Source organism: Callospermophilus lateralis, chromosome 6 (assembly GCF_048772815.1).
Source record: "Callospermophilus lateralis isolate mCalLat2 chromosome 6, mCalLat2.hap1, whole genome shotgun sequence".
Taxonomy (NCBI): domain Eukaryota; kingdom Metazoa; phylum Chordata; class Mammalia; order Rodentia; family Sciuridae; genus Callospermophilus; species Callospermophilus lateralis.
Window position 1 is genome coordinate 131,700,727 of NC_135310.1, and position 72,089 is coordinate 131,772,815.

The 72,089-nt window shown below is 35.7% G+C and overlaps 1 protein-coding gene and 3 pseudogenes across 1 annotated transcript; 3 read left to right on the forward strand and 1 right to left on the reverse strand.

Moving 5' to 3' along the window:
• Window positions 1-328, forward strand: part of LOC143400860 (olfactory receptor 2B6-like) — a 935-nt pseudogene extending 607 nt beyond the window's left edge.
• An 11,951-nt stretch (window positions 329-12,279) lies between these two features.
• Window positions 12,280-13,218, forward strand: LOC143400861 (olfactory receptor 2B6-like). The gene has a single exon (XM_076857834.1). The coding sequence runs from the start codon at window positions 12,280-12,282 to the stop codon at window positions 13,216-13,218; it is 939 nt and encodes a 312-aa protein (XP_076713949.1).
• Window positions 13,219-16,662: 3,444 nt separating this feature from the next.
• LOC143400862 (actin-related protein 2/3 complex subunit 1A pseudogene) lies at window positions 16,663-17,802 on the forward strand (annotated as a pseudogene).
• A 40,202-nt stretch (window positions 17,803-58,004) lies between these two features.
• LOC143402148 (olfactory receptor 2B11-like) lies at window positions 58,005-59,005 on the reverse strand (annotated as a pseudogene).
• Window positions 59,006-72,089: the final 13,084 nt, after the last annotated feature.

Consider the following 72,089-nt stretch of genomic DNA (forward strand, 5'->3'; position numbering starts at 1 on the left):
TTTCATAGTGGCTTTTCCTCTGTGTTTAATTCTTGCCTCATATGCTAGTATTAGACATGCCATATTTAAAATCAAATCTTCTGAAGGAAAGAAAAAGGCCTTTGGGACATGTTCCTCTCATCTAATTGTAGTTTCCTTATTTTATGGCCCAGTCATTAGCGTGTACCTTCAGCCTCCCTCTTCCACCTCAAGAGACCAGCCTAAGTTCATGGCTCTATTCTGTGGAGTAGTGACCCCTACACTTAATCCCTTCATCTATATCCTAAGGAATAAAGATGTGAAAGGGGCATTAGGCAAAGTGATATGGAGCATTTTCAGACCCAAATGACAGTTGTAAACATCAAATGAAATTATTTAACACTGTAGGTTTATATGGATTTCTCTAATAACTCATTCTAGTATCATAAATCTGAGTTAGATGTTCTTCTTGCAAGATATGTAATATTTCTTATGTGTATTATAATAATCTTAGGCAAGAATTATGCTCAGCTAATATGCAACATTATGAGCACTCTTTGAAAATACATTAAAATAATTCCATTCAGAAAGGTACTGAAATTGTGCTGAATATTAACATATTCAAATCATAAAGTGTGTTAAATTAACAATACAAATTATAAGTTCATTAGTTCAATATAAACCCTATAAAAATAGCATGTCACCATTTGAGAATGGGCTTCCTGTCACCTTTACCCAAGAAATATTTTGTTATTTCTCTGGGAGTTTATCCCAAGTCTATGTGAGCAGCATGGCTATAACTTGACTTTCTGTGTGAAGCACTCTGTTTTCAAAGAATCATCATTCTTATAAATTTATCAAACTTTATTTATGTAAATACCATTGTTCCTTTAAAGATACATTGTAGAGGATGTAGTGGCACAAATTGGTAATCTCAGTGATTTGGAAGACTGGGAAATGAGAATTGTAACTTCAAGACCAGCCTTAGTAATTTAGGGATATCCTGTCTTAAAATAAAAACAGGCTAGGGGTGTACCTCAGTGTAAGAGTGCTCCAGGGTTCAATATTTGTGTATTTGTTTTATTTACTAACACACACAGAGAAAATGAATTGTAAGAGCTGCAAGTATAGCTCAATGGCAGAATATTTACCTACTATGCTCAAAGCCCTTAATTTCATCCCCAGCACTAAAAGAAAAAAAGAAAAAAAAAACAACGTAATTAACAAGAAAGTTGTGTTGTGTTTTTAATCTAAAATTCACATTAAACATTAATATAAAGAGATAAAATATGGATGTTTCTTAATGTTCCTTTCAAATACTGGAAGCATATGTCTTCTGAATCAGTGAGAGAACAAGGAAGTGATGATAACGATCATAATGAATGTCATCAGGCAACATCTCTGTGCATAAACTGAAACAACCAGGAATGCCTTTGAAATCTGAAAAAAAATCAATAGGAAAAAGAAATAATTTATATTTCTGGGATGAAAAACACCTCAATTATTTCAGCAAGCAATATGAGGGGTTTTTTAATTGATTTAAATTTGAATGCAAATAGTGCTCAAAATTTGATTCATTAAAAGATAAATGGAGGTCTGGGTCTGCATATCAGTGGTAGAGCTCGTGCCTTGCATGTGTGAGGCACTGGGTTCAATCCTCAGCATAGCATAAAAATAAATAAATAAATATATTGTGTCATATATATATATATATATATATATATATATATATATATATATAAAATAAAGGGAGTCCTAAAATTGTAATCATACTCTGTCTTTTTAAAATGTATCTCCTCCAAAATTTACATAAAATTGTAATCATACTCTGTCTTTTTAAAATGTATCTCCTCCAAAATTTACATATCCAAACTTAATGTCCGATGGACCACATTAAGAAATCTATAAAAGATGACAAGATCACGAGAATTCTCCACTAAGAATGAGATTAAGGAGACTTGACACAGAATTGGATCCTTTGTGCCCTCTGCTTTCCACAATGTGAGGACAAAGTGATCCTCCCCTCAAATGAATACAATAAACAAATCTCTGTCTTGGTAACTGAGACTGGGTCCCTACCAGTCATTAAATGTACTGATGCCTTACTTTGGACTCACAGATTTATAATGAGAAAAAAATTTGCTATTGTCTATAAATTACAGAGTCTCAGGTATTTGTAATATCATAAATGAACTGACATACTAAAAATTTAAAACTCATCATAAATTTATTTATCATTTATGAGAATCACTTAAGGACTTTGTAGTTATGTAAATTGAACATATATTTTGTGAATCCAACATGATAGGCAGTGAGAAAATGAATACTATAAGAAAAATGAGAGGTTATTTTTGTTACGTTATTCTGAACAACAATCAGCTGCTGCAAGCCAGATACACTCTTTGAAGTGTGCTGGCCCAATTCTCAATGGATTTATATTATAGTATGTTCAGTTTAGAAAAAATTATAAATAACCTTTAAAACTGACTGATATTTGGATGTTTCCTGACTACTACATTTTTTTTCAAATTTTGTGTACACACACATTCACACAAATGAAATATAAATTTTGTGATGTTAAACATTATTTTTTTTACATAAGGTATCCTTTGTCTACCTTAGTTTTACACACATAAAAAATATTTTTTTATTCTGGGGTCAAAATCCAGTAAAATTTGTGTTAAAAACATAACCACACACACTGATTATAGCTATCCTATTTACTCTGCTTTGGGCTACTTAATTTGTATACTACTTTCTAAGCCTTTGAAGATGACTTATATCATAAATGTGAGTGATGTCCAGACTGTGAAAACTCTGGAATTCCAAAGGATTATATACCAAAATATCAGAAAAAATACTTTCAGAAGTGATGAAGAAAACCACAGAAATATTTTATTTATGTAGAATACTTCACATGTCCCTGGCACATATGTTCAGGATATTCTACCATAAAGCATACTTTGGTTAGTTTTTGAGAAGCTATGTTGAAGAAAAGGCACATATTATCTCTGAAGACAAAAAGTTTTTGTGCTTTTAAAGTAAAGCATGAGTAATTCTAAGATTACCTTTTTAAGGAAGATAATTAAAAGCTTTTCTCATTTTCCTAAGCAAGCAAGGCTTTCCTGAAGAACAAATGGAAGACAGCAAAATATTTAAACACTTAATAATAAAATAAAGAATACAGTCATGCATTTATAAAATTATTTAGGGCATCAAGATTAAAAAAATAAAAGAAAGTGTTTTTACAATAGTTTTCTCCATTCAAGAGATTTCCTCAGATCTGTGTAACACAGCATAATAACTGAATAAGTGGCTTTTTTAAACTCCAAATTATACACAGAAGAATGATTAAAATAAATGCATTTTGTAATTCTTGTTCAATAAACACCTTTACAACTAATGAAAATCCAATTCTTTCAAATTTTGAATCTCAGATCCCAAATCCTTGGATATGTCCTAGAGGCCGCTGAGGAATGAGGTTTGGGTGGAGAAGTGTTAGATACATCTCCAGGGAACTACATACCATATTTTAAGAAAGGATACTAGATAGCAACTAGGGCAGTAGTTACCTCTGTTTCTATTTCTATTTTCACGTTGTTATCAAAAAATGTTTACGTTGACTAACTATTCAACTCCTTTAAAAATAAACACAAAATCAAACTTCAATATATAGTGTAGTATATTTAAAAATTTATTCCACATAAAACTAAAGTCTATACCTTTTATTGGCATCATATCAAACACTTTTAACTTTTTCTGTTTATATCCATTTTTAACTATTGACCTTAGGTCTAAACACCTTTTCATATACTGTTTCAATTATTTTACACTTAGAATTGGGTACAACTACCTATGTCTCACTTTGTTCACACAGAAGAAAATTAAATCCATTCATTATACTCTAACTCTATTTCCCATTACACTTCTTTTCCAGCACCACATTGTATTCCAGCTCTGAAATAAACATCAGCTCCTATAGCCAATTGAGGATGTACTGCCATGCCTTCATTACTTAACTTTCCTGCATTCTCTTCTTTTGGATATTTGTTTTATTTTAATGTTCAATAACAACTTCCAGCTTTCTGATTTCTAAATTCTTATCTAAAATGAACTATAATAGGATGTACTACATGATAAAATATGCTTTCAGGAATATGTTTTTGGAACAGAAGAGGAAGAATAAGATCCCCAAAAATGAAAATTTAAAAATGCTTTTTAGTGTCAGGAACTAAAATTGTAATATTTATTAGGAGTTTATAGGAATGTATCACCAAATGAGGAAATATCATAATAAAGGAGAAAACAAGGAGAATTCACAAATACCAAAAAGCTGCCATGAATTATTGATTGTGTTAGATACTTTGCATTTGCAATCTTATTTTATTTCTCAAGGATCTGCCTATGTAGCAATTATCCACATTTATATAAAATAAACTTGAGGTACATTGATTCTATTATGTTTTGTTTTCATTCAAATAATCAATAGCAGTTTTTCATTGACAGATAACATTATATGTTTTCAAGATGTTTTTAAGTATATGTTCATTATGGAATGATAAAATTTATTACAAACTTTCAATTATTGAATATCAATGCTTTTTCCACTTTTGTAAAATAAGATATTTACAAAGATGTTGACAATTTAAGACTATGCATCCAAAATCATCAGTATTCTACTAAGTTTCAAGTTGAAGAATATATAAGACAGTATGTAAGGGTGAAATGGGAATATATATATTGAACCAGTACCAGGGACCAAAAGCACAGGTAATATTTAAAAATGAATATTTCAATAGGTGATAGAGCCTTAAAAGATTTGAACTTTTGACCTTGATTTTTGGATTACATTTAGCAATGAAAATTAGTTTGGAATGGGAAAACACTTAGAATTGATTAAGATGGTTATTGTAACCATTTATGCAATAAGTAATGAGGTCCTTGAGTAGGGGAAAAGTAGTGTAAGTAAAAAAGAGATGGAATTATGTGAGATACTGATATGGGAGTTTGACAGAGAATTTTTATTAAATGTGAGTCCTCTGAGAAAGAGATGAATGAAAGATAAGGGTGATGCTTTAATTCTAGAGGACTGAACAGAAGTGGCAGATTTTTTTCCCAAAATTTTTTGCCAAGAAAAGTAGTTTTTGAGAGGATGGCAAAACAAAATGATCAAATAGGATTTTTCAGCAATTGTCCCTCCACAGAAACATAAATTGGAACAATTATTAAGGTGCAAAAATATATTCACAAGACCAAAAGAAACCAGGTGAGAAAATGTAGTACCTGGCTATTGTATTATTATACAATGCATAAGATACAGTTAACTTTTTAGGAAATACAATTTTACATTACACGTGTCACAACTTCCTTAATCTCTGGCAGCACAAGCATGTTGAAAGAGAAAGGGTGGAGGAAGGAGATATGAAGGCAGAGGTATAGACTTTTCCAAATGAACTCATCTCTATTATGGAGATTCATCTCCACTAGATGTATTTTACTAGAAATACTACAGGAAATTCTTCAAGTGGAAGGATATTAATAAGTATCATAAGATTTTCCAAAACTACAAAATTTACTGATGACACTACTTGTGCAGTCTCTTCAGAATACTGTAATACTATAATGTTGAAATGTAAACCACTTATGTCTTTACTATAAAAATCATTTAATAATAAGTACAATAGTTTGTTATAGGACATGCAATATAATAAATTGTAAACTGTAAAATCCCAAATGCAAAATGTGGGAGGTGACAAAGTAAAAGTGTAGAGGTTTTTAATATGATCAAAGTTAAGTTGTTATCAATTTAAAATATCCTGTTACAACTATGAGATATTTTCATAAAGCTCACAGCAGTTAAGAAATGACAACTTATAATAAACACACAAAGAATAAAAAGCATTGGGTAACTGATTACAAAACCAGGCAAAGACACATCAAAGAAAGAAAACTTCAGACCAATATCTCTAATGAACATAGATGCAAAAATTCTCAATAAAATTCTGGAACATTGAACATGGAAACATCTCAAAAAGACAGTGCATCATGATCAAGTAGGACTCATCCCAGGGATGAAGATTGGCTCAACAAATGGAAATCAATAAATGTAATTCATCACATCAATATACTCAAAGATAAGAATCATATGATCATCTCAATAGATTCACAAAAAGCATTTCACAAAATACAGCACCCTTTCATATTCAAAACACTAGAAAAACTAGAGATAACAGAAAAATATTTCAACATCATAAAGGCTATCTATGCTAAGCCCCAGGCCAGCATCATTCTAAATGAAGAAAAATTAAAGGCATTTCCTCTAAAATCTGAAACAAGACAGTGATGCCCTATTTCACCACTTCTATTTAACATAGTTCTTGAAACACTGGCCAGAGCAATTAGATAACAGAAATTAAAGGAATATGAAAATAAAAATTTAAATTAGTACTATTTGCTGATGATATGATCCTATATCTAGAAGGCCCAAAAAGTTCCACCAGCAAACTTCTAAAACTAATAAATGAATTCAGCAAAGAAGCAGAATATAAAATCAATACCCATAAATCAAAGGCATTTCTGTATATTGGTGACAAATCCTCTGAGAGGGAAATGAGAAAAACTACCTCATTACAATAGCCTCAAAAATTAAATAAATAAATAATAGGGAATCAACTTAATAAAAGAGGAGAAAGATCTATACAATAAAAACTACAGAACCCTAAAAAAGAGAAATCAAAGAAGATCTTAGAAGATGGAAAGATCTGCCTTGCTCTTGGATAAGCAGAATTAATATTGTCAAAATGACCACACTACCAAAAGCATTATACAGATTTAATGCAATTCTGATCAAAATCCCAATGATATTCCTCATAGAAATAGAAAAGGCAATCATTAAATTCATCTGGAAAAATAAGAAACCCAGAATAGCTAAAGCAATCCTTAGCAGGAAGAGTAAAGCAGGTGGCATCACTATACCAGACCTTAAACTATACTACAGAGCAATAGTAACAAAAACAACATAGTATTGGCACCAAAACAGACTGGTAGACCAATAGTAGAGTATAGAGGACATAGAGACTAACCCACAAAATTACAGTTATTGTATATTAGACAAAGGCACCAAAAACAGACATTGGAGAAAAGATAACCTATTCAAAAAAATGGTGCAGGGAAAACTGGAAATCCATATTCAAAAAAATAAAATTAAACCCATATCTCTTACTATGCACAAAACTCAACTCAAAATGGGCCAAGGACCTAGGAAATAAACCAGAGACACTGCCTCTAATAGAAGAAAAGTAGGCCCTAATCTCCATCATGTGGGATTAAGTCCCAACTTCCTTAATAAGACTCCTATAGTGTAAGAATTAAAATCAAGAATCAATAAATGAGATGGACTCAAACTAAAAAGTTTCTTCTCAGCAAAAGAAACAATCTGTGAAGTGAATAGAGAGCCTACATCTTGGGAGAAAATTTTTACCCCTCACACATCAGATAGAGCATTAATCTCTAGGGTATATAAAGAACTCAAAAAGCTAAACACCAAAATAACAGCTAACCCAATCAATAAATGGTCCAAGGACTTGAACAGATACTTCTCAGAAGATGATATACAATCAATCAACAAATATATGAAAAAATGTTCATTGTATCTAGCAATTAGAGAAATGCAAATCAAAACTACTCTAAGATTTCATCTTACTCCAGTCAAAATGGCAGCCATTATGAAGACAAACAACAACAATATTGGCAAGAATGTATGAGAAAAGGTATACTCGTACATTGCTGGTGGGACTGCAAATTGGTGCAACCAATATGGAATATATTATAGATATTCCTTGGAAATCTGGGAATGGAACAACCATTTGACCCAGCTATCCCTCTCCTTGGTCTATACCCAAAGGACTTAAAAATAGCATACTACAGGGACACAAGCCACATCAATATTTATAGCAGCACAATTCATAATAGTTAAACTGTGGAGCCAACCTAGAGGCCCTTCAGTGGATGAATGGATAAAAAAAGTGGCATATATACACAATGGAATATTACTCAGCAATAAAAGAGAATAAAATCATGGCATTTGCAGGTAAATGGATGGATTAGAGAAGATAATGCTAATTGAAGTCAGCCAATCCCAAAATAACAAAAGCCGAATGTTTTCTCTGACATAAAGTGACTGACTCATAGTGGGGTATAGAGCTGGAGCATGGGAGGAATAGATGAACTCCAGATAGGGCAGAGGGGTGGGAGGCAAAGGGAGGTGGCAGGGGTTAGAAATGATGGTGGAATGTGATGGACATCATTATCCAAAGTACATGTATAAAGACATGAATGGTGTGAACAATAAAAGAAAACAGTAAAAAAATAAAAATAAAATAAAATAAATACAAAAAAAAATGTGTACCAACCAAGATTACAATACCCAGGAAAATTATTATTCAGAATTGAAGATGAAATACTCGAACATAAAGAAGAATAAAATTATAACATTTGCTGGTAAGTAGATGGAACTGGAGAACATCATGCTAAGTGAAATAAACCAGACCCAGATAGTCAAAGGTTGAATGTTTTCTCTTATGTGGATGTTATACCAAAATAAGAAAAAAAAATAGAAAAAGATGTAGGAAAATTTTATAAACATAGAAGAAAGATCAGTAGAATACAGGAAAGGGATTGAGGGGGAGGGAGTAATGATGGGAAAAAAGAAGAACAGTGGAATGAATTTGACCATATGTGTGTGTGTGTGTGTGTGTGTATATATATATATATATATATATATATATATATATATATATTCCACAGTGAATTTCACCTTTATGTATATCCATAATGTAACAATTTCTTTAAAGAAACTATAAATAAATAGAACAAAGATCAGTAGGGAAAAAAGAACAACCAACTAAACATGAGTAATGTATGCAAATAACTGAAAGAAATGAAAATGTTCTTGGAGAGAAAATCACTTGAACATAGAGTAAAGCAGTATAGAAGAAATGTTCTATTAAACAACTAGAAAACAATTTCAAAAGTAACAGTACAAAGTTTCCGCATCTCAATTACCTATAATATACATATATTAAATTCCCCAACAAAGATACATGGTGAGTGAATGATTAAAAAAAAATACAAGACCTCCCTCTGCCCAAGAGTTAACCTGTAGACAATGACTGAAACTGAAAACATGGAAAAATAGTTCATACAAATACAAACCAAAAGAGAGAGGCATAGCTATACCTATAGCAGACAATATAAACTTAAATTCAATAATTATAACAAGAAATAAAGAAGGTCATAAAATAATGATAAGGATGTGAGCATATCAAGGAGATATTTACAGTTATGAATATATATGCCACAAATTATAGAGCATCTAAATATATAATCTAAATATATAATCTAAATATAGACATGTGTAAAAGGAGAGATAGCCAGAAATACAATAACAGCAAGGGAATTCACGACCTCAGCTTCAGTAATAGAGATCATCCAGACAGAAAATAATTAACAAAAATTTAAAAATAGGATATAAAATTTACTCTGTAATGAATGGACCAACACATATACAGAACATTCCACTTATAAATGAAGTGTATATTTTTTCTCAACTGTACATTGAATATCCTTTAGAATAGATCCAATATTCAGCCACAGAACAAGTCTTAATAAATGTGAGAAGACTGAAATCATACCAAGTATTTTTTTTCTGGCAGCAAAGAGATAATGCCTACACTACCTAAAAGTATCTCCATATTTAATTTTATACCTAACAAAATACAAATGACATTCTTCACAGATACAAAAAGATAAATAGGATGAAAGGATCCAAGATGGTGAAGTAGAGGAGATACCGTTTTGAGGATGTGGGGGGAAAGATACACTCATACATTGCTGGTGCAACTGCAAATTGGTGCAGCCTATTTGGAAAGCAATATGGAGATTCCTTGGAAATCTGGGAATGGAACTGCCATTTGAACCAGCTATTCCTCTTCTCAGACTATACCCAAAGGACTTAAAAACAGCTTACTACAGGGACACAGCCACATCAATGTTTAGAGCAGCACAATTCACAATAGCTAAACTATGGAGCCAACCTAGATGTCCTTCAATGGAAGAATGGATTTAAAAATGTGGCATATATACACAATAGAATATTACTCAGCACTAAAAAAGAATCAATCATGGAATTTGCAGGTAAATGGATGGCATTAGAGAAGATAATGCTAAGTTAGTCAATCCCCAAAAAACAAATGCCGAATGTTTTCTCTCTCATAGTGGGGTAGGGAGGGAGAGCATGGGATGATTAGATTAATTTTAGATAGGGAAGAGGGGTGGGAGGGAAAGGGAGGGGGAAGGGGATTAGCAAGGAAGGTAGAATGTGATGGTCATCATTTTACAAAATACATGTAAGACTTGAATTTGTTGCCAACACACCTTATATAGAAACATAGATATAAAAAGTGTGGTATATATGTGTATTAAGAATTATAATGCAAAAAAAGAATACATGTATAATGGCATAAATTGGCATGAGCATACTTTATAAACAGAAATAAGAAAAATTGTGCTCTATATGTGTAATAAGGATTGTAATGCATTCCACTGTTGTCGTATATTTAAATAAATAAATATTTTTTTAAAAAAAAGTCAGAAAAAAAAGATAAATGTCACACAATAAGGCTGTAACCTTATCAGATCAATCCCAAAACAGACCAGTTTTACCTGAAGGAAGTGATCTCAGTCTGCCTAAGTCCACATAATAAACATGAGTCTTATTTTTAATTGTCATCAAAATAAGCAACATGAAGTGTCATAGTATGTACCAATCAGCATTACTTATTGTTCTGATTTATTGTACCCAAGTTAAAAAGTTCTATGGTCTGCCCTGTCCAGTAGGAGCTCTCACTCTACTGATGTATGAATCAGGACAAAAAAAAAAAAAAAAAAAAAAGACCTACAACTAAATTTGTTATTTCCAGTTTTGAATAAAACTTGTATATTGAAATGTGAAATAGATGTGGAGACAGGAATGAGTGGAAAAACTCCACCAAACAAATAATGTGGAAAAATAAATATTCATATGGGAATTATAGTTGCCTATTTGATATAATTGAATTTGTTTTTCAAATTGATGTACTCATGAATTGTGTATGTTGTTTTATGCTTAATGTTATCTACATATTAAATTAATATCCTATAGCATGTATGTATGGGAGAGAGAATAAAAGAGAGACATGCCACTTTATTTCTTCATTGTTGTAAAAACATTCAATATTTAAAAGTTTCTAAATATCACTTGAATCCCACTCATTGGGAAGTTTGCTTTTTATTGATACAACTCATTTAAGGGTCCTTTTATTGTTATGATTACAAATAATTAAATCTTATGAGATATACTCTGAGAGTTAATGAAGTAAATTATACCAAGAATTCTTGTTAAATGCTCCAGAAACATTTATGCAATCAAGCTCTGGACTTGGAGGATATTATTTATATGTTTAGTATTAATTGCACCAATTTAAATTTAGAATCTTGTGTCTTTGGAAATCGAATGAATTGATTTCAGAACATTAACAAAGAGATTTACTCTAGACCTCACTTCAAGTGGTAACTAATTGTATATTACATGCATTTCCATAGAGAGCTCTGTCCCCAGGAGCTTTCTTTGCTGATTCATCTGGGATAAGGATACATGAATAGCTTGTGAGAAAACAATGTCTAAGAGCCTCTAAAAGCAAACAAATTGCAGGCCCATCAATGATTCTCTGTATTTTTCAACTATTGCCTCTCTAACCAAGGTTTATTTCTCTTTGACACCCAACATCAGCATAAAGATTAACAGTTCTGAATCTAATTCTTAGATATGTGTATATAAGCTACAGTTTCTTGGTTTGCTGAAATGTTGAAAAACCCAAGTGTAATCCTTCACTATTCTATTTCTATTGGTGAAAATTTATCATAATAAGGTAAGTAAAAAGGCACTTGTTTTTATGGGCCTATCTGAACATTCCTCATCTTTTATAAGAGTGAGATTTTCACAGAATACAATTGACTACTAAGGAAAAAACAACATAAATTAAAACATTCATTACCTCATGTAGCTTTCTCAAAATGCTAGTGGATTTTGCTATTGTTTGTGCAACTTTTAGCTGAGAAAGGAAATTTGGTTATCTGTTGCCAGAACATTCATATCGTTGGCCTTACAAGTTTTGCACTCCATCTTAGATTTGTGGATAGTCAGCACATAATGATGTTTTTCCATTCTTTATAAATATAACATTTTTGCTATTTCCTTACTACAGGGGAAGTAAATAGGAGAGAATGACTCTCATTAATGAAAGCCACCCAGAAGAGTTCATCCTATTAGGCTTTGCAGACCGTCCTTGGCTAGAGCTTCCTCTATTTGTTATTCTTCTCATAACATACCCAATGGCCATGATGGGAAATTTAACCATTATTCTGGTGTCCAGGTTAGACCCACATCTACACAGTCCCATGTATTTCTTCCTCACCAACCTCTCCTTCTTAGACATGTGTTACACCACAAGCATTGTGCCTCAGATGCTGTTTAACTTGGGAACTTCTAAGAAGACCATCAGCTATTTGGGGTGTATAGTTCAGCTTTATTTCTTCAGCATGATGCGGGGCACAGAATGTCTGCTCTTGTCTCTCATGTCTTTTGATCGCTATGTGGCCATCTGCAGACCTGTACACTATACCCTCATCATGAATCAGTGCATCTGCATCCTATTAGTATCCATTGTGTGGCTGACTGGAATGGTCTATGCAATCTCTGAAGCTTCTGTTACAGTAAAGTTGCCACTGTGTGGCATCAATAAACTGGATCACTTGTTGTGTGAGATTCCAGTTCTGATAAAGGCTGCCTGTAGGGAAAAGGAGGCTAATGAGCTCACACTCTCTGTGGTATGCATTTTAATAGGGGCTGTTCCTATGTGTTTAATTCTTGCCTCCTATGCTAGTATTGGACATGCCATATTTAAAATCAAATCTTCTGAAGGAAGGAAAAAGGCCTTTGGGACATGTTCATCTCATCTCATTGTAGTTTCCTTATTTTATGGCCCAGGAATTAGCATGTATCTTCAGCCTCTCTCTTCCATATCAAGGGACCAGCCTAAATTCATGGCTCTCTTCTATGGAGTTATGACTCCTACACTTAATCCCTTCATCTATACCCTGAGGAATAAGGATGTGAAAGGGGCATTAGGCAAACTGATGAGCCACATTTTCAGTTCCAAGTAATAGTTATTAGGCATGAAATAAAATTATTTAAAAATTATAGTTGATATGGATGTCTTTAATAACCCATTCTGATATCATAATCCAATATCTTCTTGTAAAACATGTACTATTTTACATGTTCTTCTTGTAAAACATGTACTATTTTTCAAATTCTTCATAAATATTTTAAACAAGAATGATACTCAGCTAATATGCTCCTGTATAGGCAATCTATTTGTGGTAATATATTTAAAAATAATAATATTTTGGCCCATACATAGTGAAATAGTAACTTTGTTTAGTAGTAGCAAGATAAATCATAAGATAAACTAATTATCTCATGGTAATCCTCACAGCATTAGCATGGAAACCATTCCTTTTCAACAGACTTCTTATCAGTTCACCTAAGAAATATTTCATCATTCTGAGATTGGTACATGTCTGTTTGCCTTGTGTGTGAAACACAGTATGCTTTCAAATAATCATGAGTCTCAAAAATTTATCAACCTTGGGCTAGGGATATAGCTCAGTTGGTAGAGTGCTTGCCTTGCATACACAAAGCCCTGGGTTCAAATCCTAGCACTACAAAAAAAAAAATTGTCAATCTCAATTCATGTTGATGCTATTGTTTCTGTGGATCTAAAGGAGCTTTTCTGCATTAAAGATCCTGATCCTGGAGACTATTTGACTGAGGCTGGGTTGAATCAAATAAAAAAAATCTGGGGTTATCTGAGCTAATGTCATCATGACTATTAGGAAAAGCTCTTGAAATGTATTGCTAAGCTTAGCAGTCCATTCATTATTACATCCAAAACATATACAAATGAGTTTCTTGGTGTGTTTATGATTTTTTAATTGCCATTAAAGTTCATGTATTCTCTTCCATGACAGAATTTTTGATTCAAGGTAATTTGAATACATTTTCCTAGGCCAGAATCAGACATATTTAGCTCATAATAATCTATTTTCTTATATCCTTTAAGTAAAAATCATTATTTTAGGTCAACACTTTCTTAAAAATGCATTATAATTTTTACTTAGTGAATAAGTGCACATTGTTTTGTATGTTGAACTAAAAAATATATATTTAATATGAATATGCATAGAATAAAGATGTTTCTTAATATTCTTTTTAAATATCATAAGCATGCATCTCTTTAGTAAAAGAGAGAACACAAAAGTGCTAATGAAAACTACAACCTAGCAATATTTCTGTGCATAAATTTGAACATCCAGGAATGTCTTTTATAGATGCAAAGAATCAAAAAGAAAAATATTTTTTATTTCTGGAATGAAAAGTCACTTGACTACTTCACTAACCAATATACTTTAAATATTTAAGTTTGGGGTGCAAATGATGTTCAAAATTTGTATCATAAAAGAGTAAAAGTACAAAAATATAGCTGTAGTACTCACATTCTGCTTTTGATGTTGTTTTCATTGTTTAATGCATTTTTTTCAAAATTCATTTGTTGTTTTAATTTCCAATGTGAGTCTATTCAGAGAGAAATACATGAGAGGTGATTAGGTCTTGAGGGCCCCTCCCTCCTGAATGGGATGAAGGCCTTTATGAAAGAAGCTTGCCACAGAGTTTGGCCTCTATTATTATTATTATTATTATTATTATTATTATTATTATTATTTTATTTTGTTAGGTTGTAGATGTGAAAACTCTGCTTATAGGTGATGAGTTCTGCTCCCTCACATGTTGAAATCTGAACATTAGAGAAGCAAGTCAAGGCAAATATATAAAGCAGGGTTTATTTAAAAGGGGGTAATATAGACTTCTCTTGGGAGGGAGAAGGGGACCATAGCTGGTATCCTGGTATCCCAAGAAGTGAGGTGTTCTGCCCTTTTTATGTCCTAGGCTTCCTTTGTTCTCCTGCTCTCTTCCCCTTATCTCTCTCCTTCCTGCATAGGTGACTAGGCCTAGGAATGCTCTCTGGAGAGGACAAAAGGTGGAAACAGGTGGGCTGAAGGGGGAAGGGCAGGATGGAGCAACCCAGGATACATTAATTAACAAATTTATAGCTCCCTATAGGGAGAGGCAATTCCTGGGTCAGATTACCTTACCAACAAGTTGGAGCAGGGGCAGGTTCTTGATAAGGGTGAAGGAAGGACTCTGAAGGAATTAACATTTCAATCCCTCAGGGGATAGTCTCTAACTTTCCTGACTCACTCAAAATTGGCTCCCTTGATCAGACCTGAATTGATTTACCTATCTATACTGACTACCTGTCTAATTCTGGCTTCTGATGACACAATACCTTTATTTAAGTTTTTGTTTGTTTATTTTAATGTGGTACTGGGGACCAAACCAAATGCCCCAAGCATATTAGACAAGTGCTTTACTGCTCAGCCCCAGCCCCAGCCCCAGCCCCAGCCCCAGAGTTTGGCCTTTTTGCCCTTCTGCCTTCCCTCAGCACACAGTGACACCAAAGGATTCCAAAACAAGGTGTCAACTTGGAAGCTAAAACTGAGTCTTTACTGGATAATAAACTTACTGGTGACTTTATTTTAACAACTGTCTCATCCACAGCCCATTTGTGCCAAAAAAGTGGGGTAGGTTGCAAATAGGCCACATAATGTGTGCAGAGACTGAATGGCAGACATATTATTTATAGGAGAAGGCATACAAGAAATCAGAGACTTTGATGTTAAATGATATTTTAAAACAGTTTTATTAATTAAAGTTTGATATTCATCTTATGCATATAGTGAAATTCAGTAGTTGTACTTTTGGGAAAATAATTCATAAAAATTTGGTCAAAGGCCTAACTAGAGAAATGGTAATTGTTGTCTGATGACATTCTTAAATTATTCTCTGTCCTGAGTGAATGTGATCACTATCTCCTTGACATGTGGAACCTACTCATTACCAATGTGTAAATGTCATTCCTATTGTAAGAAATCAGAACCTCCTAAAAGTTATATATTAAAATCTTAGAATAAATAATACTGACAGAAGTGAAACCAACAGAAATGTATTGTTTGGACTTGATGCCTTCATGTCTCCGGGGTTTATACATTCCTTTCATTCCAACATGAAGTATACCTTAGTTAACTTCATTTTTTGAGCAAAAAGGCTTATATTTTATCTGAAGGTGAAAGTGTGCTCCTCCCTTGATATAAATCATGAGCACTCTTTGAGATTGCTTTTCTAAGGGAGATGATCAAATATTTTTCTCCTTGCCCCAAGCAATTAAGACTTTTCTAAAGAACAAAGGGAAAGCAGAAAATCATGCTAACAATTAAAAATGTAAACATTGGAAAATAAAAATTAATAAAAAAATTAAGATGCAGACAACCATTAAGTAATTCATATAGGCAAAGTGAAGATGTTTTAGATCTGCAGTTTCCCCTCCGCCCGCGCCCACCGGAGCCTGTTCATGGCGAATTCTCCACTCTGAGCCCCTCCGGACCACTCCCACCCCAGCTTTCTATCCTCTGAAAACACTAAGAATAATGTCCCTGCATCAGTTTTTACTAGAGCCAATCACCTGTCATGCTTGGAACAGGGATCATACCCAGATTGCCCTTAGCCCCAATAATCATGAAGTGCACATCTATAAGAAGAACGGGGAGCCAGTGGGTGAAAGCTCATGAACTCAAGGAGTACAATGGACACATCACAGGTATTGTCTAGGCTCCCAAGAGTGACCACATCATCACTTGTGGGGCAGACTGCAATGCCTATGTCTGGAGTCAGAAAGATGGCGTCTGGAAGCCCATCCTGGTGATCCTGAGGATCAATCGCGCAGCCACTTTTGGGAAATGGTCCCCTCAAGAGAACAAATTTGCTGTGGGAAGTGGAGTACAATTCATTTCTGTTTGCTACTTCCAGTATGAAAATGACTGGTGGGTAAGCAAGCACATTAAAAAGCTGATCTGCTCCACGATCCTCAACTTGGATTGGCATCCCAACAACTTTTGCTGGCAGCAGAATCGTTCGACTTCAAATGCAGAGTATTTTCTGCCTACATTAAAGAAGTGGATGAAAAGCCAGCCAGTGAGCCCTGGGGCAGCAAGATGCCTTTTGGTCAGTTGATGTCAGAGTTTGGTGGCAGTGGCACTGGCGGCTGGGTCCATGGGGTCAACTTCTCTGCCAGTGGGAGCTACCTGGCCTGGGTCAGCCAGACAGCACCGTGTCTGTTGCTGATGCCTCAAAAAACATCCAGGTCTCAACTCTGAAAACGGAGTTCCTGCCACTCCTGAGTGTATCATTTGTCTATCATTTGTGATACACTCCTGAGTGTATCACAATTAGCGTTGTGGCTGCTGACCATAACTGCTGCCTGATGCTGTTTAAATAAGTTGACCATGGCCGTTTGACCTTTGTCTCCAAGCTGGACATTCTAAAGCAGAGCATCCAACACAACATGTGTCTGCCATGAAACGCTTCCACAACATGGACAAGAGGGCCACCACCGAGGACTGCAATACGGCCTTGGAAACGCTGTACCAGAATAGCATCACTGAAGTGTCTATTTATGAGGTGGACAAACAAGATTGTCACAAATTTTGCACTACTGGCATCATGGAACCATGACAATTTGGGATTTCAAGACCTTATAATCTTTGATCCAGGGCCTCCGGATAATGTGAAGCTGTGTGAGCCTCCCGTGTCCAGCAGGAGAAACATGGCTGCCTGCACCTCTGCCCCTAGCCTGAAGGTGAGGAGAGCAGCTCCAGGAAACCCTGTTGCGCAAACACATATTGCGCAAACATTGTGTGTTTTTGTTTAAATATAATTGATGAAAGTGTTGGTTTTTAAAGGCAAAAGTGTTTTGTTTTGTTTTTTGCTATTTCATTCCATTCTTGACTGAAGGTTCTGTTCAAGTAGTTTATTATGGAAAATTGTCACATTAACTTAAAGGAAAGAGTGAGGGAGATATGTAAAATGTCTGTTAGAAAATTAAATAAAAATCCCAAATGTGAGAAAAAAAAAAAAAACCTGCAGTTTCCTACACTAGGGAGATATTGGGAGCTGCATACAATAAAACTGTAAGCTATTAACATATTCTAAGAAAGATAATTAAAATAAATGTACACCAAAATTCTGATTAAAAAATGCCCTTATGATTTATGTAAATCCAAAATCTTTCAAAACTGTTACACTCAGGATGACAATGTCTTGGAAGATTCCCAGAGAAAACTCATGATGGTTGACCAGAGAAGTATTAGATATGGTGCAGTAAGGAAATGTATGCTTAATTTTATTGGAAGAAAAGATACCATATAGAAACACAACTACTGTCCTAATCAAATCTGAGATATACATGCATTATTTTCACATAATCAAAATAGCATGATTTATGAGGAATAGTCAAATTTTAATCCAATAGAAATACATATATAACACACATAAACACAAAATCAATTTCATTGGTAGAGAGTTTTCAAATAGCTGTTGAAGAATTTGCTACACAAACTAAAGAATAAACTTCTCTGTTTTCATTTAGATAAATATTGTACAATTTTTAAAAAAAAAATTTTGAAAAACTCTTCAAGGTAAGTAAACCACCATTGGCAGTAATAAAGTAGTGCCACAATGACTCTTAAGTGTGCATAGTTTGTTAGAACAAGAATTGAAAGTCTTTCTTTAATCATTCTTTGGGGTTTTGTTATTTCTATCTTTTAAAATTTAAATATCATTTCATGTTTTAATTTTGGCAAAGTTTATAAAACATAACATTTATATTTGGGAGATATACACCTCAGTGTACTATAAATAGAATCTCATTGTGCAAACATCACTACCATCCCTCTCTAGAAATCTTTTTTTTTTTTTTTTAGAGAGAGAGAATTTTTTAATATTTATTTTTTAGTTTTCAGTGAACACAACATCTTTATTTTACTTTTATGTGGTGCTGAGGATAGAGCCCCGCACATGCCAGGAGAGTGGGCTACCACTTGAGCCACATCCCCAGCCCCTCCAGAAATCTTTTGATGTTCACACACTGACAGTCTATACCATTAAAAAATAAATTCACATTATTTCCACCTCCAACCCCAGGCAACTACTGTTCTAATCTATTCCTACAAATTTGTCTACCCTAAGTAACTCATGTAAGTAGAATCACACAGTATTTGATTTAACACAATGTTTTCAGGATTCATCCAGAACATAGCATGTGTCAGAATTTCCAACCTTTTCCTCATATATAAATTTCATTTTCATTGATATAATTGTTATTTATTTACTTTGAGTTGAATGATAAAATATTATTAAAAACATGATATTTGAGGCATATCCTCATTTTTGGAATGGTCAATTCAAGGAAATGCATACAATTACAAAAAAAATGCTTTTCCCAACATACAAAAAGCTATTTGAAAAGATAATGAAATTTTTAGATCATGCATCAAAAATAATGAATGATTCAGTATTTCAAACTGAAGATTACATGTATGTAATATTAAAAATGGTACCCAAGAAATTCAGGCTGGAGACATGGAAGGGATTATGACTCAGTTTTCCTTTTGGTCTTGTAGTTCACAGGACCAGCTGTGGAAAGTCCAGAAGCTGGTCAGGCAGGCACAATTGTACTTGGGGTTTGATCCATGGATGTCCACATTCATGGATGGTGAAGTATGTGAGAACTGTGGAGGGTAAGTTATCATACCATGTGAATGAAGTTCTCTAGAGGCTGTGAGATCCAGATTCCCAGCAGAGATTGGACTCTGCTTGGCCCTAGTTCTGAATTTCTGATCAGAGCTAAACACCAGCTGTGAATCACTGGAACTCCCATTTAGAACTTTGCATCAGTCCTGCCCTAGGAGAGCATCAATCTGTTCTGGAGACACAACCTTCCAATGGTCAGTACTTCCTATGATGTCCTACCTTATAATGGTGAGACTGGAAACTGAGAATTTTTACAAAGAGCTTCAGTTCCAGGCTACTTCATCAGGCAGATTGGTAAGCAACACAAAGAGGACTGGTTTAACAATCCTTAACAATAAGCAGTACGCAGCCCAAGAAAAAAATGGAAAGAAGGACATTAGTGCATAGACAGTGAACAACCATCCTGATCAATGCATCAACCACCTTGGAGAGGTTACTCCCTTCAATGAATAACCCAATCAATTAATGGGGAAAAAATACAAAGATATTTCTCAAACAAACAAATACAAATGGCTACCAAATATATATTTTGAAAAATGTTTAATATCCTTAGCAATCAGGGAAATGCAAATCAAAAGTACATAATAATTCATTTCACTACAGTTAGAATGGCGTTCATCAAGAATGCAAAAGACAGTGTTGTGAGAATATGGGGGTGAAGGTATATTTATACACTGTTGGTTAGACTGCAAATTAGACTGAAAAACCTTTTCAGAAAGCAATATGCAGATTCTTCAAAAGACTAGGAAAGGTACCACCATATTACCTGTTACAACACTCGTTGATGTTTAGCCAAAAGATTTAAAATTAGTATACTGTAGTAATACATGGATGTTATTGTTTATAGAAGTACAATTCACACTAGTCAAGTTATGGAATCTCCTAGATATTCCTCAAAAGAGCAATAGAAAACAAAAATGTGGTATTTGTACACAACAGAGTTTTACTGAGTCATAAAGAAGAATGAAATTAAATCATTCATGTATAAATGAATGGTATAGAGGAAAATCATGGTAAATAAAATAAGTTACACTCTAAAAAAACAAAGGTAGAATATATTCTTTCATATGAAAAAGTTAGAAAGAGAAAATAAAGGAATATTTTTAAAGGGGGAGAAATTTATGAAAATAGAATGAAGACCAATCAAGGGCATAGGGAAGAGGAGGTTTGGGGGAAGTTCTGACAAGTGAAATCTTATTACGCTATGTCTATGTATGAATATATCACAATGAACTGGATACACACACACACACACACACACACACTGCACTAAATAAAATAACAATAACTATAATAAAAGAGAGAGCAATAGAGTATGAAAAGCAGAACAGGAAAGGGAGGAGTGAAGGAATAGGAAGGTATTGGGAAATGAGATTGATCAAATTATATTATGTGCATGTACAAATATGGCTTAATTTTGGTACATAATAAACATAGCATATAATAAGTTTGGTACTACTATGTACAATTTCAGTGAGTCAATAAAAAATGTAGATTCTGACAGGGAGGTAGAGCAAAATGATAGATGAGGATTTTCCAATAAATATTCTTCAATAGAAATATAAAGATGAAAATTATTCACAAGAACTAAGGAACCAGGGCTGGGGATGTGGCTCAAGTGGAAGCGCGCTTGCCTGGCATGCGTGCAGCCTGGGTTCGATCCTCAGCACCACATACAAAGATGTTGTGTCCGCCAAAAACTGAAAAATAAATATTAAGAAATTCTCTCTCTCTCTCTCTCTCTCTCTCTCTCTCTCTCTCTCTCTCTCTCTTTAAAAAAAAAAAAGAACTAAGGAACCAGGTGAGAGATCAGGTTTTGGTTGTTATGTAATTATAATGAGACAAATTTAAGATTATAGGAAAGATAATTTCATATTATCCAAGTCACCACTATCTATTCCAAGGTTAGGACAGTGCAGACATCTACCATGTACTTGAAGGGAGGAGGGGAAAGCAAGCATAGATTTTATTTGAAACCCAACACTGGGCCATCAAGTAAAATCCTAGACGAGGTACACATCTACAGAGCCTGATCATAGGCCAGGACCCACATACTAAAACTTCAGTCTTGCCCCAATGCCAGGTGGGAAACAACCCTTTGGAAAGATATTTATTCTCCTGAAAAAAAGTCACAGATGGAAGAATATAGGACCTTTTAGGCTCCAACAAAACCAAAATATAGGCATGCCTCAGTGGTTGTGGGCTTCAGACACACCCTAGTGCAATGACAGCCTCGGGGGTCATGTACTTTAGGTACATCTAAATTGCACAAACATTGAGGGCCATAAGATTCCAATCCAGCATGGTATTTGCCATGGAAGACCAGGAGTTAGGCCACTCCAGCACTATAATGGCAGTAGACAGCAAATGATCAAGGATCGCTTCAGAAATCTACACAAAATCTGCAGTATACATCTATTAAACTCTCCAAAGATATAGAGTGATTGGATCAACTTAAAAAAAAATACCAAAATGCATGTTGCCTCCAAAATACATAAGACTCAAAAACACTGAAAGTGAAGTGATGAAAAAAAATATTTCATGCAAATACAAACAAAAAGGAGTAGAAATAGCTATACCTATATAAGACCAAGTAATCTTTAACTCAAAAACAGTAAAACGAAATGAAGAACACTACTATATCATGATAAATAGAAATACAGGATATAACACTTGTAAATACATATGAACTGAATGTCAGAGAGCCTCTTTTTATAACTAAAATATTGAGATATCTAGAGAGAGGGATAACTTGCAATGCAATAATAATAGGTGATTTCAAAAATCCACTTTTCAGCCATAACATATCACCCATAGAGGAAAATAAACCACAAAAAAACTTTAAACTTAGAATATGCTGTAGAGCAAATGAATCTGATAAATATGATAAATATGCATAATATTCCACCTGACATGTACAGATTCTCAACTGCCTATTGAACATTCTGCAGAACAGAACTAGGTTTGGCCACAAAACAGCTCTTAAAATTTTGAGATGAGTGAAATCAAGTATCTTTTCTGACCATAACAGGACAATATGAGAAAATAATAACAGAAGAAAATTTAGAAAATTCACAAATATGTAGAAATTAATTGTACCAGATATTCTTGAGTGACCAATAGCTAAATAAAGAACATAAAATGGAAACATAATTTTTCAAAATTAAAATGGAATACAATATTTATATTTTAATACTGAAATGAATAGAATAAAGAGATGTTTAATATGATTTTTCATTATCATAATCATGAGTCTTCTTAATGAATGAGAAGACACCAAAGTCTATTAACAAGGAATCACAACCAGGAAAAATATCTGTACAAAAATTGGAATAGGTAGGAAGATCTTTATCTGTGAAAAATATGAGAAATAAATAATCTGCATTTCCAAAAAGCAATTTGATTACTTCAACAGTTAATATGAGTATCATTTGAAATGGGAAATACATGAAGGTGATTGATTGGCCTTGAAGATCCTCAGAGACTTGACAGAGAGTTTTGCCCCTTTCAATTTTTTCTTTTCTGTGAGAACACAGTAATTCTACCCTCAAAAGGTTAGAGCAACAATGTGCAGAGTTGGAAGCTGAAACTGAGTCCTTATAGACATCAAACCTACTGGTCCCTATCTCATGGATAGTCTGCTTACAGGACTGTGAGAAAAAAGCTGGTATTTTTATAAAATAGACAGGTATTGTTTATAAATTACATAGTCTGGAGTAATTTATTACTGTAGCAGAAACAGACAAGGAAGCTAACAAAACTTAAATATTATCATAGAACTAGGTATGTTGTGTGATAGCAAATTAATTGTGTAGTCATTTGGAGTTTAATTCCTATGTTTACTGTTCAATGTGCTGTGCATTGTATATACTACAAGGGGGAACAAAAAGATCTTTTGAAATTTTCTGGCAGATCTTCTGGTATGATCAAGATCTAAACAAATCACTGGAAGAAAAATTAAATCCTATCATGAAGAAGAATCAATTGTAACTCAGACACACTCATTAAAAATGTCAGATAGCTAATGCTCACCAATTCTCAAAGTCTTGAACTTTGGTAGATTTAATTGGGAAAAAAATTATTAACTTTTGAATTGCCAAATTTGTGGCTGTTGCAAGCTCATTGTCAGAAGAAGTATACAAATTACTTAGGACAATTTTTAAAAATCCTTTGATATCAAATAACATTATTAAACATTTTTATTAGCTAAGGTGTCATTTGTCTACCTTAGACTTATATACTGAGAGATATAATGTTTTTAGATTGGGGAAAATAACACAAAGATTTCTGTCAAAATCATAGTTAGAGAGACTAGTAAGATTTTTTTCTGACTCCTGTCTTTAGTTAGCTTGTGTGCTGGGTGAATGTGATTACCACATTCTAAGTCTCTAAAAGATTACTCCTTATGGAAGTATGGATGTCATTCACACTCTAAAAAATCAGAAGCTCCTAAAATTACATTTTTAAAAATCTCATAATAAAGAATACTGAGAGAATTGGCGAGGAAACACCACAGAGGTGTTAATTTGGGCGAGGACTTTCACATCTATAGCAAGTCTGTATTCTATATATTCCAACATGAAAAATGAATTAGTTAATTTTATCAAAGCTCTGTCTTTAAAAAGCCATATTTTTATCTGAGTGTGAAAGTGTGCTCTACACCTGATAAAAAGTGTAGGCATTCCTGAAATTGCTTTTTCAAGAAAGATGACAAAATTCTTTTCTCATTGTTCCAAACAAGCTATACAGCCCTGAGAAACAAAAGGAAAACAAGAAATCATGCCCAAAATTAAACACTTAAGCTTTGAGACATTTTTCACAAAACTTGAAGAAAGCAGTCCTAAAATTCATTTGGAAGAATAAGACACCCAGAATAGCCAAAACTATTCTTAGCAAGAACAGTGATGCTGAAATCATCACAATACCTGACCTCAAATTATATTACAGACATATAGTAACAAAAGTAGCATGGAATTTGCATCAAAATAAACACAAAGATCACTGTAATAAAATAAAAGATACAGGGAAAAATCAATGCACTTACAGTCATCTGATACTTGACAGAGTTACCAAAAATATGTGTTGATAATAGTGACAGGAAAAGGAGTGTCCAAATGTAGAAAATGAAACAATATCCCTTCACAAAAATCAAATTATTTTGTAGACTAAGGAATTCAATTAGGAACCTTGGAACTGCTAGAAGAAAATAAATGATTTAAAATTCCATAATATTGGCATTCTCACCAATTTCCTCAACAAGACCCCTAAAGCTCAAGAAATAAAATGCCATCAAATTAAAAAGATTCTACACAGCAAATGAAATGATTGAATGTGAGAAAAGACAAAGAAGACTGGAACAAAATCTTGGCCAGCTACTCCTCTGAAAAAGGATTAACATCCATAATATATAAAGAACTCAAATAGCTTAACACCAGACAGACACAAATAATGCAAGCAGACAGGATGGAGTGGAGAGGAGTGAAATGAAGTTGTGAAGAATAAGTGCAGAAGTGAAGTGTTCACTCCTCCCTGCTGGGAGCTTATTAACTCAAAGAACACATATCTCCCATTACCATAGCTATATTCTAATTAGCATTTCTTTAACCCAAGTGCTAGCTAACTGAGATAAGGTCCAGGTTAATACAAACACAATCCCTTCTCTCCAATGACATTGCTAAGGAAATCTGATAGTGCCTGCATAGTTGTCTTATTACCTCAGAAGGGGGATGTTGGGTATTCCAATCATGGGAATTAGGGTTTCAGTTGCCCCCCTGGGTTTTTGTTCATGGAGGAATATTTCCCTGTCTATTTCTATGGTCAGAATACCTACTCAGAACATATAAGCAGAAGGCATATTGGAGGAGAGCTTCTCAGTTCACTGTAATAGAGACCTTGAGTGTTAAGGAGCCAAGAACAATATAATACCCAAAAACATACCCCCAGTGACCTACTTCCTCCTCTCATAATCAACCTGCCTATAGTTGACACCCATTAATCCATTCAAATGATTAATTCATCAAATGGATTAAGCTGCTGATTGGTTTAAACCTTCATAATCTGATCATTTCACCTTTAACCATTCCTGCATTTTCTCACACATAAATTTTCAGGGAATACCTCATATCTAATCCATATCAATTCCAATCATTTGAACCCAACCAGAAGTAAGATATCAAATAGCCATCTTGATTCAGCCTCCTAAGGCACACCAGAGTACAAACTGTACAAAACATATGAGAGGCTATTACCTTTGCATTGGGCACCTGCTTAGTTCCAATATACCAGATCAAACCAAAATGTAGTCACTCATGATACCTACCACCCAATCAGAGTACAACATTGAGTAAGCAGACCTATCCTCAAACAGAAAAGATTTTCCTGAAAGAGGGCATTCCAATCTACCTGACACAGTATGATAGCCATGTTTTCTTCTTTTCAACAGGCACCAAATATTAACCAGAAGCAAGGAGACATTTACCAACCAACGTTTCTTTTTTAAAATTTTTTAATCTTTTTTTAATTTGTTCTGTTTAGATATACATGAAAGTAGAATTTTTTTGACATATTACACATACTTGGAATATAACTTAGGATCCCATTCTTGTGGTTGTACATGATGTAGAGTTTCAGTGGTTATATATTCATATATAAATATAGGAAATTTATTTTTATTCATTCTACTGGCTTTCCTATTCTCATTCCCCCTCCCTTCCCTTCATTCCCCTTTGTATAATCCAATGAATTTCTATTCTTCTCTCTGCCCCCTTATTGTGTGTAAGCATTCACATATCAGAAAGCTCATTCAGTCTTTGGTGTTTGAGAATTGCTTTACTTCACTTAGCATGATAGTCTCCAGTTTCATCCATTTACCAGCAAATGCCATAATTTCATTCTTCTTTATGGCTGAGTAATATTGCATTTTGTGTATATACCACATTTTCTTTATGCATTCATCTATTGAAGGGTATCTACATTGGTTTCATAGCTTAGCTATCATATATTGAGCAGCTATAAACACTGATGTGGCTCTTCACTGTAGTATACTGGATTTTTTTTTAGGTGGGGGGGAAGCTTGGATTATTTTTTAATTTGTTCTTTTTAGTTATATATGACAGTAAAATGTATTTTGACATATCACACATACATAGAGAATAACTTCCCATCCTTGTGGTTGTGTATAATATAGAGTTACACTGGTCACACTAGTCGTGTATGTATATGAACATGTATTCATATGTATGGGTGTGTGTATATGAACGTGTATTCATATATGAACATAGGAAAGTTATGTCTGATGTAGCCTTCTGTCTTTCCCATTCCTATCCCCTCTCTCTTTCCCCCATTACCCCTGTTCAATCTGGTGAAACTCCACTCCTCCCTACCCCACCCTCCATCTATTGTGAGTCAGCATCTCTATATAAAACAGGACATTCGGCCTTTGGATTTTGAGGATTAGCTTATTTTGCTTAACATGATAACCTCCAGTTCCATGCATTTACTGGCAAATGCCATAGTTTCATTCTTCTTTATGGGTGAGTAGCATTTCATTGTGTATATGTATCACATTTTCTTTAGTTATGCATCTATTGAAGGGCATCTGGGTTGGGGCCACAGCTTATTGTGAATTGAGCTGTTATGAACATTGATGTGGCTACATCACTCTAGTATGTTGATTTTAGGTCTTTTGGGTATATGTTAAGGAGTGGGATAACTGGGTCAAATGGTGTTTTCATTTCAAGTTTTCTGAGGAATCATCATACTGCTTTCCAAAGAGGTTCACCAGTTTGCAGTCCCACCAGCAATGTATAAATGTACTTTTCCTCCACATCCTTGCCAAGATTTATTATTACTTGCATTCTTCATAATTGCCATTCTGACTGGAGTGAGAAATCTCAGTGTAGTTTTAATTTGCACTTATCTAATTGCAGAGATGTTAACATTTTTTTCATGTATTTCTGAAATACATATTTGTATTTCTTCTTGTGTGGAGTATCTGTTCAGTTTCTTTGCACATTTATTGATTGGTTTATTTGGTTTTTTTGTGTTTTTTTTTTTTGTGTGTGTGTGTGTGTGTTTTAGTGTTGAGGTTTTTTTTTTTTTTTTTTTTTTTTTTTTTAGTTTTTATATTCTAGTTATCGGCAGACACAACATCTTTGTTGGTATGTGGTGCTGAGGATCGAACCCGGGCCGCACGCATGCCAGATGAGCGCACTACCGCTCAAGCCACATCCCCAGACCATAGTTTTTATATTCTAAAGATTAATGCTCTATCTGAGGTGCAGGTGGCAAAAGCTTTCTCCCATTCTGTAGGCTCTCTCTTCACATTCTTAATTGTTTCCTTTGCTGAGTGTATTTTCTGTTTGATACAATACCTGTGGGGCTGAAAACTAAGATGGCACCTGGCTAAAAGCCAGTAGAAGGACACCGAAGTTGTTTTGAAAACTCCCTGATTGGCTTACTTCTCTTCCATGCTCGTGCACAGCTCTTGCTCTTCATTAGAAACTAAGGTATGGGTATACATGTGAATTCCTCCTGCTGATTTGACCTTTATGTTGATTGGTTCCTACTTTCCCATGTTTTAAAATGATTGGTTTTTACTCCTTCTATAAGCTGTGTGTGTTTTCTCAATAAATCAGATGCACCAGGGACTGGTCTCCCTGGTGCATCTGATTGTCCTCCAGTGGGGAGGGCTGGGTGGGCGGCCGGCTGACCCTCACCTTTCTTGAGCCATCCAGGTTGGGGTGTGCTCTTCTAAGCCTCTCTGCGAGATGGAGTGGATAGAAGAAGCTAAAAACTCCAACAAATACCAATCACTGATTCTTGATTTTATTTCTTATACATTAGAAATATTATTGAGAAATTTTGTTTCAAGCTGACATGATGGAGATTTGGGCCTGCTTTTTCTTTGAGTAGGTGCAGAGTCTCTGGTCTAATGCCTAGGTACTTGATCTACTTTGAGTTGAGCTTTGTTTGGGGTGAGAGATGGGGGTTAATTTTATTTTATTATGTATGAAATTCTAGTTTTTCCAGCATCATTTGTTTCTTTTCTCCAATGTATGTTTATGATACTTTTGTCTAGTATGAGATAACTGTATTTATATGGGTTTGTCTCTGTGCCTTCTATTCTATACCATTGGTTTTCATGCCTGTTTTGGTGCCAATATCATACTGTTTTTGTTACTATATCTCTGTAGTATAATTTAAGATCTGGTATTGTGATGCCTCCTTTGTCCCTTTTCTTGCTAAGGATTGCTTTGGTTATTCTGAGCCTCTTATTTTTCTAAACAAATTTTATGACTGCTTTTTCTATTTATATGAAGAACATCTTTAAAATTTTAATAGGAATTGCATTAAATTTGTATAGTTCTTTTGGTAGTAAGGCCATTTTAACAATATTAATTCTGCCTATCCCAGAACATTGAAGACCTTTTCATATTCTAAGGTGTTCTTCAATTTCCTTCTTTATTGTTCTGTAGTTTTCATTGTAGACATCTTTTACCTCTTTTGGTATATTGATTCACAAGGTTGTTGTTTTGTTGTTGTTGCTGTTTTTTTTCCCTGATATTATTGTGAATGATATAGTTTTCTTAATTTCCCTTTCAACTTATTCGTCATAAAAATACATGAACACAATTGATTTATGGGTGTTAATTTTATATCCTGCTACTTTTCTAAACCTACTTATGAGTTCTAAAAGCTTTCTGGTGGAGACTTAATGGGTCTTCTAAATATAGAATCATGCCATTTGCAAATAGGGATAGTTTGAACTTTCTTTTCCTAGTTATATTCCATTAATTTCTTTCTTTTGCCTAATTGCTTTCACTAGAGTTTCAAGAACTATGTTGAATAGAACTGGTGAAAGAGGACATCCTTTTCTTGTTCCAATTTTTAGAGGAAATTTTTTCAATTTTTTCTCCATTTATAATGATGTTGGCATTGGGTTTCGTGCATATAGCTTTTACATTGGTGAGGTATGTTCCTACTGTTCTTACTTTTATAGTACTTTGAACAAAAATGGATGCTGTATTTTGTCAAATGCTTTTTCTGCATCTATGGAGAAAATCAGGTGATTCTTGTCTTTATATCTATTGACATGATGAATTACATTTTCTGATTTAAGGATGTTGAAACATCCTTGCATCCCTGGGATGAACATTTTATCATGGCGCTCTATCTTTTTAATGTTTTGTGTGCAATTTTCCAGTACTTTATTAAGAATTTTTGCATCTATGTTCATGGGATATTAATCCAAGTTTTCTTTCCTTAATGTGTATTTTTCTGATTTTGTTATCAGGGTAATACTCATTTTATAATGAGTTTGAAAGTGTTACCTAAATTTGTATTTCAAGGAATAATTTCAGGAGTATTGGTGTAAGTATTTATTTAAGGTCTTGTAGAACTCAGGTGAGAATCCATCTGCTTCTGGGCTTTTCAGAGTTGGTAGGCTTTTGATTATGTCTTCAATTTTATTTCTTGAAATTTATCTGTTTAAATTTTTTATGTCCTCCTTATTCAATTTGGGTATGTCTAGAAATTTGTTAACATCTTTAAGATTTTCTATTTTATTGGAATATATATTTTTAATAGTGTCTGTCATGATACTTTCTTTTTTATCATGAATTTTAGTAATTTGAGTTTTTCTTCTCTTTCTCTTTATTGGTTTGGCTTTATTGGTTTCAAAGAACCACTTTTGTGTCATTGATTTTTAAAATTTTTTTATTTCATTGATTTGGCTCTGATTTTAATTATTTCCCATATTTTATTTCTTTTTGTGTTGACTTGTTCTTCTTTTGCTCAGCCTTTGAGAGGTAATGTTAGGTTATTCATTTGGTGACAGTGTATTCTTTTAGTAAATGAGCTCAATGCAATAAACTTTCCTCTTAGAACTGCCTTCATAGTGTCCCAGAGATTTTAGTATGTTGTGTCACTATTCTCATTTACATCTCAATACTTTTTTGTTTCATAACTGATTTCTTTTGCTATTCATTGGTCCTTCAATAGCATATTACTTAGTCTCCATGTGTTATAGTAGCTTCTATTGTTTTTAACTCATGACTTTTAATTCTATTCCATTATTATCTAATATAATGTAAGACATTATCTCTGTATTTTTATATTTCCTAAGAGTTGTTTTGTGGCCCAAGATATGGTCTATTTTAGAGAAGAATCCATGTGCTGTGTGTTTCTGAATGTTTCCAGTACATCACAGTTTATGGGGACACATAACAACCAATGCAAAAAGTTAACAGCATTAAACATTGTTATCTACAATGTTAATTGTTATAATAAGCAGAAATGACATGATCAATATTTCCCATGGTGAAAATAGTAAGTTTGCAAAAGGATTTACAATTTTAAGTGGTAAACAGGAATAGAACAGAAGTGATGTAGAATGTGACTATTATGAGGGAGGAGTAGAGATAATAGAAGTAAAAAAGAAGGAGTAAAAGAGATCAGTAGAGATTGACTAGTAGCATAGGGAAAAAAGAAAGAGAATCAAGGGAAATGTGAGAGAAAAAATGTATAATATAAAAATTTAAAAATAAAAATAAAAGACCATAAGAACAAGAATGAAATATACTAATCAAACATCCTATTTCTCAAAATACTGATCCATTAAAAATAGCTGCCCTTAAAAAATGTTAGAAATGAGAAAAAAGAAACTGATATAAATATGTATAAGTGTCCTTGAACCATCCAGGTCATAAATGAACAAAGAAAAAAAAAAGATCTCAATAAAAAGTTGAACTATTGTTTCTATTAGAGTTTATAATTCCAGCTTCACTTCTCAGCTATGTTAGGTGGGGTTTCTGGAGTGTGAGAGGAAATTCCATAGGCAGAGTTCCTGGAGGTGGGGTTTAGGCTTCCATATACTCCAGTTTCTTGGTTGAACAGGGATTGATCTGAAGATTTTTATATCAGCAAATCTCTGAGGCCTACAAGATTTCAGTGTATGCAAAGAAACTATGCCCCAGGGAGATCCTCTGGGTTTCACTCCTGCGGTGGAGGAGCCAATCCTTAGTCCTCTCAGTCACCCATGTATCCTGTGTTTTTTGTTCTTTTGGATTCAGTCTCTAAACTCAATCAAACCCATCCCAGCCCTTTCAAATTCCCAGCTGGGAACATCTCTCCCAGCCAGTTATTCAAGCTGCTGGTCTGAAAGGAGGGGGGAGCCAGGTGGGTTTCCTTGATCTGTATTCCTCCTCTTTAAATCCCTCTCTGCCGCAGTCCGGCTGCAGCAAAATAACTGGGGGGTGATGAACAACTTGTGTACATTGATACAGCAGGAGTAGGAGCTGTTTATTGTAGGACAGGAGGGGTATATATACATTCCACACAGCTTATCTTAATTAACATAAACTAGATACAGCAGTCAACCAATAAGGAATCTCCACACTTAATGGCTCGCTGGCGCCACCTCACAAACCACTCCCTCTGGCAAAATGCCAGGCACCATCCTGACTTGTTTACAGACTCTAACACCTCTCTACATTTGATTTTCTCCTGGTCACTTAGCACATTCTTGTGTAGTGCAGGTCTGCCAGGCCTGTGTATCAAGCCATGATAAGTTAGCAAAGAATCAGTTCCCTCAAGGTGCTGGCCCCCATGCAGAAACTGTAAAATGGTTTCTATCTTTATCCTCCCTAAAAAGCTGGTAGAAATATGGCTTCTTTCCCATACAAGACTATCATGCAGCACACATTTCAGATTAGTCAGACAATGTCTTTGATCTCTGTTCTCTCTACACCAAGACACACCTCAGGCCTCCTAAAAATGCATGTTCCTTTAATTGACCTATCATTCACTTTTTTTGTGAAGATGATTACTCCACCAGGCACCAGCTGAAGCAGCACTATGGATTTCTTCTTTATTTTATTATATTCAACCTCCTGAGTCCCTAATCTGCTTTGAAGTCCAGAATTAATTTTCAGTAAACTTCCCCTCTCGGTTTCTTCACCTGCCTTGCTGAAAGCTTCCTGTCTGCTTTCTTTGTTTTACACTATAAACAACCAAGAAAGTAACCTTCTCTATTCTGCCATTTTGATCCTCTGTTATAAATTGTTCTTAACATAAAAATCACAACTATATCTACTATCTTAACATTTTTCATGAGTCAGTATATTCTAAACAATATTCACCATGTTATATAAGAGATTTTCTGAAAATACCTGTCTAATATAACTGAAATTTATAACCTTTGAGCAGCATGCTCACACTCTTTCTCCAAAACCTCCACAATACCACCTATTGACATTTTACTATCTACTTTTTTGATATCAACCTTTGTTTAAGTTCTACAACTGAAGGATCTCATTCACTATTTGTCTTTTGGTGGATGGATATTTTATATAATATCATTAACTTCCATTTATATTGCTGCAAATTAGAGGATTTTCTTCTTTTCCATAAATGAATTATATTACCATGTGAATGCATGCCACATTTTCTTTATTCATTCCCCATTCTCATGGCTATTGTGAACAGAATTGTAACACACATGGCAGCGTGGATATTTCTTTGGCATGCTGATTTTATTTTCTTAAATGAGCAGGACAGGGATAGCATGAGTTCTAAGGATAAATTTTTTTATTGATTTTGACAGCAGAATGCATTATAATTTTTATTACACACATACAGCACAGTTTTTTATATCTCTGATTGTATATAAATTATGTTGACACTAATTCACATCATGTACTTTGGATAATGATGTCCATTACATTCCACCATCCTTGCTAACCCCCTGCCCCCTCCCTTTCCCTCCCACCCTTCTGCCCTATCTAGATATCATCTATACCTTCCATGCTCCCCCTCCCTACCCCACTATGAATCAGCCTCCTTATATCAGAGAAAACATTTGGCATTGGTTTTTTGAGGGTTGGATAACTTCAGTTAGCATTATCTTCTCCAATGATGCTAACGAATAGAAGGAGAGAGAAAACTCAAATTACCAGCATACATGAAAAAAAGGTAATATCACAATAGACACTACAGAAATATAGAGGATAATTAGAAATTATTTTGAAAACTTATACTCCAATAAAATAGAAGACCTTGAAGGCATTGACAAATTTCGTAAGTAATGCAATTTGCCCAGATTGAGTCTGGAAGATATACACAATTTAAACAGACCAATATCAAGTGAGGGAATAGAAAATGCCAACAGAAGCTCACGAACCAAGAAAATCCCAGGGCCAGTTGGGTACACAGGTGAGTTCTATAATTTATTTCAAGAAATAGAAAAAGAGGCAGCACTTCCAAACTTATTCCTGATCCCAAAACCAGGCAAAGACACTTCAAAGAAAAAAAACTTTAGACCAATATTTCTAATGAACATAGATGCAAAAATCTCAATAAATTCTAGCAAATCAAATACAAAAACATATCAAAAAGATTGTGCACCATGATCAAGTGGGATTCATCCCAGGGATGCAAGATTGGTTCAACATAAGGAAATCAATAACTGTTATTTATCACATCAATAGACTTAAAGATAAGAATAATATGATCATCTCAATAGATTCAAAAAAAGCATTTGACAAAATAGCATCCTTTCATGTTCAAAACACTAGAAAAACTAGGGATAACAGGAACATATTCCCAATATCATAAAGGCTATCTACACTAAGCCCCAGGCCAATCATTCTAAATGGAAAAAAAATTAAAGGCATTTATTTTAAAAACTGGAACAAGGCAGGGATGCCCTCTTTCACCACTTTTATTCAACAAAGTTCTTGAAACACTGGCCAGAGTAATTATATAGATTAAAGAAATTAAGGAAATATGTATAGGAAAAGAAGAACTTAAATTAGCACTATTTGCTGATGATATGATTCTATACCTAGAAGACCCAAAAAGCTCCACCAGAAAACTTCTAGAACTAGTAAATTAATTCAGCAAAGTAGCAGGATATAAAATATATAAAATCAACACCCATAAATTAAAAGCATTTCTGTATATCAGCGACAAATCCTTTGAGAAGAAAATGAGAAAAACTACCCCACTTACAATAGCCTCAAAAAAATAAAATACTTGGGAATCTAAGGATAAATATATTTCTGAGTAAATGAAGTTGATTAGTCACACTTTCTCTGATACCTTTAGGAAAACATCCAAAGAAATATTAAATGTCTATGGGCAATCACCATTCACAGGCTAAATTACATTTAAGGGGAAAGACAGGAACAAAGTTGTAAATACAAATTTAATAATTTTCCTCAAGGCATACTGATATTATTTCACTTGGAGTTAGATGTAATTAATTAGAAAGTATTTTCTTAAAGATTAAATCTATAATTAATGTTTACAAAACTGAAGTGTAGTTTGAGACAGAAAAATATAAGGTTTTTTAAATATATGCTTTCATAGCAATTTTCCATTTAAAAGTAAACTTATTATACTATTTCAATATAAGACAAATATCAGTGATCAATTGATTGTATATAGTTATAAATATATTTTGTAAGTGTACATAACTGTACATTTCTCCATCAGGAGAAAAATCAATATCACAGTATAGGCCCAAAGACTTATTCAGATTCAACAATTATTTGACATTTTCAGGACATCCATATTTGTTTGTTTTGCAGTTGAATGTTATATTGATAATAACAAATTTCATTAGTTGAGTAAAGGAGCCTTTGGAGAAAAAGTAATAGAGATTTTAATTTATATTGTTATTTGCTTTAGTGGTGATGTGCATTTCATAAATTCCACAGCTTTCTGTAGGATGGGGGAAAGTTGAGGAGTTAAAGACAGCATATCTTTGACAAAATTATGAAGTACTATTTCTTTCCTTTTGTGACAAGGGTTATAAGATTATAATCTTAGTGGTATAAGACATTATTTTCATATTCTGCTTCATTAAACTCTCAAAGGTATGCTTTATACTATCATATAAAATTACTGAGTCAACATGCATAAACCTATGCACCAGAGTTATTGGTCTGAAGTTATTTTTCCTTGATGTGTCTTTGTTTAGTTTTGTTATCAGGGTGATACTAGCTTCATAGAATGAGTTTAGAAGAGTTCCCTCCTTTTCTGTTTCATAGAATAATTTGAGGAGAACTGATTTTAGTTCTTTGTTCAACGTCTGGTAAAATCCAACTGAGAATCCTCCTGGTCCTAGACTTTTCTTTGTTTTTATGATTTTCATGGCATCTTCAACTTCATTGTTTAAAATTGATCTATTTAGTGCTGGAGTTGTGGCTCAGTGGAAGAGCGCTTGCCTCTCACATGTGGGGCACCAAGTTTGATCCTCAGCACCACATAAAAATAAATAAAGATATTTAAAGAAAAAAACACCATTCTTATTTTTAAAAATTATCTGTTTAAATTTTCTATGTCCTCCTTATTCAATTTGGTTAGGTTAGGTCATATGCCTCTAGAAATCTGCCAATGTCTTTAGACTTTTCTATTTTACTAGAGTATAAATTTTCAAAATAATTTCTAATTATCATCTCTATTTTGATAGTGTACATGGTAATGTTTTCTTTCTCTTCATGAATTTTAGTAATTTGAGGGATTTTTTTTCTTTTTAACTTTGATAAATAAATACAATTGACAAAACCTTAGTAAAGAATCAACTTTTTGTTTTGTTAATTTTTTTGAATTTTTTGTTTTAATCTCATTGATTTTGGCTTTGCTGAATTCGTAAGGTCTGCACCCGCTTCAGTTATTTTGGGGCCTAAATTTTGGTTCCCTGACCAAGAAACTGGAGTGAAGTAATATTTGCCCTTTTCTATTCCCCCATACCCATCCCTTTTCCTCACAGTCAAGTTTAATATCCAATGAGACCTGGTAAATGACCATTGAGCATCTAGCATTCTTTATGGTTCTCTGAGTTCGGGGGCACCCACAGCCACTACTCACACAGCTACAGCTGAATCCCCAAATTGACTGTCTCCCCACCCTACAGAAAGATAGACTTTCTAAGTCCAATTTTGCTCTCAGATGCCAGTTGGCAACCCATTATCAACCTCAAATTTGGGCTAGGTTTTTGTGGCTTTATGCTACATAAGTGGAGAAAAGATTTGTATCAAATCCTTTATTGGTGCTGAAAGCATCCCCCTTCTCACCCCTTTCCCACATCCTTGCCATCTTCTCTCCAATCTCTCCCTTCTGCAGACCTCTGGTTCAGAGACCTCCTTGCCATTTTGTTCCTATATCCAACAACTGCCTTCCCACTCAGTCTCCAGTGGATAGGCACCCTGCCCCAAAACATCACCTTTTGGCACCCTGGGATCCCAGGTGCTTTCTTCACCATTGAGATTGGGGTGAAGACATTCTACCCATTCTCCAGTGGAACCATCCAGTCCAGTATTAGGAAGATTTGGGGGGATGCTCTAATCTCGAACTGATACTCCAGTCAAGCATCTCTAACTTGGGAATTAGTCCATTATGCCCAAACTAACCTCAAAATCAAATGCCTCATTAGGCTCAGCACTTGGTTTATATTTAAATATAGCTATATTTAAATATAAATTAAATGATTTATACCAATGACCCAAAAGTATGGGGCCTTTGATCAATAAAATCTCCAAGATTTAAAAACTTACCTCCTAAGAATGGCAAGTGGTCTGAGATAGCTTATCTCCAGGCTTTCATTTTCCTCAGCTCAAAGCCCTCATTATGTCAGCCTTGTCCTTCTTTATAATTAATCCTCACATTCTCTCTCTTTCTCTTTTCTTCTCTCTCTTCCACAACTTCAGCATATGTGAAACCAAGAACTGTGCATGAACAACCGAATTACCAAAGTAATATAATATAGAGGAATTGCATATATCCCACCTCCCCAACATTTTATTCTTTATTTATACCTTACTTCCCTTTCCCTTCTCTTATTTCTCTTTTCTTCCTTGTTATTTTTTTTCTTTTTTTTAAATTCATATTCTCTCTATCCCACTTTCAATCTCCTAACTTTTGCTATCTATACATAGGGTAACTATCTAAATAGATAGGAGGTTGAATCTATACATTCTTCCATAAATTTCCAGTCTAGTGGTTAGAGTCCAAAGGTGCTAAGTTAGTTTAACCTCATACCCTCACTCCTTTCCCTCTAACTATAACACCCTTCGTCTGAAATTAAGTTTTCTATATGCCACCAGATATGGTACACCTTTTATGAAACTAAGGAGTATATTCTTAAGTAATAATTAAAACCAATATCTATAGTCTTAGAATCTAACTACAAATGTATTAATAATGAAAACCTGTGCTTAGATGATGTACTGTTGATATTGGAATCTGTTAACATTGTCTTTCTCTGCAAAAGAGAGATTTTGGAGCTATACAAGAACAATACAATTATATAAGGGGAAAAACATTAGCACAACAGTTTCACAAAGCTAGAAAGAATCATGAGCAGTATGAAAAGACAAGGAAAGAAAGGACCACAAACAATACAGGTGAATTCAACATTAGATGAGGTAATATCTGCAACTGATGGAATGTCAGACAAAGAGTTCAGAATATACATGCTTCAGATGATCTGGAGTCTCAAGGAAGACATTATTCATCAAATTCAGACAATGAAAAATCACTTTGACAATGAATTACATAAACAAATCCAAGAAGCAAAAGATCAACTCTATAGGGAGATAGAGGATATAAAAAACAAACAAACAGAAATCCTGGAAATGCAGGAAACAATAAACCAAATTAAAAACTCAAATGAAGAGTATTATCAGCAGAGTAGAACACTTGGAAGACAGAACTTCAGACAATGAAGACAAACTTTTTCAACTTGAAAAGAACATAGACAGCTCAGCGAGAATGTTAAGAAATCATGAGCAGAACATCCAAGAATTATGGGATAATATCAAGAAACCAAACCTAAGAGTTATTGGGATACAAGAGGGTACAGAGGTCCAAACCAAGGGAATGAGTAATCTATTCAATGAAATAATACTAGAAAACTTCCCAGACTTAAAGAATGAAAAAGAAATCCAAATACTAGAAGCCTACAGGACACCGAATATACAAAATAATAAGAGATCCACACAAAGACACAAAATAATGAAGATGCCCAACATACAAAATAAGGAGAGAATCTTAAAAGCCACAAGAGAGAGGAAGCAGATTACATTTAGGGGTAAACCAATCAGGATAACTGCTGATCTTTCAACACAGACTCTGAAATCTAGAAGATCCTGGAACAACATATTTCAAACGCTGAAAGAAAAAGGGTTCCAACCAAGAATCATGTGTCCAGCAAAATTAAGCTTCAGGATTGAAGATGAAATAAAAATCTTCCACAATAAACAAAAGTTAAAAGAATTTGAAGCTAGAAAACCAGCTCTTCAAAACATCTTTGGCAAAACATTACAGGAAGAGGAAATGAAAAATAACAATGAAAACCAACAGCGGGAGGTAGTACAGTAAAGGAAAAACTAAGCATAGAGGAGAAACAAATCATGTTAAGTATCGTACATAACCAAACATGGTTGGAAATACAAACCAAATCTCAATAGTAACCCTAAATGTTAATGGCTTAAATGCACCAATCAAAGGACATAGGCTAGTAGAATGGATTAAAAAAAAGATCCAACAATATGCTGCCTACAGGAGACTCATCTGATAGGAAAAGACATACACAGACTGAAGGTGAAAGGTTGGGAAAAATCATATCACTCATATGGACCCCAGAAGCAAGCAGGGGTATCCATACTTGTATCAAATAAAATAGACTTTAAGCCAAAGTTAATCAAAAGGGATAAACAAGGACACTACATGCTGCTCAAGGGAAGCATACACCAACAAGACTTGACGATCATTAATATATATGCCCCAAACAATGGTGCAGCTACATTCATCAAACAAACTCTTCTCAAGTTCAAGAGTCTAATAGACCACAACACAATAATCATGGGAGATTTTAACACACCTCTCTCACCAATGGACAGATCTTCCAAACAAGGTTGAATAAAGAAACCATAAAGTTCAATAATACAATTAATAACTTAGACTTAATTGATATATACAGAATATACCACCCAACATCAAGCGGATACACTTTCTTCTCAGCAGCACATGGATCCTTCTCAAAAATAGACCATATATTATGTCACAGGGCAAATCTTAGAAATTACAAAGGAGTTGAGATACTACCATGCATTTTATCTGATCATAATGGAATGAAATTGGAAATCAATAATAAAATGAGAAAGGAAAAATCCTACATCACATGGAGATTAAACAATATGCTACTGAATGAACAAAGGGTTACAGAAGACATCAAAGAGGAAATTTAAAAATTCGTAGAGGTAAACGAAAACTCAGACACAACATATTGAAATCTTTGGGACACTATGAAAGCAGTACTAAGAGGAAAATTCATTTCATGGAGTTCATTCCTTAAAAGAAGGAAAAGCCAACAAATAAATGACCTCATACTACATCTCAAAGCCTTAGAAAAAGAAGAACAAATCAGCAGCAAATACAGTAGAAGGCAAGAAATAATTAAAATTAGAGCTGAAATCAATGAAATCGAAACAAAAGAAACAATCAAAAAAATTGACAAAACTAAAAGTTGGTTCTTTGAAAAAATAAATAAGACTGATAGACCACTAGCCACGCTAACAAAGAGAAGAAGAGAGAGAACCCAAATTACTAGCTTAAGGGATGAAAAAGGCAACATCACAACGGACAATTCAGAAATACAGAAGATAATTAGAAAGTATTTTGAAACCCTATACTCTAATAAAATAGAAGATAGTGAAGGCATCAATAAATTCCTTGAAACATATGAACTACCCAGATTGAGACAGGAAGATATAAACAAACTAAACAGACCAATATCAAGTGAGGAAATAGAAGAAGCCATCAAAAGACTACCAACCAAGAAAAGCCCAGGACCGGATGGATATACAGCAGAGTTTTACAAGAACTTTAAAGAAGAACTAATACCAATACTCCATAATCTATTTCAGGACATAGAAAAAGACGGAGAACTTCCAAATTCATTCTATGAGGCCAATATCACCCTAATTCCCAAACCAGATAAGGACACTTCAAAGAAAGAAAACTACAGACCAATATCCCTAATGAATTTAGATGCAAAAATCCTCAATGAAATTCTGGCAAATCATATACAAAAACATATCAAAAAGATCCTGCACCATGATCAAGTAGGATTCATCCCTGGGATGCAAGGCTGGTTCAATATACAGAAATCAATAAACGTTATTCACCACATCAATAGACTTAAAGATAAGAACCATATGATATTCTTGATAGATGCAGAAAGAGCATTCAACAAAGTACAGCAACGCTTTATGTTCAAAACACTAGAAAAACTAGGGATAACAGAAACTTACCTCAACATTGTAAAAGCTATATATGCAAAGTCTCAGGCTGGCATCATTCTAAGTGGAAAAAAACTGAAGGCATTCCCTCTCAAAACTGCAACAAGACAGGGATTCCCTCTCTCACCACTTCTATTCAATGTAGTTCTCGAAATACTGGCCAGAGCAATTAGACACACAAAAGAAATTAAAGGCATTAAGATAGGAAAAGAAGAACTTAAATTATCACTATTGGCAGATGATATGATCCTATACCTAGAAGACCCAAAAGGGTCAACAAAGAAACTAATAGAGCTAATAAATTAATTCAGCAAAGTGGCAGGATATAAAATCAACATGAATAAATCAAAGGCATTCCTGTATATCAGCAACAAATCTTCTGAATTGGAAATGAGAAAAACCACCCCATTCACAATATCCTCAAAAAAAATAAAATACTTGGGAATCAACCTAACAAAAGAGGTGAAAGATTTATACAATGAAAACTACAGAACCCTAAAGAGAGAAATAGAAGAAGATCTTAGAAGATGGAAAAATATACCCTGTTCATGGATAGGCAGAACTAACATCATCAAAATGGTGATATTACCAAAAGTTCTCTATAGGTTCAATGCAATGCCAATCAAAATCCCAACGGCATTTCTTGTAGAAATAGATAAAGCAATCATGAAATTCATATGGAAAAATAAAAGACCCAGAATAGCAAAAGCAATTCTAAGCAGGAAGTGTGAATCAGGAGGTGTAGCGATACCAGATTTCAAACTGTACTACAAAGCAATAGTAAGAAAAACAGCATGGTACTGGTACCAAAACAGGCAGGTGGACCAACGGTATAGAATAGAGGACACAGAAACCAATCCACAAAATTACAACTCTCTTATATTCGATAAAGGGACTAAAAGCATGCAATGGAGGAAGGATAGCATCTTCAACAAATGGTGCTGGGAAAACTGGAAATCCATATGCAACAAAATGAAACTGAATCCCCTCCTCTTGCCATGCACAAAAGTTAACTCAAAATGGATCAAGGACCTTGATATCAAATCAGAGACTATGCGTCTGATAGAAGAAAAGGTTGGCTCCGATCTACATATTGTGGGGTCGGGCTCCAAATTCCTTAATAGGACACCCATAGCACAAGAGTTAATAACAAGAATCAACAAATGGGACTTACTTAAACTAAAAAGTTTTTTCTCAGCAAAAGAAACAATAAGAGAGGTAAACAGGGAGCCTACATCATGGGAACAAATTTTTACTCCTCACACTTCAGATAGAGCCCTAATATCCAGAGTATACAAAGAACTCAAAAAATTAAACAATAAGAAAACAAAGAACCCATCAACAAATGGGCCAAAGACCTGAACAGACATTTCTCAGAGGAGGACATACAATCAATCAACAAGTACATGAAAAAATGCTCACCATCTCTAGCAGTCAGAGAAATGCAAAAAAAAAAAAACACCCTAAGATACCATCTCACTCCAGTAAGATTGGCAGCCATTATGAAGTCAAACAACAACAAGTGCTGGCGAGGATGTGGGGAAAAGGGTACTCTTGTACATTGATGGTGGGACTGCAAATTGGTGCGGCCAATATGGAAAGCAGTATGGAGATTCCTGGGAAAGCTGGGAATGGAACCACCATTTGATTCAGCTATTGCCCTTCTTGGACTATTTCCTGAAGACCTTAAAAGAGCGTACTACAGGGATACTGCCACATCGATGTTCAGAGCAGCACAATTCACAATAGCTAGACTGTGGAACCAACCCCAATGCCCCTCAATAGATGAATGGATAAAAAAAAAATGTGGCATTTATACACAATGGAGTACTACGCAGCACTAAAAATGACAAAATCATGGAATTTGCAGAGAAATGGATGGCATTAGAGCAGATTATGCTAAGTGAAGCTAGCCAATCCATAAAAAACAAATGCCAAATGTCTTTTTTGATATAATGAGAGCAACTAAGAACAGAGCAGGGAGGAAGAGCAGGAGGAAAAGATTAACATTAAACAGAATCATGAGGTGGGAGGGAAAGGGAGAGAAAAGGGAAACTGCATGGAAATGGAAGGAGACCCTCGTTGTTATACAAAATTACATATAAGAGGTTGTGAGGGGAATGGCAAAAAAATAAGGAGAGAAATAAATTACAGTAGATGGGGGAGAGAGACAAGATGGGACAGTAGGGGAGGGGGGGATAGTAGAGGATAGGAAAGGTAGCAGAATACAACAGTTACTATTATGGCATTATGTAAAAATGTGGATGTGTAACCAATGTGATTCTGCAATCTTTGTAATGTTTTGAATAACCAATAAAAAAAATCAAAAAAAAAATTCAGCGGTAAAAAAATAACAATAATCCTCACAGACTTATAGCTGTGAGGCCCCAGGAATAGCAAATGGACCCCCTCCTTACAGATTTTGGGGTCCTACAGCCTCCCCAAAGCCCCACTGCTCCCCCATTGGATCTTCCTCCTCAGATCTCACATTCACGTTTCCCCTCTACTTTGGCATCCCATCCCCATACATGACATAAAACTTTCCCAGCAAAACATCTGTTCCTTCTCTGAGAGGTGGCAGGGACTGAAGAGACAGTCCACTCCATGTTCCCACATGGGATATGTGTTCCATATAGAGGACAAATTAGGCTCATTTTCTGAAAAGCCTACTAAGCATAGGAAGGATTTCATCCACCTGACTCAAGCTTACCACTTTACTTGGGCAGACATGTACTACATATTAACTTCCACCCTGACCCCTGATGAATGCATCCATATTTGTCAGGTGACTAAAGAACATGCTGACCTTCTACAGGGACAAAACCCCCATATTTACCCTGAAGCAGAAGCTTCCATTCCCACAGCTGAATCTGATTGGACTTATCAGCCTCAAGATACTGGGGTTAGAAGGATTACTTGTCTCCTTGAAATAATGGCAAAAAAAATCTCATACTCAAGTTAATTGGGACAAAGTAAAGGAAATTAACCAGGGAACTGATGAAAACCCTGCCCTCTTTTTGGCCCAGCTTTCTGAGGCTGCTACCAAATATACAAACCTAGACCTGAATAGTCCTGGTGGCATTCTCTTTTTCCATTTTAACTATCAGTGGTTGCACCTGATATTCATAAAAAAAACTTAGTTAGAAAAAGGCTCCAAGACCCCCAACAACAGCTTTTTCAAAAATATTTTTGAGCTGTCAATGGACCTTTATTTTATCTGTATGTGGTACTTAGAAATAAACCCAGTGCCTCACACATGCTAAGCAAGTGCTCTACCATTGAGCCACAACCCCATCTCCCAACAACAGCTTTTAGACACTGTTTTGAAACTTTCTAACAGCATGGAAGATGATACCAATGAGATATAAGCATCTTAAAGCTAAATATCAGCTTCTGGCCTCAGCTATCCAGAGTCCTAAAAATGACCTTATGATTTGTGGTACCACTAGACCCCCTAATCCACTTCCCAGGACCTGCTTCTGATATGGGCAGACTGGACACTGGGCAAGAGGCTGCCTTAACCCAAAGTCCCCTACCAAACCCTTTCACAACTGTGGACAATAGGCATATTGGAAGGTGGATGGTCCCCAGAGAAGGACAACCCTCCCCTTGGTGCAGTCTCCCACTTCCTAGGTCTCACTCACTGAGTTGTGAGAATGAGAGGACCTAGGCTCAACTACCCTTACCACCTCTAGTGGTAATTCTGAGGAGCCCGGGGTTACAGGGATCATAACACAATTTCATTTGTGGTTGATACTAGGGCAAGACTTTCCATTTTTACTCAATGGCATGGCCCCACTTTTAAAGCAGATACTCCTATTATGGGAATCTCAGGAACCCCTACATATCCACTAAGGACATTCCCCTTTTTGCACATTTGGATCTTTCTCATGATCCCAAGTTGCCCTGTCCCCCTATTGGGTTAGGATCTCCTCCACAAATTAAAAGTCTCAATCATCATTCCTCCTTTAAAGTCCACTACCATCTTCTTAATACATTCTGGCCTGGATCTTGTCCCCTCACCCACTAAGATTCCTGAGTGTTCTTTTATGGCTGGAATTAACCCCATAGTCTGGGATACCTCTCAACTTAAAATAGCTAAATATCATTCCTCGGTTCATATTCAACTAAATAAAAACCAACTCACCCTACTCACCTTTCCCAAATATCCCTTTACTCCCTTTACCCTCAGAGGCATAAAACCCATCATCCTTCATTTATTACAGGCCAAACTCCTCATACCAGCCCACTCTCCTCATAACTCCACCATTCTCAAAGTAAGCAACAACAACAACAACAACAAAAATCCAATGGCAATTCCAGTTAGTACAGAAGCTCAGAAAAATCACTGAGGCTGTTGCCACCACATATCCTGTTTTATATCATATCTCAGTCTCCACCACACATTTCTCAATGTTGGACCTAAAAAATGATTTTTTTTTTTTTTACTATTCCCCTTCTTCCTGCCTCACTCACACTTTTTGCTTTACCTGGACTGACACAGATACTAATTATTCTCAGCAGCTCATCTGGACTGTTCTCCTATAAGGCTTCTGAGGGAGTCCCCACTTCTTTGGCAAAGCTCTCCAATACAACTTGGCCACCTTAAATTTATCCCTTAGCCACCTATACAGTATGTAGATGATCTTGTGCTCTGTAGCCCTTCACTAGAATATTCCACACATTACACTACTGCCCTCCTTAACTCCTGGCCTTCTGGGCTACTGGGTTTCTCAATATAAGGCCTAGCTCTGCTCCCCTCGGGTGCAACATTTATGCATTCTATTAACCCCCACATCCTGCATAATAACCAAAGAGAGACTCCAAGCCTTAAAGGATATTCTGCTACCCTTCATAAAATGGGACATGATTTCTGTTGGGAGTTGCCCTGGCTCCAAAGACTAACTTCCTCTTCCCCAAAGAAGAGTCGTTCAATGGTGAGCCTTGCTGGCTCACATGATCCTACCATCCAATGGTGAGCCCTGCTGGCTAACATGATCATTACCCACCAATCAGACTAGCTCTGCTGGCTCACCTGATCCTTACCCACCAATCAGAAAGTACCCCATGCCAACTATCAAACCACCCATGGCTCTATAAATATGCAGAGCTCTTCCTCAATAAACAGGCATTTTTCTCTAACAGCGAGCCTTGATCATTCTTTTATTGGTGCCAAAGCTGGGGATGGGGAATGCCTCGCTGCTTGAGGGCCCCCTCTCTCAAGGCTTGCCATCCTCATCCACTCTTTCAAGTGCTGCTGTTACTCACACAACACTGGCTCTTCAGTAAGTGAGTTCCCCTATCGGGTATCCAACTTCAGATGGGCTACGCAGGGGCTTTTTCCGTGATCGTCCGGCAAACCTCTGATGCCCAATCTGGAGGAGAGAACGCACCCCACCACAGCCTTTAAGGCTAAAGTGGCCCTCAGGGATTCCTTCTTCGGGCAGATTCCTAAAGTCCTAGAGTCCTGCCACAGCCCGGCTGCAGCAAAATATCCGGGGGGTGAGGAATAACTTGTGTACGTTGATGCAGCAGGAATGGAAGCCGTTTATTGTAGAATAAGAGCGGTATTTAAACATTTTACACAGCTTATCTAATTAGCATAAAATAGATACAGCAGTCAACCAATAAGGAATCTCCACACTTAATGGCTCGCTTTTGTTACTTCACAAACCACTCCCTCTGATATTTTGCCAGGCGCCATCTAGACTTGTTTACAGACTCTTAACATTTCTCTGGCAAAATAACAGGTGCCAATCTGACTTGTTTACAGACCTTAACAGAGTCCTCTCACCTTTAAGACTCGGCTGCTAGAGAGATGCTTACCCTTCCTCTCTCTTGCCCTGCCTCTCCCCTCTTTCTGGCCCTGGGAGTATCCAGCCTCTCCAGGAGGGGGTCCCAAAAAGCTTTGACCAAGGTCTCTCACAGCTCCAGCTCCGTCCAGGATGAGAGCTTCGACTGTCAGGATTCGGTGACGACCAATCTCTACAGCTCGAACCTGCCACTTAGGCACTCCTGATTTTTTGGCTCTTTGCCAATAAATCAGTTTCCTCCTCCTCTGTGTCCTCTCCCCTCCTCCTTACATGGGTAATGTGTCCTCTCTTCCTGTCATCTCTCCCCTCAATGCCCATTTCAATTTCCCTCCTAGGTCTTTTTAACTATTTCTGCATTTGAATACCAAAATTCTCCCTCAGAGCCAAATCTCTCTATGAAATTTCTAAGGGGAATCTTTCAGATCCCTTTTCATCTCCCTGTCATTTTTCTCATACTATTTCTGGTGTTCAGAATTCTCCTCTCAAGTCTTTATTTACCAAACCTTATTAAGCCTTTCTTTCTGTCACTACACTCAGAACATGAACAAGCCTTTACCAGAAGTCAGGGAATACCTCCCTACACCCCATTGCATTCCTATTCAAACACTCAGACTTATTTTATCAAGGCTGACCCCAATGCCTCAAGGTTTTAGGGACAGAAGCTCTCCTGATCCCTGAGGACAAAAAATTTTCATTATATCAACCCATTACCACACACTCCTTCTTACCACACACTCCTTCTTACCACACACTCCTTACCAGTCACCATTTATTTACCTCCCTTCCCTCAACCAGATTTTAATTACTGAATGTGCAACTCCTGAACCCCCTGAATACCTTCCAGCAAGACTCCTCATCAAACCTAGCCACTGACAAAAAATCCTTCTGCCCCTGTGATTTCTCACTCACTCTTCTCCTGACACCCTTAATTTTGTAATGAACCCCTTTTTACATACAACTTATCAGCCACTCTCTGACTCCCCAGACTGGTTTGTAGATGAAAGTTCCCAGAAACAGTCCCCTTACCTCACAGGTTATGCTTAATTTAAGGAAAAGTTACCACAGCTTCTCCTTTTATCCTTACCTAAATCACTGAGGCATCCTCTTTACCTCCAGACACCACTTCACAACAGACAGAATTAATCAACCTGACTTGAGCTTTATAATTAGCTAAGAACAAATTAATTGATATTTTTACTGATTCCAAATACACTTACAACAATTAACTTTAACATCCTGAACTGCAGGAACACCATTCTTATTACTAGTTACATTAAAAAAAAAAAAAAAAAAAAAAAAAAAGATTGCTGATCTTTTACCCCACAAGGTGGCAGTCTTGCATTGTAAAGGACATCATACCAATGGTCAGTACATTTTCCTAGGAAACAGTAAAGCAGATTGAAATGCAAAACAGATTGCCTTTTCTCAGTCATCACAAACTCCTAATTTAGTTTTATATTCTATGCCCACTAAGTTCCAGCTTCCCCCTAATGAAACTAACGCCCTATTATCTTATTTACATGGCTTATTTCAACCCAATTCTCTCCCTCCAGATATTTCTAAAGAATTCACTAAACCTGTCCTCTACAGATTTACAGAATCTCCAACAAATTTCTCAATTCTGCACCATTTTTCTCAAGGCTACCACTGACTCCAATGTGAGGCCACCCCCATTTCCCACACACCAAGCTAGGGAAGTCCTTCCTTCCATGGACTGGCAATTTGACTTCATTCACTTGCCCCCTGTAAGAAAAACTAAATATCTTTTAGTCTTGGTAGACACCTTTACTGAATGGGTCAAAGCCTTTACAATTAAAAATAAGAGGGTTTCTATAGTTGCAGCCCTACTTTTCCAAGAAATAGTTCCCCACTTTGTTTTACCTGCTTCCCTCCAGTCCAATAATGGTCCCAAGTTTCCTTCCTCTCCCACCTAAGAATTGGCTAATATTTTAAATATAAAATGGAACTTCCACATTCCCTTTCAACCATAGTCCTCAGAAAAGGTTGAAAGGACAAATAGGACCTTAAAGGCAATCTTAACCAAATTATCTATAGACACTCACTTAGATTGGATTAAGCTCCTTCCTTTGGCCCTTCTCTGAATCCCCAAGCACTGCTCAAAAAGTCTCTTGTGATCAGCATCTTTGAACTTCTGTTTGCTCCACCCATCATCCCCCCATCATTCAACATCAATCACCTAACATTTCTCCTGATGTGCTAAAACCCCTCCTAGCTCATTTCGGTGCTGCCCTCTGGAAATATGCCCACACCCATCTTCCCCAGCCCCAATCTTCAGGGGTCCCTCCTCCTACTTCCATAAGGAAATTAGTTTCCCCTTCCCAACCTGTAGCCCCTTTACAAGAAAAATTGGTGGGCCCTTTTAAGGTGATTCTGACCACTTCCACCACAGCCAAATTAGAATACCACCCCTTCTGGATCCATTTAAACCATTTAAAACTTATTCCTGCTAATGGATTTTATCAATCTGTTCTTACAGTTCCCACCCATCTACAAATTATCCACCTCCCAGCCATTCCCAAGGAAACTGCTGACCCTCATACCCAAGAATCTTAATATCACCTTCTCAGAGACCCTTCTACCTTTTCTTAACAGCACTCACAGATGATTCAAATTCACCATATTTATACACACACACACACACACACACACACACACACACACACCCTTCATCTGTCTCCTCTTCAAACATTAGATCTCATTTGAGACCTCTGGCTTCAAGGGAAATTTGTTGACTTGACCCCCACCCAAATTTCTTTCTTCTCTTTGTGTTTTCTATTTATCATCTTCTACTTCACAAACAGCCATGCTGAAATAGTGCAGACAAAAAGCAGCTGATTTATTCAGTGAGAATTTTGTCTTTGCAGGTGAAATTGTTAATGTCTTGAGCCTGGAAGGCACATCCCATGGGGACAGGTTAAGAAAACAACAAAAATAACTAGATTTAGAAAAATGGGTCAATTTATTATTCCTGTAATCAGATTCCTCATGCTGGTCTTTATAATCTGCATAACCGTGAGCATGGCTAATGGCACAGAGATTTATTGGGCCCACATTCCATAGCCTGCCATTGTTCACCACATAACATGGTTTGACACCCCCCACATACCTTCAATCTATTTTAATTCCACCACTTTCTTTCTGGGTCCTTTTTTGATTACTAGGTCCTCCCAACAGTTTTTGTTTAACTATTCAAGATTGTCCTCCCCACTTTGCATTTCTCTCAATAACTCATATTGTTATCACATTGGGCCTCAAAAAATGGCTTATTCATGTCGCTGAAAAAAACAGAATCAAGAAGCCAGGATTATTTTTCTCACTGGCAAAGGCTCACCTGCATGGCAGGAAGTTAATGTTAATTATCCACTAAGCAGACCCCTATGTTCTTAGAACAGACACTGGGATCTTTCACATAAATTATTGTGATAATCTGAATGTGTTACACCCCACCCTCAGAATCTTTCTATTGCAGGAAAACAGATTATAGATTGGGATTCTCACTGATTGATGCTAAATCTAGAGATTTGGGGCGAAAATTTTCTTATGTTTATAGGACTTTTTAAAATTCCAATTCCACTACATACTGGTCTAAGAGGATTATCAATGCCAGCCATGAGAATGGATTTTGGGCCAATTCAGGACACTGTATGGAAAATAGGTCTGACTCAGGAGACTATTTGAATCTGGAATGGTAATTTTCAATATAACAAGTTGAAAAATGTTATCTGGTCTTAACATTTCCTTTCATAAAGAATTCTACCTCACAGTATGTGTATTAAATTCCTATGTTTTATTATCTGGACCCATTCAAGTACAATATAACCCCTCGCAAAGTATCTATTTTGTCAAATGTGAGAATTGTATGCTATCAAAGCATCGCAAAGTATCTATTTTGTCAAATGTGAGAATTGTATGCTATCAAAGCATGGCAAAATCCAGAACAAACTGAAAAGGCCAGTAGCTACCTGGCCCCCTGTAAAATTAAAGGAAACATTGCAGGAGACCCCTTCAGTAGCATTCATGCAGGAATTATTGTAGCATCTGAAACACCATGCTAAATGTTTCATCTGGTGACTGAGAGCTGGTATTGTTGTTTTGACTGACATCATCACCTCTGCCTCCACTGCAGCAATAACATTGCCTCAGCAGGTCTAAACTACTCATTACCTTCCACAATTCCATAATTATGCTGAGATCTGGCAAAGTGAAGTGCATGTTGATCCAGAATTTTTTAGCAAAGTTCAACAACTAAAAGTTTCTATTATTTGGCTAGGAAAACAAGTACATGATTTATGGTGGACTCATAGATTTCAATGCCATTATAACATTACCCAATTTTGTGTACTAGAATTCCATATAATGATACTGAGATTCAATGGCACAATGTATGTAATTACCTAATGGGACTTGATGCTTTGCATATTGCTTCTTAGATGTCTAATTTACAATCTTAGGTTCTGGCCACAGTTAATGCAAAAACGCCTACTTTTGATAATGCAGTTTAGATGAAAGGATTTCTTCTCTTAACTCTTTTAATTACTTTTCTAGACATATAGCTGGGTTATTAGCTATAAATATACAGTTAATCTTATCTCTGTTCTTGTTTTGCATAGTCCATCAAGCAGGATGGAGATAATTAAACCATCAGAAAAGTATGATTTCAAAGTTAATTATGCTTTCTGTGCTATAGAGGACCCAAACTCTGAAATCATAGAAAATGCACCCTAAGTTTGATTGAGTCACAATGGCCTTGATTAAGAAAAATAGAGTCCCTGACTATATTGCCTGCCAACATTGTTTTTTTAGCACTAGCAAATCAGTTAATCTTCACTTTCTCTTACAATAAACTGTCTTCTCCCTATTTTTAATTTTGTACAGAAACAGTTTTCTAGGGAGATGATCTGTGCAAATCAAACTGCCTCTCAGAATATATCAAAACATGCTCCTCCTGTACTCCCAGCCTGACTATCTGAGATCACCAAAGGAGGACTTCACCTGAGCCTCAAGCCTCCTCCCACATATACCCCTCTTAAGCACCAAACACCAGGATCCTTTTCTAACCACCAGGATCCCCATGTTCTCTTCCAGAACTCTGAAAGTAGGGGTCCTCCTATGTCACTCTTTCTCAATAGAATTAGCCAGATCCAATATTATCACCCTCAATTCATTTTATCCTTTCAGAGTTGGGAATGAAATTGATAAACCCTCTAAGAAAATGTGTAACCTGGAAGGAGGGAGGGAGAGAAAAGCCCAAATTTTGATCCTTTTAATCAATCATTTCCCAGTGACAGAACAAGCCCCAGAAGAGAGGTAACCATCAGTCCAAGATAGCAGTCCCTGGGAGGAGGGATCCTTTCTGAAATAAATTCCCTGAGTGTCAATGAAACTAACCATCAATATTGTCCCTTTGTCAATAAAATTACCCCAGGAGGTCAGATGAGCACTGGACTCTGAACCCTGAACCCTCCATTCCTGCCCTGTAAAAACTGCCTAATTAAAAACCATGCTCAGTAAAAACAAGTTCCAGATGTTTGCAACATTTGTCCACATCCTGTTAAACTCCTCAAAAACTTAGACACACATATAAGCCCACAATTTTCTTAAAATCAGTGCCATTTTCTGTCCAGAAAGTGTGCCCATCTAATGACTGATTCCACTGGTGAATAAAGGCTTTGCTGAATTCTTGAGGCACCCATCTCAGTCATTTTTGTGCTTACAGGGATTATCTCTGAAATGGTCAAAATTTAACAAGGATGAATGTTCACTGCTCATGTCTTACTGTCCTTTTTTCACTTTTTCTTTGGCTGTGTACTGCTTGAGTTTGGGGATTCTTAAACCCATCTGGAACTAAAGGTGTCTGTATAAACTCTCAGCTTCCCTTATCACCAGTATAAGTTAATGTGCAATAGGATTTATTGACCATGTGTGGTTCATCTGGACAGACTAGATTGATGTACTCCCAGGGTAGGGCTGATACAAATTTCTAAATGGGAAGTTTCAGCATCTGGTGCATAGTGCTTAACTCTGACTGGAAATGTAAAACTTTTTCAGGTGAAATATGCTGGTGGAGAAATTAGATCACCATCCCTTAGTGTCAGTTAGAATTCAATCTCTGCTGGATATATGGATTTCAGGGGCCTCCACATGTGAGGCCCTGGGTTTGATTTTCAGCACCACATAAAAATAAATAAAAATAAAAATATTGTGTCCAACTACTTCTATTTCTCATAATTTTCCATATATTTTGCAATTTTAGAACTTAATGTATTCAAAGATCACATTGTTACAGTAATTAATCAAATGTAACTGCTTTCCTATTTAATCTGCTCTATGTTTTATTAAATAAGTCTTAAATTTAAGGTTGTACAGGGCTTGGTTTGTGGCTCAGTGGTAGAGTGCTCACCTAGTACATGTGAGGCTCGATCCTCAGCACCACCTAAAAATAAATAAAAATAAAAATATTGTGACCAACTAAAAAATAAATATTAAAAAAAAACCTTTAAGGTTTTACATAATGTCAACATTTAAAATACTCTGAGTTTTTCACCACACCAGTTCAAATTCTTCAATATTACCATTGTTTGGGTCTCTTATTGTGGTTCAACAGATATGCCATTTTCAATTTTACATATGTGTAATGTTCAGCTTGAAATTTTTCAATGTTCATTATTTGAGATGGATAATCTTAAATTTCCATCATCTTTTCAAATAGGAAATACTGGAGGAAGCATGCATTTTTGTAATTAATGCATTTATTAGAGTTGACCGTGTTGTACATAATAAAATTATACTACATTATTATTCAATTTAAAGTAAGTAAATAAATAACAATTATCTCAATGGAAACAATTTATGTATAAGTAAAAGTTTGGGAGTTCTGTCACAAACTACATCTTGGATGAATTTTGATAATGTTTTGCTAAATATGTACTAAGTTAAATACTGTATTATTCCACTTATATGAGTTACCTAAGGTAGTCAAATTCATAGAAATAAATTTCTAACTTTCAATTTAGAGTTGAAAGTATATGAATTTATTTGTTTTGTTTTTTGGTACGAGGTTTGAACACAGGGGTGCTTAACCACTGAGCCACATCCCCAGCACTTTTTATTTTTTATTTTGAGACAGCAAGGTACTAAGAAACCTACTAGACCACAAGTTCTGAAGCTATCTGCCTCTACCTCCTGAGCCAAGGAATTTCAAGCATGCGCCACCTGGCTGAATTTATTTTTCAATGGGTACAAAGTTTTAGTTTGTGCAGATCAAAAGATTTCTGGAGAGGTATGGTAGTAATGCTTGCATTATTACCATAATGAGAATCTACTTAGTGCCAGTGAAACATGCATCCCCCAAAATGTTAGATGTTTAATGTTATGTTTTGCACACTTTACCACAATTGAAACATTAATTTTTAATTTCAAAAGTAAAGAAAATAACAACAAAAAAAGAAAAAGAAAAAGGCTCTCAAATTCAAGTCCTAACATAAACTATACACATTCAAGAATCAATGTGCCTTACTTCATTACTGACAATGGTGGTTTATACTTACTTTGAAGGGTTTTTAAAAGATGAGAATATTTCAAATAAAATGTGTAAAATATTCACAAACTCATGGCAGTTTTTTCAAATAAGATAATTGTCTTTCTAGTATATCCTCTTTATTTTTGTATTCCCCAAGCAAGTATTATATTCCTGCATAATCCTACTACCTGTTCTAGTTTCTGACAAATACCCTTGGAAGATAACTATTTCTTTAGGCCAACATAGTTAGTTTCCTTTTTGTTCCAAAAACATATATTTGCATTTTAGTGCTTTTTTCATTGTATGTTGTATATAGCTCACTTTTTTCTTAAGAAGAAATTTAGAGAGGTGATAACCTGGAAGAGACATGATGGGACAACTAAAGCAAATACACAGAAGAGTTAAGAAAATGGAAGTGCTAAGATATTGTGGTTGGTATGAGATTTGATGATGGTTTTAAGGGAGGTATATAGTGTGTTGTCTGAAAAGGAAGTGTTATTGTGTGAAATAAAATAAAACCTCAGTAGTTATATGAATTTCCTGTCTGTGTAAAATAAGTAAATCTCAGTATGTACAAGAAACTGAGACCTCAAGTTCAGTAGGTAAATATTGATATAACCAAAAACGTTTAAAATTTTTTTGAGGTTCATCTAAATAAAAATAGAGAAGTTTATATTTTAGTTTCTTAAATGGCTGTTTAAATTATTTAATTCTCTATCCAATGAAGTTTCTTTTTGTGTTCATGTGTATTGTACACATGGAAATAAAGTATCTGCTAGAAATACTCTATGTAATGTGTAAATACTTTTAATATTATTCAATGTGAGAGACTGGGTAAAATTGTTATCCATTATTCCCAAAGCCACTGACCTAGGTATTTCTGAAGTTTAGGACAGGCTCACTGAAGAGAAATGGACTCTATATTTCAGTTGTATATTAGGCAATATGATGTACAGATATGCCTACTTTGTTTGAGAATGAATGGCTCACAAACAAATGTCTTTTTACTTAACCTTACTTCAATAAATGTTCCCCAATAAAATAAGCAAAGAATTACACTAGCATTTTTCAAACTTTAAAAAAAATAAAGACCAAATAACTGTATTCCACATATGCATCTATAAGAATGAGCTTAAGAACATTAGTTTTTCAGTTGATAAAGTGTGTCAAGGAAAAAACAAAAGCTCGTTAGGGGAATAATGGAATAATAGTAGAAAATAGAGAGAATGCTTTGTGGACATGTTATTTGTATGCTTTTGGAGAAAATTCTTAAATGGCTAATTGAATATTCATTCTTCAATGAAGTTACATCTTGTATTTATGTGATATATATATATATATATATATATATATATATATATATATATATATATATATATATATATATGTTTCTGTTCAGGTAAAAATAGTGCATATCCTAAATATATATTGTTGTTTGATAATAATTTGAAAATAAAGTATTTACTTTTAATATAACATTAGATCATCAGTTATTGATGTTTTTATCTAGTACCCTTTCTTCCAACAAATCTGACATATATTTTCTTACTCTACCATAGCTAAAGATTTTCCACTCAATACTCATACTCCAGTCTTCTCTGGGACTCCTCTAAGGCATTAGTGACATGAGTGTAAAAGTTTGGAAATATATTAAACTATATTGATCATAAAGACATTTGTTGAGTCAGATTCCTGCTGTACATTCATTTTATTCCTCCTTCTGGAATAGGGTATACAATTGACTTTGCAGTTATAAGCCTGTGCAGCTGTTAGGTTATCTTTAATGTGGAAAAATTCAGTTCTAATACATCTTGACTTCTACTGGTCTAAATTCCCTAAATGGGTATCTGTGTTTTAAAATTTTTATTATTTTTTTCAATACCCAAATTTTCAATTATTCACATGATTTTCTGTCTTGCATTTGTTCCAGGATTGTCCTATTTACATGTGACAATGAGAAATATATTTCATCATCCTCCTTGCAAAAGCCATCTCAAGAGTGGTCATGCTTTCTATCAAGGGTACAACACATATTCACCTTCAGATAAAAATACATTCCTTTCTTTCAACAGAGTTTATGTAAAGATAAGTAAAGCACCCTTCATGCTATAATATACTGAACATATGTATCTTGGAGATGTGAAACAGTCCAGCCCAAATAAAACACCTCTGTGATTTTTCCCCACCACTTCTTTCAGTATTCTTGATCTTCAGATTTTTGTATAGAATTTTGGAAGGCCCTGGCATTTGGAATGACATTCACATTTCTCTAATGAGTAACCTCTACAGGGCTAGGTGATAATAATCAACATTCACCAAAGACAGAGAACAACTTAAGAAAAAATTTGGAACAACTGTTTCCAGTGTCTCTATATAATATTGTGTTTGACAAAAATCTTTCAGTATTATTTTCCCAAAAGTATTTTACCATTTGTATAAGTTAGATAAATAATATTATCTATTTTACCATATGTATAAGATAGTTAAATAATATCTTTAAACACTTTCATAAGATATCATTTAACATCAAAGAATACTTATTTCCCTAAGTCCTTGGTGTGCATGTACAAAATTGAAAAGCTTTTTCCGACAACAAGTCAGTACCTGCCAGAAATTAGACAAATTTTAAAGTTACTAAAATTTTTTCAGAGTTCAATGCTCTTAAGACCCAATCCAACAAAGCTGATCTGTTTTGATTTTTAAAACAACATATCAGTTGGATTAGATCCTAAACTTTAAACAACAAATGTATATATATATATATTTTAAATCAATGTATTTACCAAATACATTGGTGGGGACATTGCTACTCAGGCTATAGAAAAGCAAGGAACTCTTTTCTACAGATTTCAGATGTTATCTAGAGTTTTTTTTTGTTTTTGTTTTTGTTTTGTTGTTGTTGTTGTTTGGTTTGGTTTTTTTTTAGCTTTAAGGCTGGTGAGAGCTAGAGGTCTGCTAAGGTTAGCAATACCTTCCAAGTTTTACCTAATGGTGATGATGTGATCTCTTCAATGATGATGATTCTGCTCTCCAAGAATGAGTCTGAAGAATGTTTAATACAGGTAAATCTTCATAGAGCCTCAGTTCCACAGAAGCAATAGCATTAACTTTAACTGAGATTGAAAAATATTTGACAGTCATGATTTTTTGAAAGCACACAGTGTTTCACACAGAATAAGGAGTCTAGCCAGGTTGTGCACACATACATGGGCAAATGTCACAAAGCATGATGAAATGTTTTTCAGGTGAACTGATAGGAAGCTCATTTATGAATGGCTGCAATGCTATTGTTAACATGATCTAATCAGTTTGTGTTAGAATTTATTGTTATTTTAAAATTACTAAACAAAGTTTCTATTACATTCTGTATTTCCCAAAATAGAACTTTTTAAATATATTTCCACAATTAGAGTGTCCATGTAGGTGCATACTAACTGACTTTCATTTTTTGTTTACATGATTACAAAGAATGCTATAAACATTACCATTTTTGAAAACAAGATGGAACATGATATAGCATTATATCAAGGAAACCCATAAACCAATTCTAATTCTTTAAATAATTTATTTTGATGTCTCCCAGCATCACTTGGAAGTGCATTTTCACTTATTGCATCCTTATTCCTCAGTGTGTAGATGAAGGGGTTGAGTGTAGGAATCACTACTGCGTTGAGTGTAGGAATCACTACTGCATAGAAGAGTGTCATGAACTTGGGCTGGTTCCTTGAGATGGAAGAGGGTGGCTGAAGGTACATGCTAATGACTGGGCCATAAAATAAGAAAACTACAATAAGATTAGAGGAACATGTCCCAAAGGCCTTTTTCCTTCCTTCAGAAGATTTAATCTTAAGTATGGCATGTCCAATACTAGCATAGGAAGCAAGAATTAAACACAGAGGAATAGCTACTATAAAAATGCACACCACAGAGAGGGAGAGCTCATTAGCCTCCTTTTCCCCACAGGCAGTCTTTATCAGAACTGGAATCTCACAGAAAAAGTGATCCAGTTTATTGATGCCAGACAATGGCAACTGTAATGTTAGACTGATCTCAAAAGCACCATAAGTAATTCCGCTCATCCACACAATGGACACTAATAGGATACAGATGTGCTGATTCATGATGAGGGTGTAGTGCAGAGGTCTGCAGATGGCCACATAGCAATCAAAAGACATAAGAGCCAGAAGAAGACATTCTGTGGCTCCCACTGTGCTGAAAAAATAAACCTGAACTGCACACCCCACGTAGCTGATGGTTTTCTTAGAGCTTCCCAGGTTAAACAGCATCTGAGGCACAATGCTTGTGGTTAAACAGATGTCCAGAAAGGAGAGGTTGGTGAGGAAGAAATACATGGGACTTTGGAGACGTGGGTCTAACTTGGACACCAGAATGATGGCAATGTTTCCCATCATACCCATGGGGTATATTATAAAAACAATAACAAATAGAGGAAACTCTAGCCAAGGATATCAGCAAAGCCTACTAGGATGAATTCTTTAGGGTAACTTTCATTAATTAGAACCATTCTCTTCTTAATTTTCCTACAGTAAGAAATTTTTTTTAAAAAGTTGAGTAATTAAGAATGATTAGTATGTCTTGGCTACTTTAGAAGATTGCTCCACTGAAGGTGGATACTACCGGGCAATTGGATCAGGGTGTTGTTAGTAGCTAGGTATTTGGGAGTCTTATAGACAGCCTCGAGATATTCACCTATTTGCATTTAGACAATTACACGCAATGGAAGATGTAATGCTTGGGATGAGAGTTGAGGGGTAAGGGGATGAAGGTGCTGTTAAAAAGATAAAAGGATGGAGGGAGAGATAGATTAGAGGGGAATGAAAAGAACAATAAAACTTGAAATGGGATAGAAAGAGAGAAAGAGTAGGGGGGAAAGGATCAGGGAGAGAATAAGGAGAGAGAAAAAAAATATATCGGCAGCATCAACCACAACAACAACAACAAAAAAAATAAAAATAAAAATAATAAAAATAAAAATAAAAAATAAAAAATAAAAAATAAATTAAAGTCTTGGAGATCCTCCTTCTTCTCTTCCAGTAGGTGGAGCTGTGCCCTCCAAGCGGAGCGTCTGCTCTGTACCTGCCGAGAGCTATCTCTGTAGGGCGTCTCCTGGGAGTCTCTCAGACTTGTCAGTCCCGAGCCATTTCACTTCTCCAGCTCTTAACCCCCTTCCTCCTGTCAGCCTGCCAGCCAGGTCCTGTTCCCCATAAGTGATTCTCCAGAGGTCTAGTTACACTTGCAGCCCCACCGTGTGTCCCTTTTAAGCCCCAGTGCTGTGGTAAACTGGCTGCTAAGACCCTGGCGGTCACCGCTGGTGATATGGGGGCCTTGGGGTCTGGGATCCCCTCTGCTTCCCTACGGACACGACCCCTGAGAAGTCAATGATGTTTCCTGGCTGCCTGTATCAGTATGGGAAGTCACGCACCTGCTGAAGTGGATTCTGCTGGGAAGGAATTCCGCCGGCTGAACTCCGATGACGTCACCTCTCAGCTATGGCGGGCCCCAGGCTCCTTGCTGTAGTGTCCGAGGGGAGGGGTGAAACTGGTCCGGCCCGGTTCGCCTCAGCTCCTGCGTCGTGGGGGCTTGGCTAAAGACTTCTTCCTGCCAAGCTGTGTCTCGGCATCTAGCAGGACCCAGTCACTTTTGCTGCGGGCGGGTGGACAGATCTGCAGCTGTGCCCGCGGTGCACGGACTGTGGAAGGTGAATCTGGTACTCCGCGTCTAGCGGCAGGGTCCCGCTCGTCCGGGTCACATAGACGTTTTTAAAAAAATCCTAGTAGCTCCCGGGCGGTCTCTCTTCAATGGAATTTTGTTAGGAGAATCTCCGTTGGAAGGATCCAAGAGTTATCCTTGCAACTTTATGCCCCCATCACTGGGAGTACAGTGAAAGTGCAGCCTCTCTGCCCGCCGCCATGTTGGATCCCCCCAAGAATGATAAGAACATAATTATGCCTTGAAATTCAGAAAGCATAGATGTAATGTAAAACTTGTGCAAAATTAACATAAATTGTCTGGCATCAGGTTTACCAAATTCCCTTCATGACAGTATAAATAAAAAGCAGTTACCTTCAGTATATTTGGTAATCATTCTGACACTGAATTTCCACTTTGTTATAATAAGCCAAACTAGCTATTTCTCTTTTTTTTTCTATTTTTAGTTGTAGATGGACACAATACCTTTATTTTGTTTATTTAGTTTTATGTGGTTCTGGGGATTAAACCCAGGGCTTCACACATGCTAGGCAAGTGCTCTACCACTGAGCTACACCCCAGTCCCCCAAACTAGCTATTTCTTTGGGTTACAACGAGGAATAAATAAAAAGTTGAAGCAACTGTGTATAAACCTCTAAAACACAAAAACTTATACTTGCATGTAAATCAGCAGAGAAGTTTGTTTACATTATGGCTTCCCCTACCCAGGTGTCTGATAGACTAGGTGTGGCATGAGGTGCTGGAATAATTTATTTTCAGACATACTGCTGAGAGACATTAAAGAAATATTGAAAAGCTTAAAAGCATTGAAGTTGTAGTCATTGTGGAAGGAGGAGAAAACTTGAACCTATGAAAATTATCAATATATTCTTATCCAACCAAATTAGATAGTCCATAAATCATATTATTTCCAAAGATAGGAATAAGAGTTTGGGCTGAAAGAGCTACTTCTTAGCTCTGAGAAGAACTGAGAAAGTTCAAACACTTTTAGCATTATTTTCCTAAACTATAAATTGAAGCAATGAATCTACCTCCTGGGATTCAAATGTTCAAGAATTTCTTTTTCTTTTTTTTTAATTTATTTTATTTTATTTTTTTTTCATCTTTTATACATTTGATTCAAGTGAGTTATGAACTTCCATTTTTACCCCAAATACAAATTGCAGAATCACATCAGTTACACATTCACAATGTTTACATAATGCCATATTAGTGACTGTTGTATAATGCTGCCTTTCCTATCCCCTACTATCCCCCCTCCCCTCCCCTCCCATCTTTCCTCTCTACCTCATCTTTTTTTGTTCAGTTCTCTCCCTTCCCCCCCTTTCCACTCACAACCTCTTATATGTGATTTCGTATAACGATGAGGGTTTCCTTCCGTTTCCATGCAATTTCCCTTCTCTCTCACTTTCCCTCCCACCACTCATCTCAGTTTAATGTTAATCTTTTCCTCATGCTCTTCCCCCCTGCTCAGTTCTTAGTTGCTCTCCTTAAATCAAAGAAGACATTTGGCATTTGTTTTTTAAGGATTGGCTAGCTTCACTTAGCATAATCTGCTCTAATGCCATCCATTTCCCTGCAAATTCCATGATTTTGTCATTTTTTAGTGTTGCATAATACTCCATTGTGTAGAGATACCACATTTTTTTTTTATCCATTCATCTATTGAAGGGCATCTAGGTTGGTTCCACAGTCTAGCTATTGTGAATTGTGCTGCTATGATCATTGATGTGGCAGTATCTCTATAGTATGCTATTTAAGGTCCTCAGGGAATAGTCCGAGGAGGGTGATAGCTGGGTCAAATGGTGGTTCCATTCCCAGCTTTCCCAGTAATCTCCATACTGCTTTCCATATTGACCGCACCAATTTGCAGTCCCACCAGCAATGTACAAGTGGACCCTTTTCCCCACATCCTCGCCAGCACTTATTGTTATTTGACAACATAATGGCTGTCATTCTTACTGGAGTGAGATGGTATCTTAGGGTGGTTTTGATTTGCATTGCTCTGACTGCTAGAGATGGTGAGCATTTTTTCATGTACTTATTGATTGATTGTATGTCCTCCTCTGAGAAGTGTCTGTTCAGGTCCTTGGCCCATTTGTTGATTGGGTTATTTGTTATCTTGTTGTTAAATTTTTTGAGTTCTTTGTATATTCTGGAAATTAGGGCTCTATCGAAGTGTGAGGAGTAAAGATTTGTTCCAAGGATGTAGGCTCCCTATTTACTTCTCTTATTGTTTCTCTTGCTGAGAAAAAACTTTTTAGTTTAAGTAAGTTCCATTTGTTTATTCTTGTTATTAAATCTTGGGCTATGGGCGTCCTATTAAGGAATTTGGAGCCCGACCCCACAATATGTAGATCGGAGCCAACTTTTTCTTCTATCAGGTGCAGGGTCTCTGATTTGATATCAAACTCTTTAATCCATTTTGAGGTAACTTTTGTGTATGGCGAGAGAAAGGGATTCAGTTTCATTTTGTTGCATATGGATTTCCAATTTTCCCAGCACCATTTGTTGAAGATGCTATCCTTCCTCCATTGCATGTTTTTAGCCCCTTTATCAAATATAAGAAAGTTGTAATTTTGTGGATTGGTTTCTGTTTCCTCTATTCTGTACCATTGATCCACCTGCCTCTTTTGGTACCAGTACCACGCTGTTTTTGTTACTATTGCTTTGTAGTACAGTTTGAACTCTGGTATTGCTATACCTCCAGATTCACACTTCCTTCTTAGAATTGCTTTTGCTATTCTGGGTCTTTTGTTATTCCATATGAATTTCATGATTGCTTTATCTATTTCTACAAGCAATGCCATTGGGATTTTGATTGGCATCACATTAAACCTGTACAGAACTTTGGGTAATATTGCCATTTTGATGATATTAGTTCTGCCTATCCATTAACAGGGTACATTTTTCCATCTTCTAAGATCTTCTTCTATCTCTCTCTTTAGGGTTCTGTAGTTTTCATTGTATAAATCTTTCACCTCTTTTGTTAGGTTGATTCCCAAGTATTTTTTTTTTGAGGATATTGTGAATGGAGTGGTTTTCCTCATTTCCATTTCAGAACTTTTGTTGCTGATATACAGGAATGCCTTTGATTTATGCGTGTTGATTTTATATCCTGCCACTTTGCTGAATTCATTTATTAACTCTAGCAGTTTCTTTGTAGACCCTTTTGGGTCTGTTAAATATATTATCATGTCATCCACAAATAGCAATAATTTAAGTTCTTCTTTTCCTATTTTTATGCCTTTAATTTCTTTCGTCTGTCTAATTGCTCTGGCTAGTATTTCAAGAACTAAATTGAATAGAAGTGGTGAGAGAGGGCATCCCTGTCTAGTTCCAGATTTTAGAGTGAATGCCTTCAGTTTTTCTCCATTTAGAATGATGCTAGCCTGAGGCTTAGCATATATAGCTTTTACAATGTTGAGGTAAGTTCCTGTTATCCCTAGTTTTTCTAGTGTTTTGAACATAAAGGGATGCTGTACTTTGTTGAATGCTTTTTCTGCATCTATCGAGATGATCATATGGTTCTTATCTTTAAGTCTATTGATGTGGTGAATAACGTTTATTGATTTCTGTATATTGAACCAGCCTTGCATCCCAGGGATGAATTCTTCCTGATCATGGTGCACAATTTTTTGATATGCTTTTTTATTTGATTCGCCAGAATTATATTGAGAATTTTTGCATCTAAGTTCATTAGAGATATTGGTCTGTAGTTTTCTTTCTTTGAAGTGTCTTTTTCTGGTTTCGGGATCAGGGTGATGTTGGCCTCATAGAATGAATTTGGAAGAGCTTCTTCTTTTTCTATTTCTTGAAATAGCTTGAAAAGTATTGGTATTAATTCTTCATTGAAGGTTTTGTAAAACTCTGCTGTATACCCATCCAGTCCAGGGCTTTTCTTGGTTGGTAGTATTTTGATGGCCTCTTCTATTTCTTCCTTTGTTATTGGTCTGTTTAAATTGTGTGTGTCTTCCTGACTCAATCTGGGAAGATCATATGACTTAAGAAATTTATCAATATCTTCACTATCTTCTATTTTATTGGAATACAGGGTTTCAAAATACTTTCTAATTATCTTCTGTATTTCTGTAGTGTCTGTTGTGATATTGCCTTTTTCACCCCGTATGTTAGTAATTTGAGTTCTCTCTCTTCTTCTCTTCGTTAGCATGGCTAAGGGTCTGTCGATCTTATTTATTTTTTCAAAGAACCAACTTTTAGTTTTATCAATTTTTTCAATGGTTTTTTTTTGGTTTCAATTTCATTGATTTCCGCTCTGATTTTAATTATTTCTTGTCTTCTACTACATTTGCTGTTGTTTTGCTCTTCGTTTTCTAGGGTTTTAAGATGTAGTTTGAGTTCATTTATTTGTTGTTTTTTTCTTTTTTTGAGGAATGAACTCCAGGAAATGAATTTCCCTCTTAAAACTGCTTTCATTGTGTCCCATAGATTCCGGTATGTTGTGTCGGTATTGTCGTTTATCTCTAAGAAATTTTTGATTTCCTCCTTTATATCTTCTGTAACCCATTGATCATTCAGTAACATATTGTTCATTTTCCAGGTGATACAGGATTTTTCCTTCCTTCTTTTATCATTGATTTCCAGTTTCATTCCATTATGGTCAGATATGGTGCATGGTATTATCTCCACACCTTTATATTTACTGAGAGTCGCCCTATGGCATAATATATGGTCTATCTTTGAGTAGGATTCATGTGCTGCTGAGAAAAATGTGTATCCACTTGATGATGGTTGATATATTCTATATATGATATATTCTATATATTCTATATATGTTAAGTCTAGGTTATTGATTGCGTTATTGAGTTTTATAGTTTCTTTGTTCAGCTTTTGTCTAGAGGATCTGTCCAATGGTGAGAGCGGTGTGTTGAAGTCCTCCATAATTATTGTGTTGTGGTCTATTTGACTCTTGAACTTGAGGAGAGTTTGTTTTATGAACGTTGCTGCACCATTGTTTGGTGCATACAAATTGATAATTGTTATGTCTTGATGGTGGATGGTTCCTTTTAACAGTATATAGTGTCCTTCTTTAATCCTTTTGATTACCTTAGTTTGAAGTTGATTTTATTCGATATGAGTATGGCCACTCCTGCTTGCTTCTGAGGGCCATGTGAGTGGTATGATTTTTCCCAACCTTTCACCTTCAGCCTGTGTATGTCTTTTTCTATCATATGAGTCTCCTGAAGGCAGCATATTGTTGGATTTGTTTTTTTAATCCAGGTTACTAGCCTATGTCTCTTGATTGGTGAATTTAAGCCATTAACATTTATGGTTACAATTGAAATATGGTTTGTACTTCCAGTCATGCTTATTTATTTATTTATTTTAGTTTGGCTAGTTTTCCCTCTTTGGTTATTTTTCTCCCCCTTTACTGAGATATCTCCCACTGTTAGTTTTGGGCGCTGTTTTTCAATTCCTCTTCTTGTAGTATTTTGCTCAAAATGCTTTGCAGTGCTGGTTTTCTGGCTGCGAATTCTTTTAGCCTTTGTTTATCATGAAATATTTTAATTTCATTGTCATATCTGAAGCTTAGTTTTGCTGGATACAGTATTCTTGGTTGGAATCCATTATTTTTCAGAGTTTGAAATACGTTGTTCCAGGATCTTCTCGCTTTCAATGTCTGTGATGAAAAATCAGTCGTTAACCTAATTGGTTTACCCCTGAATGTAATCTGCCTCCTTTCTCTCGTAGCTTTTAATATTCTCTCCTTGTCCTGTATGTTAGCTATCTTCATAATTATGTGTCTTGGAGTTGGTCTATTATGGTTTTGGATGTTTGGGGTCCTGTAGGCTTCCAGGATTTGGCAATCCATTCCATCTTTCATCTCTGGGAAGTTTTCTAGTATTATTTCATTTAATAAGTTATCCATTCCTTTGGTCTAAAACTCTGTGCCTTCTTCTATCCCAATGACTCTCAAATTTGTTTTTTTGATGAGATCCCATATCTCTTGGATAGATTGCTTGTGAGATTTAAGGATCTTTTCTGTGTTGACTATATTCTTTTCAAGTTGATAAACTTTGTCTTCATTATCTGATGTTCTGACTTCTACTTGATCTAGTCTATTTGTAATATTCTTGTTAGGCTTTTAATCTGGTTTATGGTTTCTTGCATTTCTAGTATTACTGTTTGGTTTTTTTTTTTTAAATCTCTATCTCCTGGTAAAGCTCATTCTTTGCAGATTGAATTTGTGTGTTTAGTTCCTTTTCAAAATATACTTTCAATGCTTGGACTTGCTGTCTCATGTCTTCTGTAATATTTCGTTCCATCTGAGTTAGGTATGCCTTGATTTCTTTCCCTGTCCATGTTTCTGATTCTTATAGGTCCTCCTGTATATTTAAGTTGTCCTGCATTGTTTGTAATCCTTTTTTCCCTTGTTTTTTTTTTTTTTCATGTTGTTCACGTTGCTTTCCAGCTCTGTTTGACTGCTTTGTAACTGCTTTCTCCTATACATTTGTTTTGGCTTTGTATATCTCTGTTGTCTCTCCTTTGTGGTGGGAGATTATGCCTAGAAATGTTGGGCTTTGTTGTACTTTAAAGCTGATTCATTCAATTCATAAAAGGCTTCTAGGTTCTGTAATCATATAGTGATTTGTTGTTTGTTCTTAGGACTTTATGTTTAGGTTAGGTGCTATGGTGGTACGATGGTTAGTATGTCTTGACTACTTTAGAAGATTGCTCCACTGTAGTTGGATACTGCCAGGCAATTGGATCAGGGTGTTGGTAGTAGCTAGGTATTTAGGAGTCTTATAGACAGCCTCGAGACATTCACCTATTTGCATTTAGACAATTACACGAAATGGAAGATGTAAGGCTTGGGATGAAAGTTGGGGGGTAGGGGAATGACGGTGCTCTTAAAAAGAAAGAAGGATAGAGAGATAGATAGATTAGAGAATAAAAATAACAATAAAACTTGAAATGGTAAAGAAAGAGAAGGAAAGGGGGAGAAAGGAACAGAGAGAGAAAAAGAAGAAAAAAATAACAACAGCAGCAACAACAACAACAACAAAAAATTGAAGTCTTAGAGATCCACTTTCTTCTCTTCCAGTAGGTGGAGCTGTGCCCTCCGAGCAGAGCTTCTGCTCTCTACCTGCCATTAGCAATCCCTGTAAGGCATCTCCTGGGAGTCTCTCAGACTTGTCAGTCCAGAGCCGTTTCACTTCTCCAGCCCTTACCCCCCTTCCTCCTGTCAGCCAGTCAGCCAGTTCCTGTTCCCCAGAAGTAATTCCCCAGAGATCTAGTTACACTTGCAGCCCCACTGCGTGTCCCTTTTAAGCCCCAGTGCTGTGGTAAACTGGCGGCTAAGACCTTGGGAGTCACCGCTGGTGATATGGGGGGCTGGGGGTCAGGGATCCCCTCTGCTTCCCTACAGACATGACCCCTGAGAGGTCAATGAAGTTTCCTGGCTGCTTGTATCAGAATGGGGAGGGAGTCACACACCTGCTAAAGTGGATTCTGCTGGTAAGGAATTCCGTCTGCCGAACTTCAATGATGTCACCTCTCTGCTATGGCGGGGCCCAGGCTCCTTGCTGGGGTGTCCAAAGGGAGGGGTGGGACTGGTCCGTTCCGGTTGGCCTCAGCTCCTGGCTCGCTACTTCATGAAGGCTTGGCTAAAGACTTCTTCCTGCCAAGCTGTGTCTTGGAGGCTAGCAGGACCCAGTCACTTTGGCTGCGGGCGGGCGGACGGACAGGCAGCCACACCCCCAGCGTGTGGACTGCGGCTGGTGGATCTGGACCTCCGAGTCTCGTGGCAGGGTTTTGCTCATCTGGGTCACACTGACGCTTCAAAACATCCTAGTAGCTCCTGGCCGGTCTCTCTTCAGTGGAATTTTGCTAGGAGATTCTCCGTTGGTAGAATCCAAGCGTTATCTATGCGTCTTTATGACCCCATCACTGGGGCTGTATTGAAAGCGCTGCCTCTCCGCCCGCTGCCATGTTGGATCCCCTCAAGAATTTCTTTTTGAATGTACCATTTTCTTGTAAAACATTTTGTCATAACCTTGAGAATATGGTCTTTTAAACTAAAGGTTATTTGGTATATGCTTTGGGGTAGAGATTTTCCATTATAAAGTGAGTTTACTATCTAACAGGATAATACATTGCAACAGCAATGTAAGAGTTCAGACAATTATCAATGATCAATTGATTGTATATAGTTATAAATATATTTTGGAACTTTACATAACTTCCATCAGGAGAAAAATCAATATCCCAGTTCAGGCCCAAAGACTTATTCAGATTCAACAGTTGTTTTACATTTTCAGAGCATCCATATTTTTGTTTCATAAAAATTATGCTGATAATAAAAAATTTTATTAATTGAATAAAGCAGCATTTTGAGAAAGATAGATTAGTAAATGAAGGTATAAATTTATATTGTTCTTTGTTTTAGTGCTGAGGTTATGATATATATATATCATAAATTCCACATTCTTCTATAAGGTGGGGAAAGTTCAGATGGTGAGTTCAGACATTATATCTGACAAAATCCTGAGGTACTTTTTCCCTTTGTGGCAAGGGTTATCAGATTATATTCTTAGGAGTATAAGACTGATTGATTAGATGCTTTTCTAACATGAAACTATGCTAGCTGCCTGTTTCTTTAGAATAATTAATGTGAATCAGAATGTGTGAGTGTTTATAGAAGAACAGCCTCCAATCACATCATTTTTTTCTTTTTAAGGCTCATATTATGATTTAGATATGAGGTGTTCCCCAAAAGCTCCTGTGTGAGACAATACAAGACCTTTCAGAGGTGAAATAATTGGGTTATGAGAGCTTTAACCTAATCAGTGCATTAAATCAGGTGAATAGATTAACTAGGTGGCTGAAGGAGATTGGTCCCTGAGGGCATGATTTTGGGGCATAGATTGTGTTCTAGTTGAGTAGAATCTCTCTCTGCTTCCTGATTATCATGTGCTGAGCTTTTTCCCTCTGACATGCCCTCCTGCCATAATGTTATGCCTCCCCTCCAGAACAGAGCAACAGAGTTGGCCATCTATGGACTGAGACCTCTGAATCTGTGAGCCCCAAATAAACTTTTCTTCCTCTAAAGTTGTTATTGTCAGGTCATTTGGTCACAGCAACACACACACACACACACACACACACACACACACACACTCTCACAATAGCTGACTAAAACTGCTCACTTATGCCTAAAAGTATTCTACAAAATCAGGAAAGCTTGGGCAACCAATATGAAGGGTCACCAAGTTCAGACCTCAGAAAAGAAAGCAGAATCATGCAAAGACCTCAGTTGGCTTAGCACCAGAAAAGTGTGGAGCTGAAGGAACAATGTGTCATTCATAGAGCAATGCCTGGGAACCCTACCATTGGTTAAGCTTGAGTCTTAATGACAAACTAAGCTGTGTAACAGGAGCAGTGGTCCCCTGCATTCTCAGTACTCTCTCAGTGGAGTCCAAGCAGCCCCAGAAACATGGGATCACCAGAAGCTTGTCAGAAATTCAGAATCTTAGACTCCACTCGGGCACACTACCTATATTAAAATTAGAGAAATGATGTCTTAAAATGTCAAGTACACAAACATATAGATTTCTGCTCTTAAAATGACATCAAATTTCTCTGGACACCAGTTTTAAAATCAGTATCACTAATTAGTATGAAAATACTGACTCATTAATAATGGTTTGATGATTTGATACAAATAAATAGAATGCAAAGATCTTCTCCTTTATCTCTTAAAAAAATGCCTGAGCCCAGATCTTACTCCCAACCCTGGGCAAATTTCATCAAGATCTCTAAAAATAGAGTCCAGTTGTTGAATCTTTTCCCCAAGTACTTGGAAAATGTAGTTCAGATCCACTGTTTGCAACTCAAGTATGTTTAAAATCTCAATTGTTTTTCCCCAAAGAAATCTTAATTGCATGTTATAATTAATTTTGATATACTCATTTATTTTGTTTATTTAAGGATCACTTGTTAGAAATCATTTTTAAGCTACAACTAAATGTCTTTCTCCTTCCAGTGTACAGGAGGAAAGAGGTGAATAGAGGTTTGGGGCATATGAGGCCAAGCACATACACAGGTCAACTTCTATGTGAAGGAAATGCAAAGCAGGGAGCAGGATTAATGACAGAGACACAGCAAGCACTCATTAAACAACTAAATGAAGGTATCTCCTACCCAACACCCTATTTCTTGGCACACAACAATTTAGATAGAGGATTGAAATGACTGAAAACTTGTACTATTTTAGCTAGTAACTAGATTATATGCACATTATAAATTAGAAATGAACAAATGTGGTGCAAATCACTGATAGCATCTTGAGTAAATTAAATATGCCAGGTACTATGCTAGGTACCACAACAACAACAACAAAGTGAGCAAAACAGGCAGTCTCTATCTTCATGGAAATTACACTCAACTGAAGAACACAACAATTCCACAAAAGATCTGAGCAAACTGAGTTACAAATGAAGTCACTGTACCTAGGCGTGTCTGAAAACACTATATCTTGAATATCTGATTTTAAAAAGGAGTTTTAAAATGCACTTATCAGATGAAGTGGTACCTGTGAAACAAACTTTTTAAAATATAAACTTCTTTGAAACTTAATCATTTGTTGGGTTCAATGAGGCAGGATGCTTGACATTTGTGCTACTTCGTTATCTTTTTTTTTTTCCCATTTGAACTTTTTATTTGCAGTAATTTTACATTCTTATTTCATTACACAGTACTCTATCCATGAATGTTGGAAGTCAGGTTGGTAAATTGCCAGATTCTATTTGTGTTAAATTTTTCTTTGCATTTCCATTACATTTTTAGGCTACTGTATCTTATTCATACTTTATTTTTTATCACACATGGTATCTTATCTACACTTAACACCACTTTTTAGTTTTACAAGGAGGAAAAGAACACAAGTAGTAATCAAAGAAATTTTCATCTGATACCAAAACATCTCACTGAAAAGGGTGAAGTGAATCCATAAAATTTTGACCATATAATAAGAAAATGATCCATGTTTTATATTCACATGATTGAATAAAAACTTTATACTTCATTTGAGTATATCTGTCAAGAATACTCATTATGAAATGTAGATGTTATTTTAATGTTGTTTTAAGTGAGACTGAGAGAGATTAATTATGAAGTGAAACCTAGTTGTTCCTAGAACCACTGACCTAGATATTTCCAAAGTTTAGAAAAGGCTACCAGAAATTAAATGCACTGTCTTTCATATGCATATTAGCACTAAGAGCTACACACATTCCAACCATCTCTTGAAAATAGATGGCCAAGAAAACAAGTGTTTTTACTCACCTTATTTTTTTTATAGATATCCTTCCCAGCAGCTCAAGGGGCAGGGCTGAAGCAGGAGGATCACAAGTTCAAATCCAGCCTCAGCAAAAGTGAGATGCTAAGCAACTCTGAGACCCTATCTCTAGATAAAATACAAAATGGTGCTGATTATGTGGTTCAGTGGCTAAGTGACCCTGAGTTTAATACCCAGTACCTGCCTTCCCCTCCCCACCCCCCACAAAAAAGAATAGTGAGGGAATGCATTTCAATTTTTCAAAATTTTAGAAATAGGTCAACAAACTATAGTCCTCAAATGTACATTTAGAGCTAGCTCTTAGTGCTTCAGTTGATATAGGGTACAAAAGAGAAAAATACCTAGATTAGGGAGTTAATGCATGTAATGCTTTGAAGCATGCTATTTGTATGCTTTTCTTGAGACTCTTGAACAGTTTTCAAAGAAGCCATTCACTTAGTTTTTATCCCAGATGAATTAGCAGAGCAAGTTCCTGGGGACAGAGCTCTCTGTGGATATGCTTCTTAAATATAATTAGTTACTACTGAATTGAGGTCTTTGTTACATGTGCTGTGAAACA

Excerpts from the sequence above, each read along its gene's own strand:
- LOC143400861 (XM_076857834.1), top strand. The coding sequence starts at position 12,280 with ATGACTCTCATTAATGAAAGCCACCCAGAAGAGTTCATCCTATTAGGC.